At 38.7% G+C, this 64,703-nt stretch overlaps 3 protein-coding genes across 4 annotated transcripts in view; 1 reads left to right on the forward strand and 2 right to left on the reverse strand.

The window, feature by feature from the left end:
• LOC107292641 (pepsin A) overlaps positions 1-5,383 on the reverse strand; it is a 14,027-nt gene extending 8,644 nt beyond the window's left edge. Inside the window, exons 1-4 of the mRNA XM_015821752.1 lie at positions 5,328-5,383; positions 4,676-4,832; positions 4,214-4,331; positions 3,416-3,534 (exon numbers count right to left, since the gene is read on the reverse strand). Of these exons, the coding sequence (XP_015677238.1) occupies positions 3,416-3,534; positions 4,214-4,331; positions 4,676-4,832; positions 5,328-5,383 (450 nt within the window). The remainder of the gene's footprint in view (positions 1-3,415; positions 3,535-4,213; positions 4,332-4,675; positions 4,833-5,327) is intronic.
• An 8,405-nt stretch (positions 5,384-13,788) lies between these two features.
• VPS37C (VPS37C subunit of ESCRT-I) lies at positions 13,789-23,705 on the forward strand. Of its 2 annotated transcripts, XM_015821778.1 has the most exons (7): positions 13,789-13,845; positions 14,971-15,046; positions 15,901-15,978; positions 19,825-19,939; positions 20,025-20,196; positions 20,662-20,744; positions 22,372-23,705. In XM_015821778.1, the coding sequence occupies exons 4-7, from the start codon at positions 19,847-19,849 to the stop codon at positions 23,122-23,124; spliced, it is 1,101 nt and encodes a 366-aa protein (XP_015677264.1). In that variant the 5' UTR covers positions 13,789-13,845; positions 14,971-15,046; positions 15,901-15,978; positions 19,825-19,846; the 3' UTR covers positions 23,125-23,705. The 2 variants fall into 2 exon arrangements, with proteins under 2 accessions (XP_015677264.1, XP_015677265.1); XM_015821779.1 differs by lacking the exon at positions 15,901-15,978.
• Positions 23,706-30,559: 6,854 nt separating this feature from the next.
• CD5 (CD5 molecule) lies at positions 30,560-56,124 on the reverse strand. The gene is made up of 9 exons (XM_029285192.1): positions 56,075-56,124; positions 43,213-43,251; positions 41,984-42,280; positions 40,324-40,392; positions 39,157-39,450; positions 37,730-37,855; positions 35,873-35,926; positions 33,971-34,081; positions 30,560-30,744 (listed from the first exon to the last, which is right to left on the reverse strand). Exons 1-9 carry the CDS (start codon positions 56,091-56,093, stop codon positions 30,656-30,658), a joined length of 1,098 nt encoding a protein of 365 aa, XP_029141025.1. The 5' UTR covers positions 56,094-56,124; the 3' UTR covers positions 30,560-30,655.
• Positions 56,125-64,703: the final 8,579 nt, after the last annotated feature.

Consider the following 64,703-nt stretch of genomic DNA (forward strand, 5'->3'; position numbering starts at 1 on the left):
AGTACTAAATGTAGCATCAGTACATAAATATTACAAATGACTATCTGGAATGCAAAAATGTGAGGAAATCTGATAAGCAAGCTGGCTAAATTAACATAATAAAGCAAAAAAAAATAGAATTCTGTAAATATAATTATTTGTTTATTTACAGAAACTACTTCAAATATGGATACTACACTTGGACTTAACTTGAGATATAAACCTTGAATCCAGTCAATTACACAATAGGAACCAAACAATTGAAAAATGAAATCTTGTAAGCCGGGATACTTCCAACTGCAGATTATGGAGCAGAGACCATGAATTATTGATGTTTAATATATGGGTTAAACTCAGAAAAATAAAGAGAGCAGGCCAATAAGATTTGATCAGAAGAACAAAGAAACAGAATCTGGGACCAACATGAGGCATTTATTTAATATTTTAATGTAAACGACAGGCAGCCTGAGGCGTTCTAAGAAGGAGACCAGAAAACCAATACAAAGAGGGAAAAAAATCCTCATAGTTTTCAAAATAAGGCCTCACAATAGCAGAGAAAGATAGAAAATTAAAGCTTCGTGCAACAAGTAAGATGACTGAAATTGACATTACTGTCAAGCAAAAAAGGAGAGGAAAAACTCTCTACAGAAAAAAATAACTAGAAAAACAAAGTTTTTTTTTAAAAAAGTAGAGCACTTACAGGATACCTTATTGCTAAAGTAAGGATGCCCAACAGTAAATGCGGGAGAGATCTAATAGAAAAAAAAATTAGATTGAAGGAAGATGCCAATGCCAGGCACGCTGGCTGAGGAATTCTGGGAGTTGAAGTCCACAAGTCATAAAAGGGCCAAGCTTGAAGACCCCTGCTATACTGAAACCCTTTATGATGCGATTATAGAATAATAGGAACATCTGTAGAGGAAAGGAATATATTCAGAAACCAACTCAAGTAGCATTTGAGATAGAAGAGGCAGTAGACCAGCTGTCAGACAGGGACAGATGAAAAATCCACTGACTCTGAGACAAGAAGCAAATCTAATTTTATTTACAGCTTTGTTGTCAAGAAATATTGTGTGAAAAAGATCAACGTTCATGTCCAAGAAGGGAGACACAAGAGAATGTGCAATTATCAAACCATTAGATTAATTTCACGCACAAGTAGTGTTATTTAATGTCTCACCAAAAAAGCCAGAGCATGCATAGAGAAAGAAATGTGAAATGAACAGGTAAATGGCAGTAAAGGCAGGGAGGGGAGGAAAGTAGCTAACTGACATCAGATGAATAATGGAGAGCACAGGAAAACAGAAAGAGCAACTGCTTCACTGATTACAGCAAAGCCTTTACAGTCAAGCCAGAATGTGAAATATATTACTAATGGGTCGTTATTCTTTTGAGAAGCCTTTATAGTGAAGAAGAAGCTACTATAGGAAGTGAATCTGGACAGTCAGAATGATTCAGAACTAAAAAGAGAATGTGACAAGATCCATAGTTATCAGATGTGCTTTTACTGCAATCTACGCTGGAAACAGTCCATGAAATGAGAATCTAAAAGGTAAGATTCATAGTATATATTAGAAGAGAAATGAATCTGATGTCACAAGAATCCCAAGAAATATTCTACTTTCAAATGAGACATTTATATATAAGCAATTCCAGGCTTGCAAAAGCTGCATCTGTTTCCTTCTGCTTTTCTGTAAGGGGCAGACATTTGCCTCTTTTATGAAGACAAAACAGAAAGTACCTCTGTTGTCACAACTGTCAACCCTATTATCAGCTCTCACAATACTGTGAAAAGAATCTTCCACAGTATTGACCTGTACCCATTTAATTTTTACAGCAATATATTAACAGAATAGTAGGATGGGATGAAATGGCAGCTGGAATCAAAATAAGGAGTGCTGCTTCTGAAATATGCTAATGACTCTGTTTTGCTAGTTCATACTAAAAAAAGGATCTCATTATAAAAATAAAAATAGAAAGTGAAACATCTGTGCTGATGCTCCAAATTAGTTAAAGTTCAATATTAAGGAAACAAACATAAGCTCAATCAGCAAGTTTAATGAACTTACAGCTAATGGCAAAGAAATGAAAATGGTATGTAGTTTTGTTTTCTTGGGGTCCAGAATAGATAAAAGTTGGCAGCGTGCTGTTATTTCCAGGGAAATTAATTGCAAATATTACTAAAGACAAAACAAGTTGATAGGAAAAAGATGAGCTTTGGTGAAAACAAACCAAAATGGTTTCCGCAATAACTCTCTAACCTTCCAGACCTTTGGGAAGGTGTCAATGCACAGGTAAGCCAGGTGGCTCAATAGCGATTGTATCTTTGGACTTCCTCAAAAAGACCTTCTTGTTAAAGCCAACCGCCATGGAATCAGGTGCCCCATTGGAGTGGCCACTGCTTAAACTGCAGGAATAAATGAGCAAATCTTGCATTAGCAAGATGTGCATAAGTGGTTCTCCAAAGATCAGCATTTGAACTGATGATTTTCACCTGGATATGAATGATCTGAGGTTAGGGTTGAATAATGAGATGACCGTGCTTGCTATTGAAAGTGGCAAAAGCAAAAAGGGATCATGAATGATCTCTGCTAATTGAATGGTGTGATTTCATGTACAACTCAAAGACATCAGGTTGCCTGCCCTGTTATACATGCTGTGAGCTGTCACACATAATCTAGGTCTGTTGAAATGAAATGCGTAGTGCCCAATATCTTCATTTTTGAAAATATAAAATCTATTATCTTGTGAAAATGATGTTGCTTCATTACAGCATAATGGGTTGTTTTCCTAATTTGTTTTATGAATAGTTTGAACAGAGAGCCAGTTTAGAGTTGTGTTTAATGCATCAAGCTAAAAACAGGGTTCTAATCCTGTCTTAGAAGCAAAATCAACTGGATGACTTTGGACCAGTCATTTTCTTTCATCTCTAGGAAAGAACAAATGGCAAACCATTTCTGAAAAATCTTACCAAGAAACCAGCGGGACTTGTCCAGTCAGCCTCTGAAAATTGGCCATGATTAAATGGGGAAAAAAAGTTCAAATCATAAATAAAAAACAATTGTGGGAGCATTTTCCAAGAGAAATGCTTATTGAACATTTGAATTTCTTGGATCTTCTAGGATATTATTGAATTTCTTAATTCTTTAGTCATGAGTGCATGCATGACAAGGCTTTGTTCATGAGTGCATGCATAACAAGGTTGTTAAAGCTCCTGTTCTTCTTGACTATGAAAATTCCCAAAACAAACACCATGGCTGTCTCTGAGATTAACAGAGGATCAGAAGTTGGAAAGAGCTAAACAAAAATTGCCGTAAGTAAGATCTATACAGAATTCAATTAGGTTTTCCCTATCTGTCCACCCAGAACCATGCTGACTCAGTCTAATTTCCCGAAGGATGGCTTCTCAGTCTTTTTTTTTTTTTTTGCAGTTTACCTGGACAGTATCATAGCCTAGGAATCCAGTCATGCTTCCGGTGCCATAGCCGATGGCTAAGCTCTCGCTGGTGGCCTTGAAAGTGGATGACTGTTGTGGATTGAATCTATGATGGTCAGCTGCAAAGATAAGTAATTGTAGTATGATGTGGGCATACTGAAAATGTAACAGAACAGAAAGAGTGATAGAGAGTAAAAGAGATCTTGGCATTTAACTCATCCCAGTATAATACTCTCTAATTTGTGAACTCTGTCCTCTGTCATAGCTAACCTGAACAATGTTATAATTTGGAGGAAAATAGTTATATTTTCCCTTTATATCATGTGGAAAAAATATGTAATAGTTCTATTATTAGACATTTTACTGTATCTGGTTTTATAGCTGTAATAAACTGATTTGATTATTCCTTACATTGCATCCGTCGCTTCTATAGCCAAGCTCATGCCTAAACATTTGCCATATAGGAACATGTTTTGTTATTCCATAATGATCCCCTTGAGTAGCAGCTCCCCAAAGCTGTCTCAAGCAGTCAATACACCTAATATTAGTATGATCCATGTTGAACACATTGGAAAGACAGATGGACATGAGAATAAAGAAGTCTCCCTAATCTGGTCCCTTTAAAATGTTTTGGGATTGGAGTTCTTAGGATTCCCAGTTAACATGCCAATACAGATGCTGTGATGGGACTTATGGTCCATTACATTTGGAAGGCTTGAACAAAGAGTAGCCTGAAAGTATCTGAAAGTATCAGAAAGTATCAAAATTCTGAAAGTATCAGTTATGGAGACTACTTACAACAAGCACCACTGGAACAATACACAGAAGGGACCCACAAGTTGGAAGAACCAGTGTCAAAGATGACTGCGAACTCTTGTGGTGGAGTGCCAATGAAGATAGAGCCAACGTACTCCAGCTGTGGAGGCAAAAGACAGAACATAATAAAGAAAACCCATCCCTGATATCTCCATAGCATTTTTGAGGCAAGAGAAATGAACTCTTCTTTGTAGACAAAAGCAAGTTTGACAAGCTTTTTAACAATACAAATCTGCTCAATTTGTTACAATAAAATATCATTTATGTTCTACGATCTCAAATCACTTTCAAACATTTAAAATTATAACTTCCTAAATCTGTATGTCTTTTTTACTGCTCTCCCCAGAGCAAGGGACTATTGAATTAAATCAACATGTGTTGAGATTTTCTAGCTTTGTCCATTGGCTAAATGCTGAATATCTCCTCCTAATATGGAATACTTACATCCATATAATTTTGCATGGGTTCAGAGGCAAATGTATTTTGCAGCTTGGGGAAATATTTTGAGCCAAGGTTGTAAGGATGCTTCTTCAGAAATTCATCTAGCAGCCCAAGTTCTTTAAGGCTTTGCCTCACAGATTTTGTTTTCTTTAGGTAAACCCTAAGCATTGAATAATGGAAAGGAAAAGATTAGTAAGTGAGAGATAGTGCTCATAGCATTAAAGATTGAAATAAAATGCATTTTGGACAGCATTCTCTGATTCAATGCTCTTAAGAGGGCTACAGCCTTTAGAATTCCTAGCTAGAATGAGAGTTATAATTTCACATATCTGGAGGCCCTCAGATGGGGAAAGATAGTTTCAGATTTATTTCTGCTGAGGAAGAAGGACTTGAAATCTAGGTATACTCTGTAAAGAAAGAAGCATGTTCTACCTGATGAACACACAGTACATTTTCAGATACAGCTATAAAAGGGAAATAAAATATTACTGTCAGTGGAAAACCTAGGCACATTACAGCTTTGTGGCTTGCCCACCAGTCACAACAGAAAGTTTGTTGGAAGAGTTTGTGGAACATAATTTAGAAAGAAAATTAGATTCTTCTGAAGAAAATGGTACATGTTTTCTTGGAAGAAAGCACAATATTCAATACTTACTTTGTTGTCAGACACTGGGAAAGTGCCACCAGGCTCAGAAGTAAGAGGCACTTCATGATTACTCCTTTATCCCCAAGTTGTTGATTCAAATGAAGTGTGGGTCCCAGCTTCTAAGCAACACAGTTAGGTTTGCTACACGCATATATATAGCTCTAAGACTCTCTTATCATATTTGCATATCATACAAAATGGCAGACATTCCTGATATGATTATCTTTTTTTCAAATGTCCTTAATAAGAACTTTCCATGTCATTCTTTTCATTCTTGACCTAAAAACACGCTCAGACGTAAGTGACATTGCAACCATTTCCAAGACCTTGGTACATCCCAAGAGCACTAAAGCAATGTTTTCCATAACTTTTCAACATGTGAACCAAAGGTAAAACTGTACATTTTTTTGAAAGTAATCTGGATGGAATTTTATTTTTTTTAGAAAATAAATACTATAATGAATTAAATATAAATTTAATTATTACAATTGAGGGCTCCAAATATAGTATACTCAGCATCATTCAATTCTGGGAAAGATTTTTTTAGACCGGTTGGTAGCCTTTGCAACGTTCTGCAAAAACCAGAAGTTGCAGTTGGTGCAAAATGCAGCGGTGTGGACTGATCAATGGATATTACACCTGTGCTCTATGAGTTTGCTTCTGGTTTCAATTCAAAATGCTGGATTATTTAAGGGATCACCTCTCACCAGATACATTTACCTGTCCCATCAAGTACAGCAGGAGAAGCATGTTTTGGGTCCCATCCACTAAGGATCCTCATCTGAGGGGACCCTGGAGGAGAGCCTTTTCTGCCATGGCACCCACCTTTTGGGGCATCATCCCTTGCAGCTGAGACAGGCCCTGACTCTATTCACCTTTCAAAAGACTCTGAAAACCTGGATTTATTTAGGGAGTCAGTTGTGATGTGAAACCTGCCCAGTGGTTCTCCTGAATGTTATAAATAGTTTGGATTCAGCAACTAATTATGCTTGTGTGTTTTAACAAGGTGTTCAATAACGATTTTTTACTTAGGTTTTTATGTTATGTTTTATTTGAGAGTTGATATAAACATGACTTACCATTCTCACTTCTCCCCATAATGTCAATTTCCACAATTAGAGAACTTTGCCAATGGAGGCTTTCTAATACTAACATTACCAGAGAAAAGATTTGGTGCAGCCATTCTATCCTTTTCATCAGAATGGATATTCAGAAAGAAAAATGTCATAGAAAATGGCTGGAACAGATGGTTACTGTGCCAAGTTTCAGTCCGGGTTCTGACAAGAGACGAATCCTCTGGTAATCCAGAATCTTATGTCTGAAGCCAATAATTTTCTCTAAACCCCACAATTTGTTTTCTTTCTAGCCTGTTCCGGAAAATGAAACCAAATCAGAAAAGTTCTAGTCAATTTCACTAAGGCTTACTTTTCCCCATAAAGGTTTGCTTGGGAAAAGTTGAAAGGAAAGTAAGGTGAGGAATAGATTTATAATCAATGAAAATAGCACAAATCAATCCTAGATGCATTTTATTCTGGGATCAAATGAATCAGAAGACAGAGGGGCTGAGTGTCTGGAAGTTCCTGAAGCCATATGGGATAGGAAATAAAAAAGTGGTTACAATCTTGTAAAATGTTGCGCAATAAAAGTTTTCTTTCAACAAGCACAAGCCTAATATTCTCAGCTTCCTTCTGGTCCATTTCAAATTCTCTCTAACAGTTTTGTTAAGATGTTCTTTCACAAGAATATCTTGTGAAAGACGAAGATAGTTGCAGGAGCAGTGGCCCAGATATTCTATATGCTTGAAATTTGTTGTGTATAATTATTAAAACCCAGTTGCAAGGGTAATCAGAGCAGTCAGACTGTGGGTTACAGCCAAGATGCTACTGAATCTGGACACACAACTGCAAATTAATTGCATAGCAAAACAAGTAGCTTTGTTGTATCCAAGCCCAAAGTTATCACTAGTATCCTATTAAGGTTAGATAAGAGAATTTACTTTCCATTTAGGCCAATTGGGAACTCGCTAAGACTAGCAAACGCTAAGTAATGTTGATTTCCGTGTGAGTCCTGGCTGTGGAAATTTCCAATATCTAAAAACAACCTTTATTAAAAGTCCTTTTGCAGTGTTATCTTCACATTCTTGTGCTGGCCATGGAAGCATATCTGCCCTCCTTTATCCTATTGTAGAAAATGACATTTCAAATAACACTCATCAGCTGCTGCTTGGCACTCTGTATTTGCTATTGGATGGAATCCAATTTTAACTTTTTTTCCAGAGAATTTTTTTTTTAACAGAGAGCCTGAATTACCAAGTACAAAAGGTCAAATCTGGGTCAGGGCTAAACTGTGCTTGTTGGTAGGGTTCTGAAGTGACAACTATTAACTTTCCCCTACAAAACAGCAGCATGAACTGTGCATCTCACAAGTACTCAAAGACACGGAAAAAATATGCACCTGATCAATTCCATCTTAGTCTGCTGAAGGTTCCTGCACATGCTCCTGGATTCTTCAAAAAAGACTTTTGCAATAGAAAATGATCATAATATATCTTTATGATAATGCCATTTTTTAAAGACGATTATATCTTAAATTTGTAATGAAAGACAAATGATGCAGAGGTTTCTCTTAATATCAGTTGGAATATATTAATGTACTTATCTTTATTAACTACCATTACAAGTTGTAGAAAGAAAAGTCTTCATCTGGGTCAGTCCAAGCCGGGAAAAACAAAACGGAGACTGCTTTAGAAAGAAGGTTGTAGTTTATTGAAGAGCAGAACCACAAGACATGAGGCTCTGGAGTGGCTGACCACATGTAGCAGAGAGTGGTGGGTTTTTATTCCTTCATGGGCTTTTGTGTTTGGAGTTGTTCCTGTGGCATGAACTTTGACCTGAGGTTCAGTGTGTGCCTTTCTGGTATTCTGATGGTAGTGGGTTAATCCTATTATGTCCTAAAGATCATATCCTGCTTCCCTGGGGCTGTGGCTGATGATTATGTCCTGTGTTGGATTTTTTGGGGTGAGGGGTTGGTAATTCTAGGGATCTTTTGTCTTTCTAATCCCATCAGCTTAAGCTTCCTGGCTCCATCCTTTTTGAAAGGATTATCACATCTGCATTTCTACAGACCTGGTTTCTGCTTGGGGCACAGAGACTTGGGGGAGGGGGGTGGTTTCTGCCTTTAAGATCCTTTGGGGAAATATATTCTGCCTTTTAATATTCCCAAAATATTTCTTTCTCTGGGGGGGGGAGTGCTATCCTCCCACAAAGTTTATCTATGTAAATTCTTACACCTAGTTAGAAAGAAATACTGTATCTTTTACTTTTGTTTACGTAATCTGTCTCAGAAGATTATCTGGAAAAATGACATTGGGAAAAGTATATCTCAAGACACCCCTAAGTGTTCTGTACCAACTTACCTTTATAGGTTATTTGAATTACTTTGCAGAGCAAGAACAGTTACTATTGAGATTTTTTTTGTTTCTTCAGTTAGAACAATTAATCAGTGGAATGACCCGCCTCCAGAAATTATGGGTGCTCCAACACTGGAGGTTATTAAGAAGAAATTGGACAATTATTTATCTGAAATGGTATAGAGTTTCCTGCCTGAGCAGGGGTTTGAACCATTGTCCCTTTCAACTCTGTTATTCTGTTAATTTCCTCCTTCCTCCATTAAAAATTAACTTCTAATGCAGAGGTCCCCAATCTTTTGGGCACCAGGGACCAGTTCCACGGAGAGAGGTTTTTTTCGTGAACCAGAGGGTGCATTGTTTTGTGTGCTGCCTGCATCCCATGGATGGGGCTTTGCTTGTTTGTGCAGACTGGTTGCTGGCATGCTGCAGCCCGGTACTGGTCCACGGACTGGGGGTTGGGGACCTCATTTCTAATGCCTCATAACCATGACAAGATAAAATCAAACACCCCCATCTTCATCCTATTCAGGTTTATCATTTTTCTCTTCTTGTTTGATGCCCTCCATATCTGCCCAGAAATAAACACTGCTGAAGTCAATGTGCTTCATATTTTTTTTCTCAGTTTATTTTAATGTGACTATTTTCAGCTTTGTCACTATTTGGAAGGGAGAATGGAATAAAGAAAGGGGCATTTTTAAGTCTCTAAAACTTTTTTCCTTCAAAGAAAGAAAATGCTGGAGGAGAATATTTGCATTTCCATTTTTTATTTGACTGAGTAAGGCAGAAAAAGGGAGAAGATAAACTTTTGTTGAAGGAAAAGTTTTTATCATGGTTCAGTCCAAGCCAGGAATAAACAACATGGCGACTGCTTTAGAAAGAAGATTGCAGTTTATTGAAGAGGAGAGCCAGACAGAGAGATGGCTCTGGAAGAAAAGATCAGTGAGCACATGTAGGGAGTGGGGTTTTATACCCTCTGGAGCCTTTTGTTTGGAGTTGTTCCTGTGGCATGAACTTTGACCTGAGTCTGAGTGTGCCTTTCTGGTATTCTGATGGTGGTGGGTTAATCCTATTATGTCTCAAAGGTCATATCCTGCTTCCCTGGGGCTGTGGCTGATGACTCTTAGATTTTTGGTGTGAGGGGTTGTTGATTCTAGGGATCTTTTTTCCTAATCCCAGTTTCCTGACTGCAGTCTTTCTGACAAGATTATTACATCTGCAATTCTACAGACTTGGTTTTTGTTTGGGACAGAGGGACGTGGGGGCGGGGTTGGTTTCTGCTTTTAAAATCCTTTAGGGAAATATATTCTGCCTTTTAAATATTTCCAAGAATATTTCTTTCTGGGGGGGGGGATCTGACTTCCCACACTTTGCAAGAGAAACAGGAGGTTGATGAAGTGCTAGTTTCCTTTCCCCAAGCCCTGGAAGGACTACCTGCTGCTGACTCTCTCTTCTGTTCTTTAGAGCTATTGTTCTCTCTTTTGTGGGACTCCAAAACATTATAATTATCTCTGCAGGACTATTTTTGTACATACGATTTTAAAATATGCAGTTACTTTTAAGGCAATTAACACAATGGTGTTAATGTCCCTTCCCTTCTTTCCTTTCTCTCCTTAAGTCAACAGAAATATATGCCATTATAATTTGTGCTGCCCTAATGACCATACTCTAACCTGCTTTAGTGATGAGCAGTCCTATTCTTATAGCTTTACTGGGGAGCAATTTACAGGAAACGATTGGTAGATCTCTCTGACTTCATTACCTAAATTCACCCAGCCAGAAAAATAATTATCCTCAACATGTGGTTAAACCATTAGGACCAGGTGCCTGGGATTTAGCCATTTTTCAGACTTCCTGAGTGAGAGGTTGCCAGCCTGAAGATGCTCTGCAACAGTAACCTGTCACTTGGGCCTTTTCCAAAGCAGCCTTGGTGATAGGTTGTTAGGGTAGAGAAATCATCTGGAATGAAGCAAGAGGGATCTTGCAAAGCAGACTAAGAGTCTTCTCTCCTGCTTTATCCTGAGTCTCTGTCAAGTGGACTCATATTGGATTCAGAGAACAGATGGCAAAATTGAAGAACTCTTGTCAATTTCACCCAGCTTCCAAATATCCAAAATCAATTAATGCTGCATGTGGTTGTGGCTAGAGCAGCGGTTCTCAACCTATGGGTCGCGACCCCATTTGGGGTCGATCGACCATTTCACGGGGGTCGCCAAGCAAGGCTGTCCGCCATTTTTTTCCCCTTTTCCGGCGGGTGCCTTACCTCCCTTGGGCTGGGCCAGCTGGTAGTCGACCTGCTCCGTCTCTGCCGCTTGCCAGCTACACCTCGGCTGGCGAAGGGGGCGGAACCACGCATGTGCGGCGCTCCCGGGCAGGGAAAGTCCTCGACTTACGACCGGTTGGGTAGTCCTCGACTTACGACCGGTTTAGTCCTCGACTTACAACCGGTTGGGGGTCGCGGCATTAAAAAGGTTGAGAACCACTGGGCTAGAGGTACCTAACATTATTCCATGGGAGTACCCAAAATGCTGTTGGAAGAACCCCAAACGTTTCCCTCTTGTAGCAATAAATACACTAGGAAACCAGCCACGTGAAACCTCTTGTCAGTGGAAGCAGTGGAAACCTTATGCAATCAGTTGGGACGAAACCAGTCATCCATTGTTAACAGAACTCAACCTCTTTCCCAATTTAGTCACACTTTCCATTTGAACAGCTCACATCGCTATTTAAAACACAGATACAATGCTGCTTAACATTGCTAAAAAATTGGTCTAATGGTTTTCTAGAAGAATCCTAGACTCTTTTCCGTAAGGAGCTCACATAATACTGGAGTGCTGTTTTGCAAAATCCGGCATCATGTAAGCATATGACTCTGCAGAAGCCAGAGGCCTGAATTTTCCAGCAGCCCAAGTCAAAAATGGATACTGTATGGAACACTGTGCTTAGCAGCTTTGCAGGTTTGCAGTGGTAGAAAGCCACCTGTAAGAACATACATGCAATATTCTGTCACATCATCACCTATATTGCATGTACAGCAAGTCTTGAAGGATCAGAACAGAACAAAAAAATCATAAAACTAGAATAGCTAAATATAGTGGGCTGGGCAACAAGGCAAAGGCTCTACCACGAGCATGAGTCCCTTAAAAGGTCAATAGGGCATTTTCGTGCTATAGTTATTGGGGCTGAATCATTTTTTATCTATAAGTAACATGTTCTAAAATCCTGTCTTGAAGACTGTTGTGGAAAAGATATCCACTGAATAAAGAGCTCAAGCATTTGGAGATATTACAACAAAGTATAGTTTATTGATATGCACAAACTTACAGGTCACTTAGTTTCTGGCCAAAGAAATGTCAAAGAGCCACCAGGTCTACAGGGTTATGGATTATAAGTCTTTATCAGAATTTATTATACAATCTTCATACAAAGAACGCTAACATCAGATTAGATGAGGGAGCTGACCTTACTGTGGCAGCCATTCTGGAGACTTCAAATGTTTGTATTTCCAAGCATGTCTCTCCCTCTGCTCTTCTGTTCTGATACTAGCACTAGTTATCATAAACAATTGTTGTTTGTTATGTTCATCAATTGAGTCTTTTTACACTGCTAGAAAAGACAATAGCCTGCTTTATCCCAAAGGTAGCTTTCTTTCAGAAGGCAACTGAACTTTCTTTTTTGCTAGAAGATGTTTTGCTTCTCATCTAAGAATCTTCTTCAGTTCTGACTGAATGGGGGAGAATGGAAGGATTTATAATCCTTGCAGTCATCTGGTCATTAGCACTCTTTCTGAGAGTCTTTGAAGCCACTACTCTCAGAAAGAGTGCTAACGGTCAGATGATTGCAAGCAGTGGTACCTGTTCTTTGATAAGGCTATCATGTACCATGTGGTCTTGCAGGAATTTTAGAGCAAGGATGTAAGACCCAGAAAATATCTAAGAACATAAATGAGTAAAATAAAGGGTGTTTTTAACAAAATGGAGTTCCTCTAAACTAGCTATATTAGAGCTACAATTTGAAGGATACAGACTAGAGAAATGATTCGCAGGCAATGACAGGCATGGGGAAGTACTAGTTATAGCCATTTCCTTTTGGTATCTTATGCATGAATTATATCTTATTCTTTTTCTGCATTTTACTTTGAAACGCAACATCCTGTTCGGTATGGATGTGATATACTAGACCAGTGATGGCGAACCTTTTAGAGACCGAGTGCCCAAACTGCAACCCAAAACCCACTTATGCATCATCGGGTGCCGGGTGGGTGTGGCCCATTGGCTGGGTGTGGCCCATTGGGTGGGCGTGGCTACGGTGGTAATGGCAGACTGGGTGAGACTAAAAAATTCAATCAATCAATTCCAACTTTGCAAGATCTTTTTTTTTCCGCGAGAAGTTAAAATTGACTGATTGATTGAACCTTTTTTTTTTGCACATGGCAGCGAAGGCCTAAAGCGAAAAGGTTTTATAAAACCCAGCTGAAGGCCTAGGACTGGGGCGACGGCACACGTGCCCACAGAGAGGGCTCTGAGTGCCGCCTCTGGCACCCGTGCCATAGGTTCGCCACTACTGCACTAGACGGTGGCAAAGAGATGAAGAAAATTTATCTTTTGCTTCCATCCAATGATTGTCTGGAGTTCTGCAATGCAAATAACCTAACCGTATAGCGGGTAAATAACCAAAGAAATCAGAGCGCCATGAAATGCAAAAAGACTGTCTTTCACAAAACACATATTGGATGCGATACAAATTTTTAAATTGCATTTCAAATTGCCTCGATCTTCAAGACAAGAGATCCGTGAGACAGAGACCAAGTGTCAAATTGTCTAATTCGACTCTCGCAGCTACGGTAGCAAACTGTCACCTGCCTGCGATGCGATACGGCTGACACAAAGGCTCTTCCCAATTGAAAGAGCACCGTTTCGCTGGCTCTGCCAGCGGAATAAACCATCTCTTTTCCGGGTGGGGAGAACACTTGAATCAATTTCCTCCCCCCCCCCGCGCTCATGGTAGTAACCTGAGCGGACCATTGAGCGGACGCAACTTCCGGCTTTCTCCCGGAAACTTCACTTCACGGGGTTGTAGTACTTTCTTCTATTCTTCTTCCGTCTCCCCGGCTTTTCACAGGTACATCGTTATTGCCAGAGGGCTGAATCGCTTAACCCTTTCTCGCGAGAAAAGAGGAAGCCCCCCTCCCGCCCTCCCTTTTGGAACGGCGGTCTCAGCGGGTGGAGGGTCGCTGTGTGTCCGCGAGATGCCTTCTTCCCCTCCCCTGCCCCATCCCCCCCCCGCGCCGGGCTGGCCCTGCGCGTGGCAGTCCCGCGCGGATCAGCTGGCGGGGAGGGGCGGGGAGGACAATGCTTCCCTTCCAGGCCCGCGCGCTGGGGAGGCTGCTGGCGTTCGCTCCGCTCTGGAAGGCTCCACCCTGGTGACGGGAGCCTCACGCCGAGTCAGGGGGACCCTTCATAGGAATATCGGGTTTAAAATAAATCTCAGTCTGGGGTCCTCCAGATGCAAGTCCCAGGATTGAGCTGGCTGAACTGGGAATTATGGGAATTGTAGTAGATTGCTGTAATGCAGTGGTTCTCAACCTGTGGGTCGGGACCCCATTTGGGGTCGATCGACCATTTCATAGGGGTCGCCAAGCAAGGCTGTCCACCATTTTTTTTTGTCTGCCATCATTTTGTCCGCCATTTTTTTGTCCGCCATTTTTTCCCCCTTTTCCGGCAGGTGCCTTACCTCCCTTGGGCTGGGCCAGCTGGTGGTTGGCCTGCTCCGTCTCTGCCGCTTGCCAGCTACGCCTCGGCCGGCGCAGGGGGCGGAACCACGCTTGTGCGGCGCTCCCGGGCAGGGAAAGTCCTCGACTTACGACCGGTTGGGTAGTCCTCGACTTACGACCGGTTTAGTCCTCGACTTACGACCGGTTTAGTCCTCGACTTATGACCAGTTGGGGTCGCGGCATTAAAAAGGTTGAGAACCACTGCTGTAATGCAACATATTGGGAAGGCACAAGATTGGGGGGGGGGAAAGGGTGTATCAGTAGCGAAACAGGTTCCAGGGTAAATGTTTAATTCACATTTAAAAGGGTGGGGGATTGTGTTCTTTTGAGTGTATTAGTAAGCTTGGAAGAGGTGTGCCGGTTGTTTTATTGTACTGTAATTTGTGACTAAAATGACAGTGAAAGCATAATTATAATACTATGCTGTAAATGCTTAGTTTGTGATAAGTTGTATTGTCATGTATCTCACGCAGCACCAAATTTATCTGGCCTTCATCCCTGTTGGACCCCAGGTGGGCGCTTCAGATTTGTCAGTGGCACCAGTCTGAGGTATTTGTGTATGCTTCATGTATCTTTTGGGGTATAGAGAGCAACTTCCATGGAAATTAAAGTTTTGCAGATGTCATTTTTTTCTACTGGTAACTGATAACTGCTTCCTCTTCTTTTGCTATTCTCAAGGGTACCATGAACGTTATTCTCGGTTTTATAACTTTCAAAATCTTTAAAATGACTAGATGTATCAATAGATAATATTGGCTTGCAGAGGGGATTCATCTGCTATACCTGAAATATACTTTGCACAGGAAATAATTTCACATGCTCCTCTTTTCAAATTAGACAATTTCTTCCTGGGGTCAAGGGCATTGATAAATAGGAGTAGAAGGTCCTGTACTTGTATCATTATATATGAGAAAACACTGTCCTGATTTAACCCTATCTTTAACTTCTATTTTCATTATATTTTTTATGTTTGGTGGGTATTCATTTTTGTTGTTTTTATGGAATTTTATACCAGGAAAGTTTTATCTGATTTATGTTCTACGTAAGCCTCCAAGAGTCTTTTCATTGCAATGGGATAACAGTGGATTAATAGTTAAATGTTGTACAAGAAGATCTGGGGATGTTAGCTAAATATTTATTCAAAAAGGAACTGGAAAAATTATTTCTGACTTACACACTTTCAGGAAAATATTATATTGTGCACAAACAAGTTGTCAGAGGCACACTTTCATTTTCAAGTTATATGTAAAGCATCTTCTTTGTTACTCATAAACTTAGATTAAGAATAGTGTTCAATACAGACAGAACAACCCAATTATTACTTATAATTTCTCCTTAGAGGATATTTAGTATTTACTCTGGGAACCATGAAAGCAAATACAAACTTTTTTATTTTTTTGCAGATACTGATGGTGACTCTTCAGAGACAAGTCTGTGAAATATTTTGTTTGAACCAAAGGTAGAACCATCAGTAGCAGAGAGTAAGAGGCTATATATATATTCAAAATTGTCTCTTTTATATGTCCTGCTACTCATGAATTCTGTCTAGTTTACAAGAGCCTGAGATATTGGAGTTAAATACAAGAGACTTAACTATATGTGATCCATGATTGTATTTCCTTGCTATTTTAAAAGACAGTGTAGCTGTAATAGGATTTTTATCTTTCTGTAGTTAGTTTCCTTTCATCATGCCATTTCCTTTTGAAATTAATGCTTCATAACAATGATTTTGATTGCCAAAATAATTTTTATACAAGTAGTCTTCAGCCTATGACTGGTCGTTTAATGATTGTTCAAAGTTATGATGGACTTCAAAAAAGTTTCTTATGACCCTCATCGAAGTTATTACTGCCACGTAAATATGCCCTATTCCATGGTCACGTTACCACATTTTGGGCACTTGGCTCACATTTATGACCATTATCAGTGTCCTGCAGTCATGTGACTGCGTTTTTCAGTGTTTTTTTTTGCTGATTTGGAAAATGGCAATAGCACTTAGACTGATATACCGCTTCACAGTGCTTTACAGCCCCCTCTAAGCAGTTTACAGAGTCAGCATATTGCCCCCAACAATCTGGGTCCTGCCTATTTAATATTCTGGATTTTCTTAACAACCACACGGTGCACTTAACAGCCACAGTGACTTGCTTTATGATTTATAAAACCAAGTCCAGTCACAGGGGCGCCTTGACTTATAGTCACAATGATTTATGACTGAAATTCCAAAAGTGATCATAAGCTGAGGACTACCTGTATTTCCTGAAGAGGAAAGTTACATGTTTAGGAATATTAGTCATTTGTTAGAGCTATATTTCCGCTTTTCTCAAAGAGCTTAAGTCAGTCTATATAGCCCTGGTTCTATGATATTCAATCGCGGTTCTCCGTGATATCACACAAATAGTCCTTGACCTAAGATGGGACTGGGAGTCTTATTATTAAGCAATGCAGTCTTAAACTGCAGCCACTTAGCAGCAGCAATCCAGGAAGCCCCGGTTGCCTTTGTTAAGGGAATGCCCTGGTTGCTAGGCGAGGCAACTTCTTGCTGGCTTCTCACAATCAAATCAGTGGGGAAGTTGGCAGGAGATTGCAAGCTTGAGGCTCTGCTGGGTGGAGCAGGGAGTGAGGAGATATGGGGAAGAGTCAGGGAGAGTGCACAAGGTCCTCAAAACTGCTTGAAATTTCAATCTTCTGAAGCCTCTCCTCTCTGGAGCTAAAAATCCTTGTTGGCTGAAAATTCTGCTTGAATTTTGGCATGGAATATTTTCGGCCAGCTCCCAGAGTCGAGAGGGAGTCCTCTCAACTCGGGGGGGGGGGAGGAGATGGTTGAAAATGCCCCATGCAAAATCCTGCTTAGGCTTCAGCACAAAGTTTTTTGGCTGACCCCCAGATATGAGGGGGAGGCGTCTTGGCAGGCAGCAGCAGCAGCTTACAACCTTTCCTGCTGGCTTCCCTGTTGACTTTCTGGGGAAGCCGGCAGGGAAGATTGCAAATGGGTGCTTGGCAACTAGTCACAAATGCAGACAGGTTGCCAAGATTGCCAAGATTGCAGTCATGTGACCAGGGGTTCTTCATTGGCTGTAACTTCGGGTCTGTAAGTCCCTTCATTCAGCACCTTTGTAACTTTGAATGATTGTTGATTGAATAATCATATGCTGAAGAGTACCTATACATGTGGCTTGAGGAAAGCTGCTTAAAAAAACTGTGGAAACAGAATAAGAAGAAGCTTTGCTTGCAAAATCTGTTTATATGACTGCAAACATCAAATTGTCTGGCCCTAGTGGATCACAAAAGACCACTTTGTCCAGGATCAGTCACAATGGGAAACTTCATTGGTTGCTTCAGTGTAATTTTTATTGTACAAAGAAGCTGCTTGTGTGATTATTAAACCATAATACGGTTTGGAAAGATGCTACAATGACACTAAAGGACCAATACATACCAAGGGGGAAAATAGTATAAAGTAACAAGAAGTTGAAAAATGTATTCCGATTTCTGCTAAAAAAACCAGGAGTGGTTGTCTATCTTGACTTACCATAAGCTTTGTTTGTGTGTCAGTGAATAATAATAATGAATCAAAAATCTCTCTTACCTGTTAGGACGTTCTTTGAAGCCATAATTTTCAAAAGGAAGATAAAGATTTATTTGTTTATTTTGAACAGGAACGTGTCACTTAATGCCAATAGTTTTGTGTAATAATCAGGGAAATTCAGCGAAAAAAGATACTGAATTTTCTTTGTTCTAAAAATGAAAGCAAATGATTTAAAAGGATTCTGCACAAGAAAAGATTAATTAAAGTGTTTTTTTAAAAAAAATATTACATTGAAAATGAAGGACATATTATATATACATACAGATATTTATCCTGATTGTTTTGCTAAGGTACTGGTCAGCATAGTATATTTCTGAACAACTGGTTTTCTTATTTCTTATCCTTAGCTTTGGTTGCCAAGGTTGCATGTTAGATTGAGCCAAAAGCCGAAAACCTCCTGCTGCATAGGAATGTTGCAAATTGTTAAACTGATCTTATTTGTTCAGTTAACAGGCTGGTGGATTAAGATGGCAAAATTCAAATGGAGATTGTTGTGCAAAATCCCCTTCCTGTCCTTCAGCCATTATATTTCTTGTCTAGCCACCATGCAGTCTATAAAGCTGCATAAACCATTACTGGGTAGTTATTGGATATTCTTCCTGAAACATAAAGTAACTTGAAGCAGAGATTATTTAGAACATTTTAGTTCACCTTAGTGTCATTTCATTTCTTCCTGTTACTTAGTTTTTGGAAGGTTTGTGTTCTTTTTCCTTGATCATCTTTGATCACACAAATAATGCTGTACAATATTCCTATTATTAGCGATAGGTGCTAGAGAGATTATATTTAATTCTATCTGTCTTGTCTTTCGTAGAAGATTAAATCGTTAATTAAAGGTGGCTAAGTTATGAATGAAACTAGGCCTGCAGTAGTCCTAATTAAAAGCAGGAGGCTGGATCTGATGATGCTGGAGGGGAAGGAGACAGATAATTGAAACGTTTGTCGTCTTTCCCTGATGTGAATGGAGACTAACTAATACCCAATAACTACCCAGTAATGGTTTATGCAGCTTTATAGATCAAATGGTGGCTAGACAGGAAATATAATGGCTGAAGGACTGGAAGGGGATTTTGCACAACAATTATTACAAATTAGTAAAGTTGTGATAAAAATCTAAATAAATAAAATATTGTTTATGTTAGAAGGTGGTGGGCTTGGAGCTTTTGCAGGAATGCAGAATTTAGAGGCATTGAGTCAGAGCATAATAAACTCACCCCATGACATTATCAGTTGCTATATTCTGACTGTAAAGGTCAGACTGTGATTTACAATATTTTCTTTATCATTTCTGCTCTAGATGGACCAAAACTATGTAATCTATAATGTTGCTTTGTTTGGGGCTCTTCTGCAGTGCTTTGGCAAAGAGCCCAAGGATCATTATAGTTCGTGTGTGCCAATAAAGGATACTTTCTTGCATCTATCTCCAGTTGTTTTGGTCTCTCTTTTAAGGTGGATAATGCAGTACTTTGTATGATATATTTACCTACATATACTCATAAATACATGTACGGCCTTAATAGGCAAAACCTTCTGTTATTGGTCTGGCACTTGTGTGTAAAGTTACCCTTCACATTAATATGCAAAAGTGGAGAAAGGACGAGTAATTATTAAGCTGTCCTCTGATACAATTTTTGCCGGCGAATACGGCTTACCTAAACTGAAAATTACCCTGCAACCAAATATGCTTGGGTGATGACATGAATTTACTAACCATCTTCTTTTTCTCTTAATCCCAAAGGAATTGATGAACCCCCCAAAAGATGGAGACCTTCAGAGACAAGACTGTAGATGAATTGAAAGAACTACAGGAAAATGTGGAAGAGATTGAGCGGTTGGCATTGGAGTCCGATGAGGTAATCATTCATACACATGAAAGTTATTGAAGAGAGAAACTATCCTTTAAAATGAGCCATATCTACCTAACCTTTCATTTCTCAGGTCCAGGATATACAGTTGCAAAGGGAGATGGCTCTGGCCACAAATCGTAGTCTTGCAGAGCAAAACCTGAAGTTCCAGGAGCCCCTGGAAACAGGACGTGCAAACCTCTCTGATGGATATCAAGAGCTGCAAAAACTGATAGAGCGATGCCAGGAGCAGAAGTCAAAGCTTGGTAAATTTTTCAGATGGCTGTGGCTGATGGGGATAGAGGTGGAACAGAATTGGCTAATAGGCTTTTTCTAACCAAGATTAATTTTGTGCATTTCCTTCATCTTGGTCTTGGGACATGGAAGAGCTATGGGGGTATGGTTGGCACCTCATCTGGATGCATTTGTTGATGCTATCCAGTAGTCAATTTATTGATACTATCCAGTAGATACTATCCAGCATTATAGTGCAAGTGACCATCTGATTAGTCAAAAACTGCACTTTGGGATTTAATTGATCACCCTTCCCTTCTTCCTCCTTGGTTATGGGTTCAGATTACATGACATTAGTTCTTAAAGCAACAGAATTCTTCTTTTAGAAGCTGGTTGCCTTCATGTACAATATATGTGCATAACTAGGTACTTGCATTGAAAGGAAGAAGAGGCGCGGTTTTGTTTAATTTTTAGGTGTCTATTTTTTTATTTCTCAGAGCAATTCTCAGCAGCAACAAAGCCTGATACCCTGTTAGATCTTCTGAAGGTGGAAGGACTCAAAATTGAAGAAGAATCTGAGGTTAGTCTCTTATTTAAATTCCAGAGGGAATAAATTATTTTAATAGAAATTGAATGTTAAAAGTCAGTCCAGCTGAGCTTTCCCACATTTTGTCCTTGTTATACAGCACAAGCAAATACCTAAACATGAATAGAACACAGACTAAACTATAGCAGGCATTATTATTTAAGAATGAAAGGAAATTTACAGAACTTGCACCTTTTACTCAAATCCTTCATGCGTTTAACTTGGGTCTCATGCTTCTTCCATTTACTTTCTCTGTTGGAGAAAGTAACTGGAGGACTCCTGGTGATTTTATTTCATGAAGATAAGCTGGAAGGAGTGACTTAAACTTAATGAGTCAATGGGAATTAGGATGGATTTTTATCGGTCTGATATTTGTAATTGAAAAAAGACTTAATATAAAGTTTGAAAATGTATTTTTTCCTTTATATATAATACTTAAGTAATTCCCAAAGCTTGTAAAATATTATTGAAAGTGTATTTGAAAGTATCTGTGTTAAGAGAAAGTTAAAGAAAAAGCTGTATTAGCTTAAAGAAAGGTTTAGCGTTTTTAAAGGAATGGTTACAAGAAGAAAAAATTATTCTGTGAGGGTAACCTGGAGGGAGTGATCTAAATTTAATGAGTTAATTGGAGTTAATTAGAATTTTATTGGTCTGAAAGTGAACTTTACAGTATGTATGTTAAGAGGAGAATATATTTAATTATGTTTTTTATTTGGATATCACTTCTGGATTTTGTATTTGTGATGAAAAAAAATGAAACTTTGACTTTGGTTTTGCCGATTAGATAGATTTGTTGTTATAGAAATGGCTCTAATATGAGTGTGTGTGTGTGTGTGTGTGTGTGTGTGTGTGTGTGTNTATATATATATAGTATATATAAGTTAAAAAGTTGAGGCTGTAATGTTGTATATATATATAGTATATATAAGTTAAAAAGTTGAGGCTGTAATGTTGTACTGTGTTAAAAAGAGTCTGAAGTCAATGCTTTTTTCTTTTTTCCCTTGTACCTCATATTTTCTTTCCCCCTTTCTTTTTCCTTCCCTTAATTTCCTATTTTTATTTTTTGTATTTTATACATTGATAAAACAATAAAAGTCATGAATCCCAAAAAGAGACAGTAAGTGGAGAAGAATAACCATTTGTTTTTCCTTGCATTATCCTACCATTTGCAGAGCATTTTGAATAGCTTTGGATAAGGAAGTCTTATTGTCAGGAATTAGAATACAGTAGTCCTCAGTCTTTGATGCTAATTGGGACTGGCATTTCTGTTGCTAAGCAATGCCACGACATTTAGCTTGGGAGACGCTTACCTGAGCAACTTGGGACCTGCCCTGCTGGCTTTCCCCATTGACTCTGCTTATGGGTACCTGCAGGGAAGGCCACAAATGGTGATCATGTGACTGTAGGATGCTGCCACCTTCGTAAGCGCAAGCTGGTTGCCAGATGCCCAAATCATGATCACGTGACCACGAGGATGCTGGGACAACTGAAACTGTTGTAAGCACCACTTCTTGCAACTTTGAATGGTCACCAAATAAGTGGTTGTTAACTGAGGACTATCTGTATGTTCCCTTTGATGCAGATGGAAGCATTATTTTAATATATTTTTTTAAAATTCCAGATGATGGCTGAAAAGTTCCTGGAGGGGGAGGTGCCTTTGGAGACATTTCTTGAGCAGTTTTCTACCATGAGGAAATTATCTCATCTACGACGAGTAAAAGTGGAAAAACTTCAAGAAGTGTTGCAAAAATCTCAGTCCTTGCCGGAGCCAGCAGATAGCAATGAATTTAACCACCAGTCTCCTTCCCACATATCTTCTGGACCTATAAATCAGCAGCCACAGAAGCGTTCAGCTGGGGAACCACCCTTTCCTTTACCTTATGGTCTATCACCTTGTATTCCAACAGGCCCTTCAGCTTATGGGGCTCTCCAGCCAAGGCCCTTTGGAGGAGCACCAGTTACAGTGGGACATGTTGCCACCTCTCAACCAAGTGCCCAGCCCCCATTTCCATATAAACCACCCTCAGGTCCTGGATACCCATCTGTTCCTTCAAGTAATCCAGTATCCCAGCCTCAAACAGGAGACCTGCCTTCATCCAGGTACTCTTGGTCTCCATCCAGAACATCATCTTCTGGACCAGGGTATCCACAGCCTCCTCTCAGGGCTCCATCAGTAGCACCAGGATTTCCTCAGCCTATGCAGCCTCCCTATTTTCCATCAGGAGGAAGGCCACCATGTCCTTATCCCACTCAACCTTCAGCGACTAGCTTCCCTGTTCCGCCCCAGCCTCCATATCCCCCAGGTCCAGCTCCATCTTTTGGGTATCTGCCACCACCTCTTCCCCCTCGGGGCAATACTTGGTCTGGATATTAGACCAGCTTTCTAGGCAGTATTTTACATGGTAGCTGATGAAATGATGTCTTGCTAGCTAATCAGCCCCAAGATGAAAATTGGGGAGGGTCATCCTGAGAAACATATATACAGAAGCATTACACTGATGGAATAAATGATGGAATAATACTGGCAAGAGCTGCAAAGGAAGGCCACTGTTTGATGGTTTGTAGGTATAGTCATGGTAGGCAGCCTTAATGGAATCAGTATTGACCAAACATTCAGTTCAAGCCATAGTATAAAATACACACAAAGACCCAGAGCTCTTATCATGGCATTGTGCTTGCTAAACTCTTTAAGGAAGACTTAATGGACTGCAACCTCGATCTGGTTTTGTGTGCGTGCGTGTGTATGCGTGTGTGTGTAGTTTTCTAATTTAGCATATTAGAATATATTAAAAAGTTCTATATGCCTATATTCTTACAGAGAATCTGATGGAGAAATCAGTTACGCTTTTCTGATGTAAAACATGATTTCTAAGGAAGAAGTCTAAAGTTTCTCTTGGCATTAGGAAGTACCTCCTCAACAATAATGATATGTTTGCTAACTCCACAAAGAAAGAAAGAGTCTTCACCTGCTCGCTCGTAGCTATAGCAGATTACCAAACAATTGCGGCTGGATATTCCCATATGGAAGGCTTGGAGAACCCTTGTCAGTCTAAGGGAGCATGTTTCTTCATAAAACTGCATTAACAGCACTGGATGAGGTCAGCACCAAAGGCCAAAACTATTTTGCTCCATTATTCTCGCCATCCCCCCCCCCCATTTTGCAATTTGTGTTGAGAGCTTCCACAGAATCCACAAGGTGCTCCTCTCATCCCATGCCTTTTTTTTTTTTTTTTTAAAGCTGCCATTGTTTGGATTCTCCTCTTTCTTCCATAACAAGTTAACTTGTACTTTCTTGATTTCATACCACAAAACAAGTCTTAACCATGACTTCTTCAGTCCATAGGTTACCCTTTGAACAATTGCTCTGTGATTTTGTTTGACCTAAGAAACTTGTGGTCTTGGCATTGCTTGGCAGTTGGATAGCATTATTGACCAATAGAAAGCCAAATCACTATGCATTATTTATATTGACGAATAAATGATGTAATGTCCTACCTACATTATTGAGTGTGACAACCTTCTCAGGAATTTGGATGTGTAGCTTTCATCATATCCAGATCCTTTTCTTTAATCTTTTAATTTTACAGAGAATGTAGGAAACGGAGGCATTTCCTTTCTTTTTGTTTATTGTTTCACTTTGGTTGAGAAGAAGAAACACTGGCTATCAATTAATAGAGTGCAGGGGATGTAATGGAAAACAAAATAGTTTTGCTAAGCACTTTATCCTCTTGCTTGTCTGTAATTTATTTTTAAAAAAATAAACAATAGATTTGACTGACTTTCAGATTTGATGGAAGCCATTGCATATATGTAATTGATTATGGTAATAAAATTTGATGAACTGCATCTTTGATTTATATTGTATCAATAAGGCTCTTCATTTTCATCTCAGATTCATAACTCTCTTGTATTAGCTGACCTTTAATTTACTTAAAGATATATATTTATTATTCTATCCCCCCCATGGAGCAATAGATTTAACTCATCTCCAATTCTTTTAACACTGAGGCATCTCCATTCTCTAAATTTTAATTTTCATGATTCATTTCCTCCTTTATTATTCTGTTATTGTCTCCCCATTCTCTTTATAACCTTCTTCCCAGTGTAAATTACTGCCTGGCCAATAATGATTTAAATTATTATTTAATTCTAGCTTTTTCCAGTGTTGACCTAATGTGTAATAACTTCATATCTATATATCCATCACATGACTTTTTCTAGCTAAGCAACTTCATATAAAGTGTAGAAAGGAGTAAGAAATAAAAAATTAAAGACAGGAGATAGAAAAGCAAAAAGCTGTAATTTACATGAACATGACTCATTAGACCTCTCCAAATGTTTGTATCCTTGCCTCTTTGGTTCCACTCTTCCCATTTATCTCTCCATATGTAGCTTTTTGCTTTTTAAACTTCTCACATCTGTTTATTTGGACCACCAATTCTAATGAATCATGATTTCCTCTTCCTCTTCAGCCTTTCATTTTTTTCTTCGTATATTTGAGATTTGATTATCATTCTCTCCATAAATAACCAAATCACTCAAATAACCAAGTCATTTCATAATATTCACTTTTGTATTCAGTCCATATTCATCCAACACCCCTCGCCACTGACCACATCTTCCTTTGCTGCATATACTTAAGTACTGTACCCCATTCCAGCTGCATCCAAGTTCTTAACGTTTCTCCTAACATATTCACCTTTCATTTCTGTATAACAAATTGGGGAGAAGCACATTGTTATACATAACAATTTCACACCAGAACACTTGAGGGCCACTACCTTTTTTTGTCAGCATTTATCCTAAATTCTCCATTTTCCCATATTTAGTAAGCATCGCACCAAAGTACACAAACTGATTTGCTTGCTTTAGTTTTTCTCCATTTATATATACTGCTCACAAAAATAAAGGGAACACATCCTATAGGATGTCTCATAGGATGTGTTCCCTTTATTTTTGTGAGCAGTATATATCTGGCAGTCACCCACTCCATTTTGTCAAAAGACAATCTTCTTACTGTTTGGTACATTATTTTTCTGAACCGTGACCCTTGTGGCATCATATAGTTACATATATGATGCTACATCATAGTCATTCAGGTGTTCAGTCAACAAATAACATAGATGACATACCAAAAAAACCCCAAACCCAAAACCATTACTCTGAACTAATTCACCTATTAAGGTCACCACAAACATTCCTTAAATATCTATAAATACATTAAGCAATCACACCCTTCCCAATATTCGTTGTCATAATTTGTGATCTCTATATTTTGACCTTCCTGGGAATGCAAGAAGATTCTCATACCAACTTAACTGGTATAATTCCAAGTTTAATGTTTTCTTCCCTAGTAAAAATTGTATGCTCTTAACTAAGTAATTGGTTGATCTTAACTAAGTAATTGATTGATCAAACCATCCGAAGATTTTGCGATATCATTAAAGTCTAAACGTCGGGGAGTAGTATATCTTGTCACTTAGTTATTTGCAGGCTAGAATTTGTACCCTCATAAATCTGCAACAAACAAAATATGTGAGTCCTACATCACCTATGAAGGCATTTTTAATTATTATGATAGACTGATTCTTTGGGTTCTTTATGGAATGCATCATAAATATATCAATTTGTCATTTACTTTATATCTGTTTGTATATTTTTTTTTCCTTTTGCACAGGGAAAGGAAAGTGGGGGAAATACAGTGAAGTCCAAATTGTAATTTGCAGAATTTAAAAGCTATAGTCTGTGTCACCTGTCGCCAATTTCTATCTTTATTTTACTTAGGTTCCCCCCCCCTAGATTTTGTTGTTTCTTTACAGCAGGGGCGTCAAACTCGCAATGTCACGTGATGTGTTGCGACATATCGTGACTTTTTTTGCCATTGCCAGAAATGGGGTGGGTGGGGTTTCGCTATGATGCATCCGGCCTGCAGTTTGACACCCCTGCTTTTACAGTATTTTTCTAGAGGAGCTAGGATTGCAGAAGTTATTTCATTACACGTCCAGAGAAGGTCGTTAGTTTTTAATCAACCATTACTTTGAGGAAAGTAACACATCACATCTTACTTAATGATGATTTACATTATTATAATTGACTCTACATGGGTTGACCATTGCAAAATGCCTGGAAGGCTCAGATGCTGTAAAACGAAGAGTAAGGCAGCTAACTGGTACATGATACACGAAGCGTAATGTTTCTGTTGGAAAACTGCTCTATTTCTCTATTGTTTTTCAGACACAGTTGAAAATATTGAATTCAATGTTGAAAGCTTAGAAAACAAATATCTAAGGGACAATTATCTTAGTATGAATCTATCCAAATACTAAACTCGGCAGAAGAAGCTCTCTTAGATGGCCTCTTAGACTAGTTCTTGTGTTCTTCTCAAGCTTTGTTTGGGATGCGTTCCCTTAGAAGTTACACTAAATCCAAATCTTCCAGTTTAACCAGGGATTTTTATTTTGAATTACTTTAATTTTTATTATTGTTTTATGGGAATTTAAGTATTGCATTATTATTAGCTACATTAAGCAAGCCATGGACAGAAATACAAATATCTTTTCCACTAAAAGCTGATAATGATTATTTTAATCGATTTAGCCGCCACCTGACTTTCCACACCACTCTGGATGGGTCACAATATAGCAAAGCAGAATTTGAAAATAACAGCGTACAAGATAAGTAGCCAGATATTTCATCTTGTTTATTTAAGAGAACTAATCTACACAATGCCTGCCACAAAGGACATCTATTCACCCTAATTCAAGGCCTGGTAGAACAGCCAGGTTGTCAGCTGCCACCTCACGCTTGTACTTTGCCACCATTCAGTGTCAGCTGCCGTGAACTTGAGGGGTGGTGGTGGATGGGAGGGAGGATGTTTTGAAGGAAACGAAACTTCATTGTATTTCTCCAAGATGGGCTTCAAGGACAATTGGCTAGGAATGGAGCCGCAGCTGCATACCAAACCTATGTCCTGAAGTGACCGTTCTAAAAATATCTTGTTTGAATTTGATTGGACATGGGAGCCCAGTGATGGGAGGTAACTAAGGGAGGGGAAAAATAGACTTGGAGATTTTGGCGCACAATTTTCAGTTCTGGCTATGCGTTGCTGTAATTCACTTGACTTCCAGTAAACCATACATTTCTCAATAAATGGGGAGGATTAAGAGTCGTTCTTACTTAGAGGTTCAAGCTGAGGCAGGTCTGACACAGGTCTTAAAAGCCTTCTAGATTACCAATGGAGTAGAACCACACAGATTTCAGGCACTGTGACAGAGAAGGTGCCGGTCTTTAATAGGCAAGTGCTAACCCACTCAAGGTTAGAGATGAAAAAATCCCTGGATCCAGGAGGCTCTGTTGTCTGCAGCCACTCACTAGGATTAAGTTAAAACCAGTTCCTGCCCTATCCAAAGAAGGCACAGGAACAAAAGCCTTAATGAATTTGACATGTTCTTTATTTTACAACACCCCAATTCAAGGAATTTGAGCAACAAGGGACATTTGTTAAAACGTGCAGACAATTGCATTGCAAATTGCTCTCAGTTGCATGCTAAAATTAATCACCAGAGAGTTGTTTTTGAAGTAATCTAGTTTAGATCAATATTACCTAAAAACTGTGAAAGCTTTTTATAGCTGCATACAAAGCTTAGATAAGCTTAGTTGTTTCATTGTTCCGTTTTCTGATTAACTGCATACTTGGTTGTTTCTAATTCCATACAAATCAATAGAACAATCTACTTCTAGAGAATAGGCTTCAAGATTCTAGTTGATTTGTTAGTTAAAGGAACAGGGTTTTTTTTCTTTTTGTGATTACATTTTTATATCCAAGTGCCATTTTTCAAAGAACAATATATTTGGTTCTCCCTCTATCCTCATTGCTCAGCTAAGTCTATTTGAAAAGTGGTGACTGGCCTATCATTTTTGAAACAAGTGAGGATATGATCACCAATCTCTCCAGCACCAGGACAACATACTGGTCCTTTTTAAAAAGAATTACAAGAAAGTAATTGTATTGGACAAGCATATTTTCAGGTCTTTGGAAAATTCAAAATATTTTTAAGTACTCTGGATCAAGACAGGTATGCTATTTGAACTTTCCAAATGAGGCTGAAGCTCCATAGATATTTACAATTTTTAATATGGGCTTCCAAAGACTTGGAATGAGAGGAGATCTATGTTAATCTATGGTATCAAAAAACAAAACATGAATCTGGAAGCACTTTTCCAACAAACACATTTTATTGTGGGGTCCTTGATGCTCTCTGAGCTTGGTGGTTTTCTTTTCATTATCAAACTAGGTGACATCAACAGCACTGATAACTAGTTACCTAGTTTGGTAATGAAACATCTATAAATCAACCACCAAGCTCAGAGAACACCAAAGACCTCACAGTTCAATCCCAAGCTACAAAAAATGATCTTCTATTGGTAACATATTTTATTAAAAGATATAAGCTTTTGTAAGCTGCAATCCATCCAATGAAAAAGTACGTATCTGCATTTGTGCATATGGTTAATTTCAACTGACAAAGTGAACCGCAGCTTAAGAAAGCAAAAACATGTAGGCCATTTATTAACTACTGCACAAAAATGAGCTTCAGTATCGTTAAAAAAAAACTTTCCCTTCCAAATGTAGAACTAACTATAGAACTGGTTGAAAATGTTTGATACAATTATTTGTCCCACCAAAAATATATTAAATGGTTGGAGAGGCTACCCCCTTTCTCCAAAGACAGCAAGATAATAAACATGTTATTTTTGAAATGTACAGCAATTTACACAGGTGAACAACACAGCATTAATCCATATGAGAAATCAGTTGTGAACCAGATGTGAAAATTGGAACTATGGACCAACTTTTTGCAGTCCCTAATGTCAATAACCAAATAAAGAATGGATGTCATTTGAGCTACATGAATGTTGAATGCATAGTTCACCCCGCAACTACCATTCAAATTAAACTAGTGTTGCTTTAAGACAGTTCAATAGCTCTAACAATTATTAAAGCTCTCACCAATTAGCTTCAATATTTATTTAATTGCAACATATTTATAACACATAGAGTTATACTCTTTTTACAAGTATATGTTGATACTGTACACCCTAAAAAGGGAACATTGATTTAAATGCTCTGGGCCAAGAGATGTATGCTATTTGAAATTTTCAACTGAATAATATTAGCTTTTCTGACTTACTCTAATTCAGTATCTCAGTAAGGTGATGACCCATGTATCCACATTTCTGTACTTATGGCTACTTGGTATATATATACTGCGTCTTCTTGAAATTTTAACTGACACATAAATCTTCCTTATTTGGCTTGCCAGAGATCGCCTAGCCTTATTTTGGGTTGTCAGGTAGGAGGATTTTAATTCTACAGTGGTTCATAATCCAAATTGATTTTCAGTGTCTGAAATTGGGAGATTTCTATCTCTATCAGCGTATCCTTGATGGACTGAGACTTATAGGAGTTGAAATGCAACATAGTTGGCTGGGAAAAACATGCTAATGCTCAGGATATGAGTAAGTTGGTGGACTGGTTTTGCTATCGCTGTGGAGGTAGAGAAACTCATCTATCCAAGATCTATACTACAAATATCAGTTTCCTTCCTTTCAAAAAACTGATTTAAATTTATTACAGTGATCATGTCCCTGGAATTTACTATTCATTTAAAGGATATTCCATTATCAGATCTATATTGAGTTTTTTGCTCAGAAACTCAAACCATACATATTGTGTTCCCCTCCAATTTTCTCCACAACCGCCCTGTGAGGTAGTTTAAGTCTGAGAGAGAGACTGGCCTGAAGTCATCCAGTGAGCTGAGGATGGAGTAAGGGTCACTTCAATGCCACCTTAACCACCATACTGCAGGTGAACAGGAAGGAGTGTCATCCATACTTCACAGAGTTTACAGCTGCTGCGCGGAACATAAGTCATAATCGCTGTCAGAGGAGTTATCCAAAGGGCTGGGAGATCTATTGGTTGCCCCTTCCAGAGCTGGATCGTGGAGGAGAAAAAAACAAAACAAAACAACCCTCAGCATGGAATCACATTGCCATGAAATACCAATTGATGCTAATAGGTTACCCCTTCCTGAAATGACTGAAATCTTTGCATCTTCCCTTAAAGCTACAAAGATGTTTAGAACAAGAAAGATGATTAGGGGGCTGGAGGCTAAAACCTATGAAGAACGGTTGCAGAAATTGGGTCTGTCTGGTCTAGTGAAAAGAAGGATGAGGGGTGACATGATAGCAGTGTTCCAATATTTGAGGGGCTACCACAAAGAAGAGGGGTTCAACCTATTTTCCAAAGCACCAAAGGCAAGACAAAGATTAATGGATGGAAACTAATCAAGGAGAGAAGCAACCTAGAACTAAGGAGAGCTGTGTAAAATATAATAAAAAATAAACTACGAAAAAAATATATTATTTACGGACGCTAGGGGGAGCACGTGGCAAGTTATACAAAGAGATGCACTCAGAGGTTTCTGCTTCAACACAAACCATGGGTTTGTCTTTGCCATGTAATGTTGTCTTCAAGTCCAATCTGATGCCTGGTGACTCAAATCTTTATCATGTTCATAGTATGATACCAACAAGGATTGCCACTGCCTTTTTTCAGAATAACAATAATAGAGTTGGAAGGGACTTTTGAGGTCTTCTAGTCCAACCCCCTGCTCAGGCAGGAAACCCTATACCATTTCAGACACATAGCTGTCCAGTCTCTTCCTAAAAGCTTCCAGTGTTGGAGCATTCACAACTTCTGAAGGCAGGTTGTTCCACTGGTTAATTGTTCTAACTGTCAGGAAGTTTCTCCTTAGTTCTAGGTTGCTTCTCTCCTTGCTTAGTTTCCACCCGTTGCTTCTCGTCCTGCCTCCAGGCACTTTGGAAAATAGCTTGACTCTCTCTTCTTTGTGGCAGCCCCTGAGATATTGGAACACTGCTATCATGTCCCCCCTCATCCTTCTCTTCATTAAACTAGACATACCCAATTCCAGCAATCGTTCCTTATATGTTTTAGCCTCCAGTCCCCTAATCATCTTTGTTGCTCTTCTCTGTACTCTTTCTAGAGTCTCAACATCTTTTTTACATCGTGGTGACCAAAACTGGATGCAGTATTCCAAGTGTGGCCTTACCAATAGTTTTCCCAATCTGATTTATAGCCCTGGATTTTTCAAGGGGCAACAAAGGCCAAATATGGCTCTTTTAGACTCGTGCCTTGGCATGCATATTTTCCAGTGAGACAGACTGAGACAGGAAGATCATTTTATTACAATTTATCAGAATATTCAGACAAAAGGGATTTCTCTCATTCAAAGAGGGAACCCTGATCCTTAGCTTACATTCCCTTTTATAGTTAACATAACAAAAAAAGAAAGAAAGAAGACAAGATAAAAATAACCCCTCCTTTGAAACAGTAAATTAACCACAAAGGTTGTTTGAAGTTAGATAACCAAATGTCCGCTGACACTAAGAAACTTTATCTTATCAGGAGATAATATCCAGCCCTCTTTCTGTAACTTATTTTTTCAGTTTAGGAATATTAGAAGCTGTCTAATCAATCCATACAGCCATAGGATAAGACGTTTTCCTACATGCCAATCTAATGGTTTTATAAAACCTATCATCATTTTAAAAGAGAGAACAGTAAGTCAAATCAAAATACAAAGTAACTACGTTTAAAATACAAAGTAAAATACAAAATAACTATGTTTGCTAACAATTTACAAAGTTCATGTCATGTGCCCCTCAGCAATCTATCTAAATATTAGTCAGATACTGGCTTATTAACGTTATCCCATAGACTTAACTGTATATCAACTACGTACGGGTAGTCCTTGTTTAGTGACTGTCTTGTACTATGCAGTTATGATGAAAAAATAACTTTGTAATCAGTCCTCACATTTATGACTTTTGCTGATCTATAAAGCAAAGGAATCTAAAATAAAATGTGAAACTCATTTGCAGTTTCACTTAGTGAGTGCTTCATTTAAAGACCAAGTTGCTGATACAATTGTGGTTGCTAAATTAGATCTATCTATCTATCTATCTATCTATCTATCTATCTATCTATCTATCTATCTATCTATCTATCTATCTATCTATCTATCTATCTATCTATCTATCTATCATCTCTCTCTCTCTTGCCTATCTTTTATAGCATCACAAATAGTAACCAAAATTACAGTTGTAATGATCTTATGGGTTATATAAAATGTTTGCACTCTCTTATCTCTGTCACTGATTGCTTGTAAGTATCAGAACAAGATTTTAAATATGATGCAGGCCAATATTAGCATCGATGCAGTTTTTGATTAAGTGCAAAAATGGAAAGCTACTATTCATAATTTGTTCACAAAGAATAATTAAAAGAGATTTGTACTGGCTTAATGAGAATTGATTAGTTTACTTCATCTGGATCCATCACAAAATATAGATTATTGAGAAATTGGCCCTCCATTAGGATATTGAAAAAATGACACTGAAGACACAGCAAAAGTACATGTTGTAGTGCGATGATCTGATATGCAGTACCTGAATGTAGCTTATAAATCAATTGCGCTGTCAATGCTGCTAATATTGAATATTCTTGCTTTGACAAAATATACAGAACTGTCTGGTATTTTTAGAGTTAATGCAGAGGAGAATGAGGGAGGGGGGGGAAAGCCCATGAAAGGGAAAGGAAGGGAAACTTTGCTCTTCACACTAATTGGAGAACGTAAATCATGACAGCAAAATAGGGAGTGGAAATGCTAGCAAAAATAATTGCTCAGTGGGTGGGGATTTCAGATCTTAGCATTCTCTTTCATCATGCCTGTGCCGACATTTTGTCACATAAATAAAGAGACTTTTTTTAGGATAAAATGCCTGGAAGTTCTTTGAAGTGTTTCATTAGTCGGAACCATGACATGTGCACAGTAGAGATAAAAATAATGTATATTCATAGCCTGGTACTGAATTGAACATTATTATGGGTCATGATGCCCATAATAATCTGGGTCAGATTAACGTTTTTGGCCAGCACAACTACAAATGATTGGATTCTAATATATGTGGGAAGGAAGGAATCAAACTGGGATAAAGTTATCATTTAGTATCGGATTTAGTATCAGAAGTGTCCATCTGGTCGGTTGTGAGACTAAGATGCTTTGGCTCAACATCTTTGGACAGATACACATTTTAAGAGGTGACACACACTTTTAGTTTAAGCAAGAAAATGTTACCTGCATAGGGTGAGAGATAGGTTTTCTGGAAGGCTTTGTTCCCCTCTTCCTGAACAACTGGGCTTTCAAGATGGGTCTGGAAGGCAGTAGAGTTCTTGCGATGGAATGAAACTAAAGAAAAACATAATGTGGACTTTCTTTCTATATACTGAATCCCACACGTGAATCCCGCATGTGAGGATATACATTTCCTGACTTTGAAATTAAAATTATAGTTTGTAGGGAAAAGCCCTGATGAGCGATGCTTTTTGTGACACTGTTTTAAAAAAAGTTTATCCGGGAGCTGCCTCATTCATAACAGTTTATTGAAAGGAATAATGTCCATGTTCATATACATCCAATATATTAATACCAACCACCATATTCTTAAAACAGTTCTAGTTCAACAAAACACATGCTTTTCTGGCTCAGCCTTTGAAATCACCCTCAACAGCCCTTCCACACATACCTCTCAGTGCAAAAATGCACACACATACCTTTCTTTTTTTAAAAAAAGATTTGCACTGCCACGACAGGATTAAAAGCACCCTCAGTAGTGTGGAAGAAGAGGGTGTTTTGAACCCTACGTCCTGGGGACTGCGAGAAGGAGGTTTCAAATACGTGCGCACACATCCTGATCAAGGCCTTTCATTGCTGCTACTCAGAATTCCAAAATTAAAGATCAGGATTACAGTCACACGGTTAAATTATGACCAGTCTGGTTCTTCAAAGGGGTTTGCTTGGCTAGATATCAGCAAAAGCAGGAGGTCTGCACTGCAGTCTTCATTGGGCTGCCAACCTACTTCCCGCCTCTAGAGGGAGCCAAACCATGTTTTTGGGACAGGGTCTCTGACAATAAGTGAACAGTAAAATAACCACACCGACCTACACGTTTATTATTCTACCCGTGTTTTTCATTGAAATTGTGATTATGACACCAGATCTCTGTCCATAATCAGAAGAGGCATTTGTGGCATTTACATTAGAAATCTCATGTTTGCCAGGAAACAAATGACATTCGTCTTGCCTGGAATTCTTTTGCAGTTCCTCTCTGCCATATGTTTCTAGTTCAATAATGTTGCATCCACTGCAAAGACAGTGAGATGTTAAAAGGGATGGCTGCTTTTCTTCCTCTGGTGAGGAACTTGAAAGGGAGTGCTTTGGGAGCAGAATTTTGACCAGGACCCAGCAGATCTGTTTTGGAATGTCAGCTTTAGTTGTAAAATATATGGCCCAGTCATAAATAACAGAGTGCTATTTAAGAGTACATTTAGAAGAGAATCATCACTCTTCCCATAGAGGCTAGAATTACAGGATGACAGTCTCTTTAAGCAGCCTGTAACTCACAGGTATCAGTCAATGTCTTATGAGTCTGACAAATGTGAAAATATGATATCTTGGTAGTCAGGCTTATGAAAGATAAAGTTATACCCACAAAGACTGCATGATTGGGTTGGGATGAGTTTGCCCCATCATCCAACAGGATTGTGCTTTACATTTAATGATGCAGGTGGAGCTACTGTAAGGTTGCGCATTTGCTTTCCCAGATGAGAGACTCACTTTGGGATGGAGGGTGACTAAATTGCTCTTTATTCTACCAGCCAGGTGAATTAAAAGTCTCACCAACCCAAAGTAAGCAGTGGTTATTCTTATAACCCCCCCCCATCCAAAGTGTGTTGATCAGAAGGTATGTATGGCTCCTACTTTTCTGAGATCAAATCTGGCTAGGATGGTATAGTCACATCACCAACCTGAGCTCTTACAGTATATCCATTTATAATGAGAACATAAAAATTGCATTAGAAAAGTGTATATTCAGTGTCCCTGGGTACATTATGAGACATTCAAATGCACATTCCCTTTGACTTGCAGGAGAAATCAGAACGCGGATTCTTGTTCCCTGCTCTGCAGGTGATTTCTTACCATTTTGGTTTACCCCACTTGGGCCAATCCATTGTTGCTGCCTCTTCTTGGAATCTGCAGATAGAGGGAAGGAAGGGACATGGGATTGATGATATAACCAGGTAGGGCATAAATACTCTTTCCCCCAAGTTCCATGAGTATAATCCTTATTAGTTAATAACCTTAAGCTTTTAGTGCAGGGGTCTTCAAACTTGGCCCTTTTATGACTTATGGACTTCAACTCCCAGAATTCATCAGCCAGCGTGCCTGGCTGAGGAATTCTGGGAGTTGAAGTCCACAAGTCATAAAAGGGCCAAGTTTGAAGACCCCTGTTTTAGTGTGTAAAGCATGCACCGTGCACGAAGTGGCACTGGATACCTAGAGAAACAGGCTCCTCTGAGCACCACTCAGTGGAAGGCAATGCTCTTTGGACAAGGAATTTATTGGCGACTTTGCATGGCTTGATCACTCATATTGAGGAGGATGGAAAGTGGTCACATAACATAATCAAACTACATGCTTTCCATTCCTTTTTTTTTTTTAAAAAAGGGGTGGTAAAGTGATAGACTCATTGCCAGTACAGTTACCTCAATCTAACTTTTTATATTTTTTTAGACAGATTTGCTTTTGACCTCAGTAATAACTTATTAAGCAGCAGACTATCACAGCTCAGCACACTTTGACTCTACTCTTTGCTGCAGAAACCTTTTTAACCTCCTCTGGATGGCCTTTAAAATTATCTTTTAAACAGCGCTAATCACTTCCAACCTAGACATAATTAAAATAATAGTAAAATACTCTGAAGTGAAATGCTATAATGCAATATATTAAGGAGCCACTGATATTTTGAGGTGATTAATGGCTGCAATCAGAAAGATCCTGTTTATTTTTTTAGTAGAGCTGTATGCTTGCATGCTAATTAAAAAGCATGAAGAATGTTCCTATTCATTGCCATTAACTACATTCCAAAAACTGTGATGAATAGAAAGGGTTTTATAAAATCATTTCGAATGCATTTTGTATATTCAGGCTGTTAATGTTCACAGAAGGATTAGAAGTTGCACAAAATCCTTCTAACAGTGTTGAAAATAACTATAATTCCATAATAGAAGAACTATTAATTAGTGCCAGGTACTGCTAGGAAATATCTGTACAGCCATTATATTCTTTGTGACCTGGTGAGAAACAGGGGACATGGAAACAATAATCAGAGAGAAAATGGGCCCAGCAGTATCCATCTATGGAGTTGTTTTTGCTCTCCAAGCTTGATTGTTTTCTTGTAGACATTTCATTACCCACCTAGGTAACATCACCCCCCCCCCAAAATGCATTAATTATGTCATTTAGTGGGGTAATGAAACATCTGCAAGCAAACTACCAAGTTAAGAGAGTTCACAGTTCAATTCTGAGATACCTATACAGTATTTTCTTTTTATTGAGAGTGCATCTCAACTTGGATGGAATCTGATGCTGGGATTCAAACTTTAGTATTAATGGGGCTTATTTTCAAGACATTTCTAGATAGCAGAAGGTAATACTTAAATGAAGGCATGTGGACAAAATACACCATGCAAATTGATGTCATCAGGATGCCTAAAAAAGAAAGGGGTACATGGGCATACTTTTGTGTAGAGAGTACAACAAAGCACACAGTAGTCCTAGAATGAAATGTGAGAACCAGAAAATTCCTGATGCAATCAATGGATCTCCTAAGCCCCAGTCTTTTCAGCCTGAGCCACCAGACTTTTTGTCATCATGCTTTTTTCTGGACGACCATGCATTTTTTTCACATGGTTGTAAGAGCACACACACAGAAAAAGCTGAGGCCCAAAACAGAATCTGACAATCCCTTAATACCAGCAGTAAATTCTTACTTACATTTTTTCATAATTTTTTTGTAGGTGGAAAGAACACAGATACTCAAAAGAACAGCAATAAGAACAAGACCAAGCAGGATTCCTAAGACAGTCTCTGAACTGGATTTCTGGGACTTCAAATCTTGATCTGGAGACAGAAAATCCTATAGATTATGAACTTTTCCTGACAGCTGGGTTTTCCACTTCCCAACTTAAGTTGAAAATGTGCTGAAGACTTGATCAGATTCTCTGGATTATCTGCAGTTCTAGTTGGTTATCAAGATGCTATGAAAATAATCGTATGTCTAAAGCTTGGAAAGAATCATCTGCCAATAACTGATTTTTGCAGTCTTTTTAGAATGGCCAAGAACCGATTTAAAAGGCCTCCACTATCCTTTAAATTCCCAATGCTGGCATACTGGCAGTTCCATTGTGACAGGATCCCCAAAAGGATAACATAGAGTGAACAAACATGGATCAAGTTTCTTTCAAAAGGATTAGGGCATTCCTTTAAGCACAAAGTGCAATACATTGCCCCTTCAGAAGTTGCATTTGTTGCCATGAAACATTTCCTTGCCCGCAAATATGATGTAACTATGAAAGAGATATACTGAAATTGCTTATAATTGCAAGCCCCTGTTAAGATGCAAGCACATCAGCAGATCATAACTCATTTCACATGGATACTGGGACTACAGCTAGATCTGAAAGAGCTCTATATCTTCAATAGCAATAAGTTCATTTTCATAGAAATACTATAGTTTTTAGGCCCTCTCATTCAATATTTCAGCAGCAGAATGTTTCTGACTACCCCTCCTCCTTTTTGCAGAACTGCAGGGTTTTTTTTTCCTTCCAGCATTTAGCCTGACTGTACAGGAATAATTCCAGTACAGGAATTACTCCTGTACTGGAATTATTCCACTATAAATATCATTCCACTATAAATATCATTTAGATACTAGCTACCACATACCATCTGTCACCCATTAGGTTACTTCTGAACATCAACATTCAGAATACTTGTTAGCATACTAGTTTTCTTATCAGTATAATTCAAACCTCCCTTTCAGAGAGCTTTTAAGAAACAAAGAGCAAACCTGCATAGGATCAGGGGTTATACTGAGCTTGTAGAATTCTGGATGTTACTGTTCATACTATGGGAAGAGGTAGATTCATATTTTTAAAATGCAGTGTAGATCTAGCATTTCAGGAATAACATTCCTCTCTTGGAAGGATAGTACAGGAAAGTTCTTTTTTTAAAAATGGGGAGGGAAATTAGAAAATATAACCATTCCTCCACAAGCTGGTACAGTTCCAGAATTCTAGTACATTACTCAACCACTTTGTACAAAATTGCACTGAAAGACCCATTTTGTGTAATTTAAATGATGAGCACAAATGAAGAGCAGCACAGGGATTGAGTGTGCTCTTCTAGTGAGGTTTGCTCACCTGAGCATCTAACCAGCGTTAGACTTAAGCACTCTTGTGTGCTTCCTGAGCAGTCACCCACACTAAGATTCCTTTTTTCACACTGCAGCTTCTCCCAGTGGTGCAGTGACCCTTCCCTGTTCTGATCCTTGTGTCCTGGATTTTCACAGTTTACTCCCTGGCAGACCCTGGGTCCCAACTTATTCCACCATCTTTGTAAACTCAGGCAAAGCATTTTCTTGTAGCCTTTAACATCTGGCTCCAAAATCCGTGAACACAAGGAGGTTCCATCTTCAATGCTTGTCCTTGGGTGATCTGGGGAAGGTAACACAAGGCACGGATCAAGTAATGTATGCAGTAGTACGATTAACAGTACAAGTGTCAAACTCAGGGTTTTGTGTTCATATTTTAACTTTTCCAATGAAAACCATAAATACTTCTGTCATGGTTCTGATAGATGAAACCCATCAAAAGAACTTCGAGGCAAAATTCTTCCTTAAAGTACATTTATTCGGGATACAAAGTATGGGCACTACATAGTTGAACCCAAAAACTAAATTCCCTTCCCCCAGATACAAAGTAACAAAGTACAACTCCCACCCCCAATTAACTATCATAAATCACATTCCCCAATTAGCTTAAAGCTCGGGCTTTCTCCTCAGCTCCACAGCTGCCAAAACGTTATCAACTTGTCCTTGGATTCCCACAGCAGCTGTTATTATTATGGCTAGCTGAGCTTACATTCCAACCCCCCCCCTCTGCTGCACCTAATTTCTAAAGTAAGAAAAAGCATGTTAAAGGAATAGAGAAAATGGCTGCATTTTCATCAGTTGTCAGAGCGGGAACATCCAATGTTAGCAGCGTTGACCACTTCCTTATGATACACGAAGTGTAGACAGCTAATACTCTCCAGCTGTTTTGAATATTAACTGTCTCAGCATTAGCCAACATTGTCACAGGGCAGTTTTGGTTTATCAGCCTTGAGAGAATTTGACAAAGGTGAGGACAATCAAGATGCCTTCATTGAAGAATGTATTTTTATTCTGAATAAATGTTTTAAGGGTGGAGACAACTGTGAAAGTTCTGCTGCCTAAATGGTCTAAAAATAACTATCCAAAGTTGTTGGAAGTCAGGTAGCATATAATTTTAAGTCACTATCACCCTCAGCAAAGATTTGGGTTTTCCTACCAAAGGGTTTTGAGGAGGTCACCAGGGGTGCTGTTGTAGGCAGGAATATCGGAGTGGTTTGCACAGGAGCTGAAATGATAAAGATAATCCAAGGTATTTTAGAAAGAAAGATTTCAATCCAAGAGATAAATTTATTTTATTTAGCATAGGGCGTATCATACATGGACTAGCAGTATATATTAACATTTCACCTAGATTAGTAAAACGAGAGATAAAGTTTCTGTAGCACCTCAACTTGCTCTTCAGTACTCAGCTACGATCTTGGTTTCACAACTTGCCAGCAAGTTGAACATTAATTCAGTTATTCACTTTGTCCCTTTCATCGTGCTTTAGCTAGACTTCAACTTTTTAAAAACATATTGAGATTTATTAACCTATAATCCTTATTTTTCTCTTTTATGAAAAGCTTATTATATATTTTTATTCAGCCTTTCTTTGGGAAATGCTCAAGGGTGCCTACATAAGATACATCTGCATGAGATTTTCATGCCACATCTAGATTAGCCCTGCATCCTGTGCCTTCATTTATTTTCGGTCGCTGAGCCAACTTACTTCAGACTCAACTGGGGGCGGGGGGGGGGCAAGAGGCACCTCAGAGGAAAGCCTGCCTGACAGTTTTGTTCCTCTCCTTCAACAGTGCAGGGAAGTAAGCAAGGATAAAAGTAAGAAGAGTTCTCAAGTGTACAGTCTGGGTCCCTAATATTGGATGCATTATCCCTGTCCACCCATGTCTTTTTTTCATGGTGCAAAACAGAAGAAGGACCAGCTGATGTGCTATTTGCCATTTCTATTCTTTGGCTGTGTATATAGGAAAGCTGACATCCAGAATAACCAAATACTGTCTTTAGTACTGTCCATGCTAATTGCCCATTGTATCGTTTTCATTGCTCTGGGAAGCTCTGTGCCTTTTTTATATATAAATATACGTTAATGTAGATTGTTGGCATTAAGTCCTTTGCCTTTTTATTTCTTGATCATATTTCATTCTCTCTGCTTTTGCCTTCCTTTTGTTGTGTATTGCCAGCTAACTGTTTTTGAAGGATGCTGAATTTAAAAAAATAAATGTCAAATTATATTATGTGCTAACTGAACTGAGTGGTGTCTGTGCTTACTCTGATCTGGATATACGGAGTCTGCTGGGTGCATACTGCTGAAAATTACCCATACTTAATGTCTTTTCTTTCTATCTCTTCTGTGCTGAGTGGAACCATGAGGATTTTTATGGCCACAAGACCTGAGGCAACACATTATGAGGTTGTGATTTGTTTGCTTCATACCCCCAATGCTCTGATGCTGGGAAGCTGGGGAAAAAAACCTCAGATCCTCTTCCAAATGCTTTTGAAGGATTGGGGGAAAGGAAGCGGTGCCAGTGTGGAAATGCTCACAATCTCTGGGCCAAGGCATATAATGGAGTAACCTTCCTAAACCTAGGTAGAGTGACTGTGCAAGATTCTTGCAATTCCTAAGACAGGCTAGATCCATGTTCTGGCTAGATCCATGTTCTGTCCTCTATGACTGGTTTCCAATCCATGTTCTGTCCTCTATGACTGGTTTCCAATTCAACTAAACCACAACATCAGTTTCCCAGAGGCTGTCCCCATATGTCCCAGACTTTGTTCAAAGACAGCATGCAAATAGGAAGGGGGTTGGTTGTACATACCTTGACAAACTAGGAACACAGCCAGAGAGGTGAAATCATGGGAATCACAGGCTATGCAGTCCTTGAGAACTGTCTCGTTTCCTTGGCAGTTCATCAAGCAAGTCTCGTGCTTCTCCGATTCTTCAACATATGGTTGCAAGATCCCGAAGGGGAAGTGGCAACCAAGTTGTTCACAGGCAAGCTCTGCATTCTGCTGTGTAAAGTTTCTGCTGTCAATCCTCTTCCATGTGGCTGCATGAAGCACCTCCAGCCACCCAGAACATCTGCAGCCTGTACCATTAAGCCTCAAATCCATTTCTGGATAGAAAAAAAAAAGGAATTATTGAGGTCCTGGCGGATACATTGCAGTCTTTTCTCTCTTCCTCCCAGTGCTGCTGGGACTGCATGTGTATGAAATAATTGGTTTGCTTTAGGCTCGATGAGATGTGTGGACTGATTATGGTTTATTTATTAAACCGTGGTTAAACATGGCTAGGCAATGTAAGTGGGATTTCACAGTCCCTAACATTATAGACCTCATGCCTTTCCTTATTATGGAAACATGAAAAGAAAAGGTACCTACTGTATTTAAGAGGAGCTGGGCTTCACAGCCATCAGTAAAAACGAAAAAGCAAACATTATTTGTCTTAAAAAAGACATATCTACTTGCTCTTTTTCCTTTCAGACAAAATGAAGTCTGAACTGAGATTGCCACAAGCTTACCAATCAACATACTTCCCATACTTTCATGACAATTAGATCCGAGCGAAGCTTATGCATATTTACATACATCGGATAATTCCCACCAGGCCCAGACTTGCTCCTTAATCAGGGCTGGCATTTTGATGCCTGAGGCAAAACATAAAATGGTGCCCCCTCCTCATTCCACACAGAGACGCGACGAAATTAGTAAATTTTATATTTCTACTGCTGGGTAGCTTAAGGGATTCAACAAAGAGACATAAGATAGGCCTTGTGACATAAAGAATATTTTCCTCTACAGAAGTCGAGGCTGGAGGATGATAACTGACTTTCAATCAACCACCACTGTTTTTGTGAGAAGTAAGAAAGATGACCTTGATGGAGACATGAAAGATCTGTCACCCAGGATCTTGCCTTACTCTCTACAGTTTCTCTCCTTCGGCTGCCTCCGTGATTGCTTCCTTTAGCTCAGAGGAAAGAGTTAGAGAAGTAAGCTCTGCCCTGACTCAAAAACTGAACCTGGTGATGAAGTACCGTAGATTACTAACCTTCAGGACTTCTACTTTGTCCACTGTTGCAAGTGATCACTGGGGGAAAAAAAAGAAATATAAAATAAAAAAGTAAACCTGAAATAGGCTGAAGACAAGAATGTGCTAGCCAGTATGCTTGTTGGTTTGATGGTAGTATGTATGCATATAAGCATGTGCATTCAGCTTATCTCCATATGTTCAGGGTATTTTACAATCATAAAGCACAACAAAGAAACATACAAAATGCAACAAGAAAACTTTGCCTCTAAAATTATGACAAATATTCGTGCAACGTGGTTTTTCTGTTTATTATTACTTCCAAACTTAACTCTAACCTTGTCATAAGCATCTTGCTAAAATAGAATTAAAAAAGAAATTCCCAATAATATCATGTCACTGGCTAAGTTCTTTTTTAAGTAGTAATTTTATTAAAGATTGCAATTACAATAATAAAAACTACTACAAACTTTAAAATAAAAGATTAAAAAGAAAAAATAAAAAGTGGAGAAAAGAAAGGAAAAAGAGAAAAATACAAAGAAAATAGGAAGGAAAAATAAGACTATAATAAAGAAAAAGAAAAATATACAAGAAGTGACTTATCCTTTATCACAATGCACAAACAATTTTAGTAACTTATCACCTTCTCTTAAATACAACAAATGATCTTTCATATCCCATTTCTTGTTTATAAACTAATCCTTAAAGCTTCATCATCTCAGCCCTGATGTTGGCAAAAGCCCGTTAAGGGTTGCAATAGATAACAAACTATCTATTTTAACTTGGTTAAATAAATTAACTTTATATTCCTTCCCTTTACTTATAACAATTTTGCTCTTTAGTCCCTTCAAATAGTTTTCTTGTATAGTACTTGATTTCTTTTCACTTTTTTATTTATTTGTCCCTTTTCACCCAAATTCTTCAAAGCTTTAACAAGTCTCCTTTGCAAATCTAATGTAGGAACGTTATCCAGGCCATTCTCTTACTTTGTTATTTGCACATCCCTTTTAATTATTAAAGCATCCGTCAGTTTATTTTGTATGTCCGGTGTAACATGTTTTTCCATCTCATACTTGAAGCCTGTCATTTTTAAATCCACTTTTAAAGCACTCTCAGTCTTGTCAGGTAAAACTTGTTCTTCTTTCATAACATCTGTCAGACACGGTCTATCTATCTATAGAGGCAGACATTCTTAAAATTAACTTCTGGATTCATTGTTCAAAAATACCCTTCAGTATGTTCAATGTTAACATATTTTGCTTCATTTTGTAATTGTGAGTTGAGTTTGAGTGTTCTTCTCCTTTAAATATAATCTTTAGTTCTTTCTACTTCCCTCAAGTGTCCAATTTTTTTAAAGTGTTATATTATGGATGGTCCTTGCTTAATATCCATTAGTTTGGTAACTGTTCAAAGTTACAATGGCATTGAAAAAAGTGACTTATAATCAGTCCTTGCACTTATTTTGTAGAGTCCCCATGATCACATTATCATGATTCAGGTGTTTGGCAACTGTTGCGCATTTCTAATAGTCACAGCATCCTTTGGTCATGTGATCATTATTTATAACCTCCCCAGGTGGCTTCTGTCAATAGGAAAGCCAACAAGGAAAGTCTTAAGTCACAGTCACATGATATCTTGCTTAATGGCCATGGTGATTTGCTTAATGACTATGACATAAAAGGTCGTAATACTGGGTGGGTCATGTGATGCCTCATTTAATGATTGTACCACTTAATGATGAATTTTCTAGTCTTATTGTGGTTGCAAGTTGACTACCTGTATTACGTTTTTGAAAAGGAATTAAAAACAAATTTCCCATGGGAAGGATCCTTTATAATTAATTCCAACATTTTATTTCAAATTTATCTGGACTCTTGGGCCATTAGTACTTTCTAAAATCAAACTTTTAATCGCCCTTTTGCCCATTTATTCCATTTTTTATGTCCTTAATCTTGTATTTAAAATTTATTTCATTAAGAATTGAAGAAAACTCACCTGGTGCTGTAAAAACTTGTTGATCCAAAGGTTCCTAATAGTTAGGAAGCAGCTGACAAGCAATTTCCAAAAATGATTTAAAAAGGAATTATGCGGACTTAGTGTCTTCTTAAAGGGGCCAACCACAGTTTGAGCAAGATTCTCCTGATCTCCTCGTGCTAAAAACCCACTAGAGATTACTATCTTGCAGTCTCCTCATCTGGAGCAGCTGTCTGGAACACCTGTGAGAGATCTCAAGTTCCCTCTTATCCAGAGAGGAATTATTGAAGAGCTGCTCCCTTTGCTAGCTCTTTAATCTGCATTGGCTCCACTTTTTGCCATTTCTTCCACAGAACATCACTGGCTAAATTCCAAGTTCTACTGAATGGTGTCCATGAAGGCCAAATCCATCCAGGGTTTACTCCACACAATACAGGATAAATGCCACTTCTGGAAAACTGTGATACTGCTTTTCTAAGGCTCTGTTATAACATGATGGTTGAAAGAGCCCATTCCCAAAGCTCATCACTCATTGCTTTGCTTCATAATAGCTCTATTAATGTGCTTTCTTCTAATCCTTGAATTGACAAGAAAATATACAAGCATGAAATATACTGTCCTGGCAATTGAGTTCTATTCTGCCTAAGTAAAGAGACTCGCAAATGGTCCTGTCCTTAATTTTTAATGCAGTACAATTTAAGGGGTGTAATAGGTTAGAACCACTCAACTTGGTTTATACTTCCGTCCACATCACCTCCCAGTGGAAAATGCATCCAGCAAACACTCTCCTTAATGTGTGGCAGGGGTAGTTGGATGAATGCAGGTATAAGCCTGGACTAATTATTTATCCATTATTTGCCTTTATGGCTGTTCCTTATCATTCTGTTCTGAATATGACTCTGGTGCATTTTCGAAAGAGCATTAAATGTATCCTTTGTCCAAAAATGACCCAACAGATAGATCACAGGCATATGGTAGAATGTGCAGAATGAAGCAAAGAGTTCTCCTAGAAGACCTATTATATCAGGGGGTTCCTTTGAAGTCTGCTCTATTTGCCTACGAGCAATAAATATCACTCCAAACATCCAAGTAATTCTTGTTCCCTGAGTTTGCAATATAGCAGGGGTGTCAAACTACCGACTTGCGGGCCAGATGCGTCATGCCGAAACCGTGCCCACCCCATTGCTAGCAATGGAAAAAAAGACGTGATACGTCGCAACACGTCACGTAACGTTGCGAGTTTGACACCCCTGCAATATAGAGTCAAGGATATGACCTCAAAGAAACTACCTCAAACTATCTTGTAGAATCTGTTTCCTGCTCTGGACAACATTCTAGAATAGCCAGCCTCAAAGGGCTTGACACTAGCTCACTCTCATGGACGAAAGATTGGGTGGAGTAGGAGATATGGGAGACATTGCCTCCTCCAGTATCCCTCCCTCATCTTATTACCTCCGGAGAACCAATAAAAATATTATAAATGTAAAAGAAATGCAGCTGCATGAAATTCTTCAGCACTGAGTCCATTGTCTGTCTGTTGACGTGCAGAATTGCACTTGTGAAATTCTGTACAGTAGTTATTTCCATTGACAGGATGACTACCGCATAATAAAGACATTTCTGAATGTTTCTGTTTGTGGTTTACTGCGAGTAAGAGACCAAGTGCATGCTAGTAGCAAATGGCCAAATGGATAATAATTGCAGTTGTGACCTTGCAGCCACACTCAGAATTATGCAAAATTATGTAGGAGTAGCTCAAATCCCTATCCCATTAAATAAAGATATTTTAAAAACATGACCAAATAAAGCTCACTGCTGACAGAAGCTGTGGAAATTGCATATATCTATGACAGAGCTAATCCCCCCCCCCAAAAAAGCTGGCAGAACCTAGCTCTCATTCTTATTAAATTGGTCTTCTTCGCAGTAAAATACTCCAGTGCTGTCTAGCACTTTCTTTTGACAGAGCCTCTTTTTAAAATACAGATCTACTGCTCTTCAAATGAAAGCTACAATAAACCCTTGTATATAAAGAACCCACATACTACCTGAACCATGGTTTCTGAGGAAACAGTGGGCAGGTATCTTTACCGACATCATAGTCCAGGACAAAATGGCCATGGAGAGCTGTACTAGCAACAGGAGAGAGGAGAGCATGCCTGCAGAAGCCTAAAGTGGCCAATAGGATCTAGCTTCTAGCTGTGCATCATGGATCATATCCATGGCACAAAGAATATTGGGAAAAGAGTAGGAACGCTACTTTAAAACTAGAGCAGCTAAATACGACTTTAAGCTGCCTCAGCTATAGTTTGGGATGAGATAAAGTAGTGTTTCTCAACCTTGGCGGCTTAACTCTCAGAATTACCCAAACAGATGAGATACACCGAGATAAAGGGAAACAATAGGAAGACATTTAAAAAGAGGTCATGTAGCATCTTCATGCTGTGGCTAGAGGGATGAGACAATGAGACATGTAGATGAGATCCAGAAGCCATGTATGTCAAAATTAGTTCTGTGCACATAGGACACATCCACAGATCTATACAAAATTGAATACTTCTGCACTTTGCTAAGGCTAGCCTGAAATATTTTGTTGCCTGGACCAAAGATCAGAGATTCTTGATTGAGAGTTGATTTTTTTTTAAATGGAGTGGGTCCTACTACACCTGAAGACAGCAAGTGAGCTTAGGCAGTTTAGGACATGTGGTACACTGCACTCTCCCTCAAAACTTTACTGCCTTGGGTTATCCACTACTTGGGTTATCCACTACTTGAGATGAAGGTTGCACTCTGTATAATAATAGGGCCGGCCCTTGCACACTGCTTTGAAAGATACATCTATTCTGAAGAGTATGTTTTCAGGGAACGTGAGGATTTATAGTGAAAAATCCTAGGGGTATATGCTGCAAAATCTTTGGCTGATACACGACAATGTGTGGAAGAATGTAAATCTGGCCTTTGGAAGGGAGAAGAGAGCAATGCACCATTAAGGGAGAAGAAACAGCAACTCACTCCTGACAAGGAGAAAGCGTCAGAAGGAATCATTTGAAATCCTTTATAAGATGTTCGTGGTCTCCCCTTCACCAATAAAGAGCATTCCTTGGCTTCTTCGGTTTCTTGACCTTACTTACCCTCAAGGACTGACATGGTATATGAATTGAGCAAGTGGGTTATTTGGAAGGATTCAGAACCTGTTAATTTTTAGGTGGACCACTCGTATCATATTGGGCTCTCCCGCGCCATTGTTAGCAAGTCAGTTATCACTGCCTAAAAATATACATAGATATTTATCCATTTATATATCAAATCTGGAATCTGCCCATCTCGCTCACAAATTTGGAATCTGCCCATCTCGCTCACATCGTGACTCTGGGCAGTGTGTAGTTTAAAACACAGAAACCATATAAACATTATGTTCCACTAGGAGGCAGTTAAAACTGGAACAGAATGATTTAAGTTAAAAAGTGGGAGGGTGACAGTGAAGGCACTAACCAATTTCCAAGGTTGCATTCTCCTCTGCAAGCCTCAAGCAAGTAAGCAGATCCAGGTCTCCAGATATTTCTGAAAGGCCAGGAGAGTGGGGCCTGCTTCACCTCTTGGGGGCAGAATATTCCAAAGGGTGGGGGCAGAGAACGTGCTCTTCCTGGACCCCGCCAGTCAAATACGTTAATTGGTAGGGTTTGTAAAACGCTAAACTCTTGACAAGTAACAATGACAGCACTTCATATGAAACCCCTATTCCTGCTATTATCTCTCAAAATGAACAAAGCTTTGTTATAGAGCAGAATGAGGCAAAGAGGTATTTGTAAAACAAATGAGCATTTGGGCCACTGAAGGAATATTTCCAGCCATGATTTTCTTAGCAAATTCTTAGTACCTGTTCTTTAAAAATGTGGGGAAAAAATAGTAAAGAAGGGACTCCTGATATGCAAAAAGGCATTCTGATCAATACCAGTTTTATGGTACACTTGATTTTAGCAAGAAGAATTTCAAATTTTGTATATGAAAACCCTATTACATGAGAACAATAATGCTTCTACTAAAATTAATAAGAAATGTGCAAATAAAAGATTAAGCTTGCAGTATTTTTGTTGATTCATAGTGTAATATGTGGAAGAGGTTACTTGAAGATGTAAATCACGCTTTGTCTGTTTCACTTGCTCCGGTTTCAAATGGTTACCTTTTTTTGAAAGAATACTTTGATTAAGGGGAGTTTTCAGGGCACAGAGAAAATGGCATAAGAAAATCACAATGAATACTCTTAATTAGATTTCACTGAGATGGCTTTGATTTGCATCAAGTCTTCTCTCCCTATTACTCCTTATTTATTTATTTATTTATTTATTTATTTATTTATTTATTTATTTATTTATTTATTTATTTATTTATTTATTTATTTGATTGATTGATTGATTGATTGATTGATTGATTGATTGATTGATTGATTTGTAGGGCTGCTCAACCCAAAGTGACTCTGGGCAATATATAACCTCCCCCCCAAAAAAAAGAATAAACAAGAATAATGACAATACAATGTTAAAAAAAAGAACCATACTTAATTACAATTCTACTCAATTGTCTTGCTTTTTCTGTAGCTTAAAAATAAATTATTGTTCCACCTGCAGAACAAATATATGAATTACAAAATACATACCTATTTGAACAAGTGGGTTCAAACACCCCAAATGTTTTACAAATAAACAGAAACATGTAAAGTGCTAATGTAACAAACATGGTTTGCAAAGGCCTCTATCACATGGGGAAATTCGGGTTGACTCTGTCTCCCAATAAGCATCCATGTGTTGGCATAACTTGGTGGTTCCATGTGTCTGAAACTATAAAATCCTGGTGATCCCCAAAGCTGACTCAATCAGACTGTTGCACAGAGAGTCAGATGTCCAGTCATATTCTGAATGGTCTTCCCCAACCTGATGCTCATCAGTGAGTTGAACTTCAACTACCATAATCCTCAGCCAGAATTCTGGCACCATATATAACCTCTCCTCATGAGATCATTGGCCTGCTAATGTTCCACTAGGCTGGACATCCACTATTAGAAACTAGCCTGCATCCAGCTTGTTCTTTCAGTCAAAATGCAAAAAGCTTTTAATCCTATTGAGCAATTGAAACCCTGAGCATCATTGGTATTTTTCATCTGCTCCTTTAAACTTCATATGATTCTGTGATTTTAATTTTATAAAACTGCTTAAGGTTTTCTTTTTCAGGAAATAAGCAGACATTTAAATATGTTTTTATAAAGTATGTTCAAAATACATAGATGAAGATGAAGGAAGTGTATACAGAAAGGAATTGGAATTGGATAGAATTCTGAGCATATAAAGTTTGAATCCAACACACTGAATAATATAATTAGTTCCCATATTAATGTTGAGGTGAAATTAACAACAAATGAAAGCATTATTTTTAGAAGACTGCTAAGAACTTTTAATGCATGGCTGATGTGACCCTGGAAATCTACTGCATGCACCGATTTTCAGAATGATCAAGTTTTTAACAAAAAAAAAAAAAGAAAGTTAATTAAATCTGGGTTACTTTTCATGGAATAGCTTGAGCTTTAGCTTCAGCTATCTTGTGAGTGGCACATTTTTTAAAGAATTATAATTGAACCTGGAGACTCCTGCTATTTATATTAAAATGAACATGCCACGAAAGGTGGGTTTTGATCCTTTTGCTAATACTATTTCTCCAGATTCAATTCCTCTCCCAAATAGTTTTAGAGTTTGCAAAAGGAACCCAAAAATGGAATGGGGAAATTCTATTTATGAGAAAATGGGAAAATTCTGGTGGAGGTTGAAAAATTAAGTTACCCTGTCCCCGAAGTCATTGTTCTGATCTGACCTGGGGATCTCATAATGTTATCACCTTAAATACAGTAAGAAATCCATGGTCCTTCAGTGGTAGAGCTAAGTACATTCAAATCTTGGACTTACTGATTTGGTGGGGGCCTTAGTTGTGCATCTTTATGACTTCTCCCCTTCTCTCCCATTCTATGCTCTATTTTACAGCTGTTTCTGCATTTCTGGTATAATAGGGAAATAAATAAGCTACCGAATGTTTGCCAACTCTGCACCTGTGTCGTTCCATATTTATTAAAGCAAGCCTATAACTTTGGTTTCTGAATTCTGACTCTAAATATATTTCCTGGGGAAAAGCATCACTATTGCTATTGCTGGTGCTTAAAAAGGATGCTATAACTTTAAAGTGAAAAGAATAAAATCTACACACTTACTTGGTCACTTGTTCCATCTATCAATTACATTATATCTATATTAAATTACAAGGAAAAGTGCTGCAATGAATAATGTCAGTCAAGCATGCACACACTGGCCCAGAGCTAGATCTGTCTGCTGGGGTATCTATAGTGGCGGCCCCAAAAGATCTACATGGCAGCCATGACTACACAGTCAAAACTCAGCTTTCTTTTTTCCTCATATGGCACATCACTCATATGAAATGGAGCAGTGCTCCAATTGTGCAATTGCCGCTGCCATTCTGAGTTCTCTGTGGACACCACCACCCGTTTGCTCTTCTCCCCATCATCTGTCTGCATCTGCTTTATCATTACTGTCCCCTCTGCTGAGGCCTAGCTCTATGGTCTGGGCTAGTATGTGCATGCTTGACTGACATTACTCATTGTAGCATTTTTCTTTTTAATTTGTTCAATATGCTGTTGTTTATAAGTACTGAGGACCCTATACAAGACTGCCTTTCATCTACAGCTGGCATAGCTAAGACCACAGCATTCAGAGTGCTTGTATTCTGCAGTCTCTAGAGTCTCATTCAGTTAAAAATGATTGAATGTTGGAGCTTAAAAGAGCTTTAATGAAATCTCTTTTTCTAAAGAAAAGATAAACAAACTCAAAATGAGAGAGGGAGAGGGAGGAGAGGGGGAGGGGGAGGGAGGGAGAGAGACAGAGAGAATACTTGTGACTAGTTCTTCATGCTGTATCCCAAAGATGCTTTTTTCCAAAAGGCATCTGGACTTTCTTGGGTTTTTTTCCCCCCTGAAGAACTGAAGAAGCTTCTTGGATGAGAAGTGAAACGTTTTCAAAGAAAAGAATGAGATAGTCCAGTTGCCCTTTGGAAAAAACACTTTTGGGACAACCATGACCAGGATGATTGAGAATTTCTATAGACATACGGTACATGCTGCATCTCCTCTACAAACAACACACAAATGCTTTTCTTCCCTTCCAATTGTAGGCAATCACTTCAAATTTTATGGAAAAAAAGAGGCAGGCAAGGAGAGGTATTGAGAATGCCAACTAGCACGGAAAGGGTTTAGTGTTTTCGCTGTGACAGCATTTGCTGAGCGTTTTTACATTCAAAACCATATAATAGAATAGATAATTCTATCCAAAGTTACATTTTCTATAGAATTTATAATAGAATAGATAATTCTATCCAAAGTTACATTTTATATAGAATTTATAATAGAATAGATAATTCTATCCAAAGTTACATTTTCTATAGAATTTATAATAGAATAGATAATTCTATCCAAAGTTACATTTTCTATAGAATTCAGAGTTTTTGGCCAAGGTGAGTTTCCTGTACATTTTCTCATAATCTAAATTTGATTTTAAAAAATCTGGGCAGATTAAGCCACACAATGCCTATTCATGCACTCAGAAAAATACATTTGAGTATCTTTTATTTGTCTAAGTTATAGATTTATCAGGTTTTGATAGCCTCAAGTATTATGTAAAAAGTAAATGAGACATTTTAAAAAGAAATACAAATAATGATGCTGCATAAGCATCACCAAAATTAAGCACAGCAAAGAAACAAATCACTTTCCATTTTCAAAACTTTATGTGCTATAATTTCTATGGTATTTTAAAAAAGTATTCAGAGATATCATATGGGTGGGAATAAGAGGAATTTTTACAAATTAGGTATGCATTCCGCAATTATAGTGGTATATATTGTAAAAAAAAAATCTGCTTTTATGTTTTTGCAATAAAGATCGTCAACTAATGTAAATTTTAGAAAGATAGAATCACACTGTCTGAGTTTCTATTTATATAAAACTGTGTTCCCAAAGAATGTGATAAATGGTGTGATAAATATATATCTTTTAGATATAAACATAAAAATTCTCTAAGAAAATAAATATGTCATATATTTTAGAACCTGTTGGCTCCTTAGTGAAGTAGGGCAAATGCTTCACATTTTTAGTGTAATCATCTATTTTAAATACAATCATAAGAGGTTTTACCTGATAAACAGAACAGGAATATCTAGCCTCATGATAAAGCAAATATGCAAAAATCAACATATGGTATTCCCAAACACATTGGTTTATTTGTAGAGAATTACAGGATACCAGAACAACAGTACATTATGGAAACATTCTTATTTTTGTACCGAAGTAGGACGAACTAGGCAGTGATGTGAATTGAAAACAAAACTCTGAGTTTGAACATGAATTTTTGGTATCCATCTGTAATATCTGACAGTAATAACTGCTTTTAATGATTTTTTTTATATATTTATTGCTCTAAATTGTTATATGTTGCCCAGAGTCACCGTGTGAGATGGGCAGTCCTATAAATTTGATAAACAAACAAACAAACAAACGTATGTGTATATATGTATGTATGTATGTATGTATGTATGTATGTATGTATGTATGTTACAATCTCTAACATGAGCTACTATCCTGATTTGGTCCTCTTGTGTCCAACAGGAATTAGAAGTTAAATTTGTTTTACCTTAAAAACACATTACTATGAGTAACAGTAGTTTTCTCATTCAATTTATGTCGTGACTTTGGATAAGATCAGTATATCAGATAATCTTTTCAAGGTATAGTTATATTCCACATAGAAAACATGTGTATTCCACAGTTGTGGAACTGTGCCTGCATTGGCATGAAAGGAAAGGCGGAAGGGGGAAGGGGAGGATAGGATAGGATAGGATAGGATAGGATAGGATAGGAAAGAGGGAAGGGAAGGGAAGGAATAGCATTAAATGTAAACCATGGCAAGTGTATTGCCATATAGATCCACTTTTTGCAGGACATTTAGTGGAATCAGTTTGCTTAGATTAGAATTGAAAAAAACCATCCTACTTTGCCTTTCCCCCTCCCACTGCAATTAATTAAAGAACTGACTTGATTTCCTTATTCTGATTTTCCAATTGTAACCTAAGATCACCCTTCTATCTTCAGTACTGCAGGTAATATTTCTTTTTTATTTACAATAATTATATTCGCTGGGTAGCTTGAGTGACTGGTGCAGCCTTGTGCTGAAATACTGATTCTCTGCTAGTCCTGCCAATTTTCAGCAGACACAATTCATGATCTCTAGTTAATTAAAATATAATGAAGGTGTGAACAGATAAGGAGGGTTTGATTAATGACCGGGTAGGGTGGATATATTAACAGGAAGACAGGTTTATGTAGTTCAAAATGAATCAACACTTGGTACAAATAAGTAGCAAAAATTCAGCAACAAATCTCTACCCAGACTATATACATATTTAATTACAGCTCAATTTAATGGCTGCAGTTATATGGTGGGTAGGTCTGCAGCACTCACATAGATTACATCCTGTATTAACTTGTGTTTTCACATCAATCTTCCTTCTTTGGCTAGGTTGACTAAGTTGGCTTGTGCTTTTATATTGAAACCTAGATTTCTTTCACCTAGAAAGTGGAGTGATCTCAGCCTATTTTTTCAAATCTTCAAAAATGTTCATAGTTTTCAGAAATATAATATAGCTAGTCCTTGACACAGTCCTTAAGCAAATCTGGCTTCTCCCATTGACTTTGCTTGGCTGGGAAGGTCACAAACAGTGATCACATGAGCCCAGGATGTTATAACTATAGTAAATACATGCTGGTTGCCAAACGTCCAAATTTTGATCATGTGGCCGTGGGGATGTTATGACGGCCATGTGAGGACCTGTCATAGGCGGCCTTTTTCAGTGCTGTTGTAACTTGAAACAATCACTAAATGAAAGGTTGCAAAGTGAGGACTAGCTACAGTACATGTGCCCAAGCTGAGACTCTGACGTTACTAGCCCATTACTGACCCCACAAAAGCAGAGCAATCTCAGAGGCATTACATTCATTCATGGGGCCCTGAAGAAGGCTCTCTATAAATATATGTGCCTCACGTTTATCCAATTTTTTTTGCTATAGCTGGTTATTGAAAGTTCTCAGCATTTTATAAAATATTAGCAATGAAAAACATCGTTTTAAAACAAGTAGCAAAGTAATGGAGGTCATTAGCAAGCTAGCCCACCAAGTTTGTGAAAAATATAGATAGCAGCAGCAACTGTCCAGCCATTTAAAACTCTTTATACACATGGAAAATTTAATCGTAGTCTTCTTAAAAATGGAACACTTTAAATAAAGTACTGGGGAATTTAATAGGCACTTTGCCACAGAAAAGAATATCAAAGATAGGAACGGTGTAGTGAAAACTCCAAATCCAGCTGCCCCCCCCAGCCCACTACTGTGAGGGAAGGAATCGATGACAGAGCAGAACCTATGAGACAAAGGGCCTTGCAGAATCAATACTGGAATTCCTGGGCCTTCGCACAGCCAGCCCAAATTTCTTGCCAGATGAAGCAAGAAGATATGGGAACACTGCATGCAACCCTCCCAGGAATGGGACGGGTCTAAAACTTTTCAGATGAAAGAATTCAGTGTTTCTTTAGTTTTCCCCCCTCCCCAAGTATTGAAAGTCCTCTCATATGCCCATAGCTCAAAAAAAAAATTGACCCCAACAGGAGTATCAGTCTTGCCTTTGTCTAGTTAGATTGAAAGGGCTGGAGCTCAAGCTTAGCAATTGGGGCCTTATAAAAGTTTCTAAGTGATTTCTACTCTCTGCTGAGAGCTGAACTTGTGCAGATAGCATAGCCTTGTAAAATTACTCACCCCACATCTCCACCAACATCAGTGGGATGAAGTCTAGAAGGTGCGTGGATTTCATTAGTCTGTTCCACCACATCCGATGTATACAAGCGCCCCTTTTCTGTCCTTGCCGTGGCTTTCTGCTACCTGCTATGGGTGAAGGGAGGGGGTAGGGAGGTAGATTGAGTGCTTTTTCTCTCCCTCTCTCTCCTGATGTGGTTTTTTTGCGTCATTTCTCAACAATGGTTTGGAGTGTGCTTCACTAGGTGCCCTTTTAAAGACTTAATAGTTTAGAATTGTGCCCCAGCTTCCTTCAACAAGGGATTCACACTATCAGACCACAAAAACATCCACCTTTAATACTTGCTTGCTTAACAGGCACAAAAGCACCCTATGGGTATTTTTGAGACAGAATGGCCAGATTAGGAAAAAAAGAGATGAATTGAATTAGAATTAGAATAACAGAGTTGGAAGGGACCTTGTAGGTCATCAATCTAAGCCCCTGCTCAAGCAGGAGTCCCTACACACACCATTTCTGACAGATGGCAGTCCAGTCTCTTCTTGAAAGCCTCCAGCGATGAAACAGCAACAACATCTGAAGGCAAACTGTTCCACTGGTTGATTGTTCTCACTGTCAGAAAACTTCTCCTTATTTCCAGATTGAATCTCTCCTTGATCAATTTTCATCCATTATCCCTTGTCTGGCCTTCAGGTGCTTTGGAAAATAGGTTGACCCCCTCCTCTCTGTGACAGCCCCTCAAATATTGGACACTGCTATCATGTCTCCCCTGGTCCTTCCCTTCACTAGACTAGCCATGCCCAGTTCCTGTAACCGTTGCATATTGCAGCTAGCATAAAGGACACCAAAGTTTGAACAGATGGGATCGTGCTCAGCATTGCCTAATTTGGAAGGGCCCGAAGGCTAAATCTGTTTGAAGAAACTAATGAGGAAGACTAAGAGTTAAAAACGAAGGTATAACCAAAAAGGCAATCAGGCACATCACCAGTCGCTCAAGGACAACATTCACTATCCAAACGGTAGGCTTGTGTTGGAACCGTTTCACTTGTGACTAATGAACAGTTAACCAGAGACAGGCTGCTCAATATTTCTGGTTGCCATGGGAACTATAAAAGTCAGATTTCAGCTCATACAGTATATATATTTCTAGGAGCAGGACAGAGCTCATTGAGTTAGGGATAATAAGTGCTCATGTGGGGACCCAGGTCAAGGCCTATTTTCAAACGATCTCTATACACTCGGGACATCTGTGTGTGGAATTCAAAAGCATTAAAAAAACCTCTGTAATGCCTGTCAATAGACCTCATTTTGTCCGCCATTTTGTGTTGACCATGTCCTGATAATTCTTCACTAATTTTGTGCTCTGTCCAATCCTTCATGATCAAGCCCTGGTCTACAGGTAATAAGGAGTTGGCCCCACAGATCACCATTGTTTTGCTCCTGAAAAGAGAACCAAGAGAACTAACCAATAGGAACTTTATAAGAATGGTATATTCAGCCCTCCTTCTGTTAAGCTCTCAGAGCAGAGAGTTACAGACATTGCGTTATATCATGATGTCAGGGTTACAGGTTTGTTTTTTTTGTAACTTCCAAACATTTTTAAATTTTGTTTGTAAATATCAATATCTGGCAAATAATTTTGATTTTTTGTGGACCCCTGAGATGGTCATGAGAGCTCCTCAGGGCTCCTTCGACCATACTTTAAGAAACACTGACTAAAGTTTCCAGCTACCTGAACAGACAAAACAGGAAAACACCCTGTTCAACTTTCTTCGCATCTACAATAAAAATTACAGCAAAAAACTGCTTAGGCTAACTGTACATATAAGGAACGATTGCTGGAATTGGTTGTGTCTAGTTTAACAAAGAGAAGGACGAGGGGGGACATGATAGCAGTGTTCCAATATCTCAGGGGCTGCCACAAAGAAGAGGGAGTCAAGCTATTCTCCAAAGCGCCTGAAGGCAGGACAAGAAGCAATGGGTGGAAACTAATCAAGGAGAGAAGCAACCTAGAACTAAGGAGAAACTTCCTAACAGTTAGAACAATTAACCAGTGGAACAACCTGCCTCCAGAAGTGGTGAATGCGCCAACACTGGAAGTTTTTAAGAAGAGACTGGACAGCCATTTGTTCGAAATGGTATAGGGTTTCCTGCCTCAGCAGGAGGTTGGACTAGATGACCTCCGAGGTCCCTTCCAACTTTATCATTATTATTATTATTATTACGGAATCAATGACATGCTTTTCAAATTTCATTATCAAACCATAGGATGAGTCATGTGATCCATAGAGAACAGTAGCTGTAGATTTCAAGGTTAAAGCTGATTGCTGGAATCAGGAAATAAATTAAATGACATAAATATAGGCTATGAAGTCTTTTAATGGATGAGAGAGAAAAAAGAAGCAGACAATTTACAAGGTGAAAATATCAGAAAGTTTCAATGACTACTGTTGTGAAAATAATTAAAATAAAAACAAACAAGACATTCAAAAAGCAGGCAGTATTTGACTTTAAGGCTATGCCTGCCAGATGGCTGATAGGAGGACAAAAAGGAGGACATGGATGGGGTGAAGGTTAGGATAAAATTGTTGCTGAGGGAACAACCTTCATCCTGCTTTATCTCAGGTGTCCTTTCTACATCACCAAAATATTTTTGAACACACTTTTTCAGTCTTTTGGAAGACCAATATTCAAAGTAGCTCAAATGAATAAAGTATTTCTTCATTGGCAAACTATTAGCTAGGCATCTTGAAGGATGGCTGAAGTTTCTGTCACACTTTAAAGACAGCAATTAGTGATGTTTGTTCTACCAGCTATTCGTTAAACTGTCCCAGGATAAAACTCTAAGGACAGGACCACTTACAAGTGAGCCTTGAGCCTCCTTACTAATGAAGATTACAGCTCTGATGTTGGGGCAGCACAAAATACGCTGGGCCTAGAACTGGAAGAATGCACATTATTGTGACTTAACTGATTAACTAAGAAGGGTAGCTTAGATTCAGTAAAATTGCTATTGCTAAGCCTCTCTTTCTGTGGTTGCAAGCACAGGATAGATCTAGCTGGGCAGTGCACAGTAGAACTAATTCTTTCATTTATGGTTATCTCCCAAAGCGAAATACCATGAAGAGTTTTATTTTTCTGGCTGAGATCCACACCCCTCTTCACTATACATTTAATAGAAACACTCCTATACCAATATTCCCATGATAGACAATAACAAGGTTGCAGCTGGGTTAATGGTGCACATTCCTCCTGAGAGTGCTAATGCCCTAAAGTGATTAAAGCTCACATTCAGTTATATTAAGTCAGTGTTAGAATTAGGGTTAGGGTTAGAATTAGGGTCCTGGCCCATAATATCTGCTGAGGAAGCAGGCAAAGGAACAGCATTGACGCAAGTGTTGCCACCAAGGTGGCCATGCCTCCTGACAAAAATAACTCCCTTTGTTTCAATAAATAGCCTCACACTTCCTGTGCCTGCCTATGTGTTGTATGTGTGTGTGTATGTTTGGTTCCTTCTATATTTACTTCTGATTATCTCAATCTGTGGTCTCTGCTTGAGGCAAGGAAGGTTTTTGCTCAAAATGACAGGAAATTCACAGACAACACGGTCGGGACAGCTTACCTTTCAACCCAACTGTGCAGAACTGACTTCAGTCTTATCTGCCCGGCAGTCTTGCTCATCCGCAGGGTACAGTTGCAGAGGCAAGCAGGAAAATCAACACTGTAATCAGGGCAAAGCTACTAATGTGGCCTAGAGGGGCCATTTCTAAACTGAGGCACACGAGTTGGGGGTTAGTTTCATCTTGATCCTAAGATACTAAGCTCCTGAAAGGTCATCAGGACTCTGCTGCAGGTTGCTCTTTCAAGTTCAGGCTGCTTTCATGCAATCAAAGCTCACCTCCCTTCAGAGACTCTCACAAAGAAAGTGAGTCTCCCTGAGAGATCAAGGAAATGCTTGAAGATCATAGTAAACATTCCAGGCTCTGTCTTTTCTCAGTCAACATTGATGTTGCATATAGATTTAGTGCCATCCCAGATGTCAGATGCCTCTTTTATTATCTCTGGAGATTGATAATGGCCAGTAAAGTCAGATGTTTTCCTCCCAAATGATACCCCGTCTTTCCCTTCCTTCTTCCCTCCCTATCTCACCTTGCTCAGAATTCACTTCCTGAGATGGAACGGGTAGAAACTGCAGCCTGAAAAAGTGCAATTCAGAAGTGACATTTCCATGTCCTCCTAGTCTTTTCAGGATGTTTAGAAAGCTTGCTCATCCCCCAAGTTTTATCCATAAGCTCTAGGTCTTCCTGTCTATGGAGATTCTCAGTCATCCAAGTCATGGCTGTCCCAAGGGTGCTTTTTCAAGAGGCAACTGGACTTCCTTGTTTTTCTTTGAAGACATTTCACTTCTCATCCAAGAAGCTTCTTCAGCTGTGACTGGATGGTGGAGGATGGAAGGGTTTATATTCCTTGCAGACAGTTGGTTATTTGCATTCTTTTAGAGAGTCCTTGAAGCCATTTGGTGATTTACCTGTGTCCTCAGGGTCACCTGAGTAGAGCAAATGGGTGTGGACTGTGTTGTGGAGCTGTGCTTTCTGCAGGATGTTTTCTGCCCTGCGTCCCTTCATTGTTGAACACAGGCTCAGGCTGTTGTGTTGTCTGCAAGGTCTTCCTGATATTGTCCTCACTGTAAACACCCTTGTCTTTGCTTATCTCCAGACTTTCATCTCTGCAGAATAAATAAACGAATAGCTCTCAAAATGCCTGTTTGAAAACAAATGGCTGCTAAAACCAACAAAAGAGTCAATGTCAATTAAGCAATTTACAGCTGTTGTCCCAAATGTCCATATTTAAATAGACTGCAAATCAGTTGTTTGGATGCAGACAGGAGGTCTGAATAAGGTAGGGTGGCTGGATTGTTGCAAGCTCTTTCGGTTTAAGAAGGCTATCTTGGACAGGATAGGGCAAGGCAGGACAGGATGCTTAGAAGAAGCCCTAATTATACTAAATGCCACTAATAATTTGTCAATATCTAGTACTGTTTCCTGACTTAATTGTCCTTCTGCTTAAAAGCAAGAATAAATGACTACCGGTAATTAAAAAGTGATAATGAGATAGCAATAGCTTACCCAGACATTTTCTCTTCAATAGGTCACAAGGCTTTTATTGCTTTAAATTGCTGCAATTTTTGCGGTACCTAAAAACCTAAAAGATTGGTTGGTAATATATGCCCATACACTAATGCACCGGTATTCACATTAAATGTTTATTTATGATATTATTTTGTATGTTTTGAACAGGCTTACCCGTTTGCCCGACTTTTATAAAAAAATATAGTCCAATTTTGCTTTAGATGTATTCCCTTTCAAATTTCCCATGTCTTCTGTGAAGTAACATAAATTACAGCAAGGCTTGCCTCTGTGTCTGGACAAGGCAAAGACCCCATTTGGCTACTGAGGAGCAAGCAGAGGTGACAAATTTCATCAGGGCCTGCATTTGCAAAGCTCCCTCTACTTATAGGGTTTTTTTTTTCCTTCCTATTTAAAAAGTGAGGAGTTAGGTTGGGTAATAATGGATGTGACTGCAGGTATTAGTTTTATTGTTTTTAACTTTAAATGCAATCATACTTAATTTGTAGGTATATAAAATATCCACCACCATCTGCATTTTGCCTATTAATCCATTTATTTAATGGTTAAGAATAAAAGATTTCAGTAATTGGATGCAGAGATGAAAACACTTGATTGTTTCACCTTTTCCTAGTCTGAAGCACAAAATCACTCACCCAGCTGGGGTCCACCCCAGCCAGCCTTGTCTGAAAATGATGGATTATGTTATGCCTGTATCCAGGTAGTAGGGGGTTGAATTTAAGGCTTGCCTGCCTTCTAGGAAAAAACAGACTTGTAGAATTTCAGAAATCTGAAATCGTGTTTTGTTCTTTTATTTTCCGTCACCTCACTATGCTGGTTTCAGTAAGATAATAATTGCTTAATTTCCCCCACCCGCCCCCATTTTCTGGGTGGTGAGAAGCTCTGACCCACTTACAAGCTAGCTAGATGATTCTCTTTAGAGAGGCTGCTTGAGACTTGCATCTCTTTTGAACAGTGGATTTATTTCAATTCAGCTGAACAAAGATTTGTGTCTCCAGTTCTTCAAAAGAATCTGATGTTTACAAAAGAGATCCTGGACTCCTACTGCCTTCAGGGAAAGAGGAAAATGAAAAGAGCTGTGTGCTGAAGTCTGAAGAAACTCATGGAGGTGTTCTTGCAGAGTGTGTATAGATAAGAAATGCAGCTGTGTCTAGTTACAATAATGCAATTGTGTAGGGTTCCTTGGTATTTATAAGCGGCTGGCTTTATTACTTTAAGAGACCAGAGTGTCCCTGTAGTCTGAGTTATGCATTATTTCATTATTTCCCATGACAGAAAGGGCCATTTATTACGGGCTTTACATATGTTACATATAGCACAGACAACTAGATCATAAGGCACCGATCCCTCAGACCTAAAGAGAGAGTTTTTGGGGATCTATCAGCCAGGGTTGCACTGATATGTGGAGGGGGGGGGACTCAAAATGACCTCCGCTTCCCAGTGCTTGAGCAGATGGGAAATTGCATCTCAGACAGAATGGCTTCAACAAACCAAATTAGGACAACAATTTCAAGGGAATATCTCCAAATATCACAAGACTATTCCCAAGTAGATCTCACAACTCACATACATACATAAAACCCAGACATTCTCAAGATCATTACTATATATTCTGGAACCTATATATGTACTAAGTCTTTTAGATTTTCCCTACAAAATAACCCATTTCTTTATTTATATATGCACACGCACGCGCACGCGCACACACACGCACACACACACACACACACACATACACACAGAGTACCTTCAAGCTAGTTTTGATTCCTGACAAATGCCTGAAGTCTCTGCAGTTTTTCTAGAAAGATTTTCAGAAGTTGCTTGTCATTGCCCCTTTCCTAGGGCTGAGAGAGAGGGGTTGGCACAAGATTACCCAGTTAGCTTGATGCCTAACTCAAAGTCTCCCAATTTCTAGCCCAACAGATTAACCACCACACCAAACTGCCTCTCTAAATGCTTATTTACTCAGGATTTTATTGTTTAAAAAAAAAATCCTCTGCACAAATGGTATAAAAACTTGTAAGTAGGACATGTTCGCTTCTGCGTTGTTTTAAACTGTATGAGCATACCTCACTTGGATTTGCTTTCATTTTATAATCCCCTGCAGTGCAACCCTTTCTGATCCATTGTAAAAATGGAACATTTTTTTTTTGCTTTACTTGCATTTTCACATTATTAGAAAAAAAATCTTTCTGACACAGAGTATGTGTAAGGCTTTTTTTTTTTAACATTACATTTATTTGGTCCCTTGACATTCTTGAATAAGACCTTCCTTTCATTTCTTTGGCTGTTTCTAAATTTAGCACCAGCAGCAATGCTTCTAATGAAATCCAGTGGGGTTGCCAGGGCAACAGTTGATTGTAAATCATTTTTCAGAGCAGCACAACTGGGACACAATCTGAATCGGCATAAACCACACACAACCCTTCATTCCGAAGCTTACGTGGAATTGGCGCTGAAGATTAAGTTCACAATCCTTTAATATCCCTTTTAGATATTCTACCGATGTTTGCTGAAGTTTTCTATGTGCACCTAATTGCAGCACTACCTACCTTAGCAGTGACTTTTACACAAACAGATCACAACCCCATGAGCAAGACAAGCTGAAATTGTCATAAGCTGAGCGGATGTTAAAATGAAATTCTTTATTCTGACACTATCCAAGGATAGTGTCACAAGGTAGATCAAATATATCCCCCATTCTAATTAGAGGGAAATCAGGTGCCTGGAAGTGGCTTAAAAGAAAAGCAATAAAGGCAGGCTAGAGGTTGGCAGTGGAGACAGCAAGTTCATGCTAAAAATGTCAACATAAGGATGGGTGGATAACAGCAGGGGAAGTTCCAATGAAGGGCGTCAAGATTTGGGGGAAAGGCTCAGTCCCCAGCTGCTGGCTGAGAAGACCGTCCTTCCGCAGAGGGGTGAATTTACAACATTTGAAAATAAGGGAAGTAATACACATTGATATCTTACACAGCATATATTCGGAATTTAAAATATTCTCAATTATTTTAATGAAACAGATCCAGCATGATAGCAAGAACATCTCTTAAAAACAACAACAACCTTGAACTGCAGTAAAGTCAGAGACTATCTCCAAATGTCTCATCATGAGCACAAATGCCAAACACAGATAAGCTATTGTTTAGTTATCTCTCTCTTGATCGCCATTTGTTCAAGAGAAGAAATACAAGGCAGCTGTGATAGCAGAGAGGCTGGGCAGAAGGGCAGGATAAGTAGGAAAAACTCTGAGGATACTCCAGAGAAGAGCAACAAAGATGATTAGGGGATTGGAGGCTAAAGCATATAAGGAACGGCTGCTGGAATTGGGTATGTCTAGTTTAATGAAGAGAAGGACGAGGGGGGACATGATAGCAGTGTTCCAATATCTCAGGGGCTGCCACAAAGAAGAGGGAGTCAAGCTATTTTCCAAAGCACCTGAAGGCAGGACAAGAAGCAACGGATGGAAACTAATCAAGGAGAGAAGCAA

This window comes from Protobothrops mucrosquamatus, unplaced genomic scaffold (genome assembly GCF_001527695.2).
Source record: "Protobothrops mucrosquamatus isolate PMUCROS unplaced genomic scaffold, P.Mucros_1.0 scaffold1399, whole genome shotgun sequence".
Lineage (NCBI taxonomy): Eukaryota > Metazoa > Chordata > Lepidosauria > Squamata > Viperidae > Protobothrops > Protobothrops mucrosquamatus.

Bases quoted from the DNA above. Each gene is read 5' to 3' on its own strand.
- VPS37C (XM_015821778.1), top strand. From the start codon at position 19,847: ATGGAGACCTTCAGAGACAAGACTGTAGATGAATTGAAAGAACTACAG. The intron at 19,940-20,024 runs GTAATCATTCAT...TTCATTTCTCAG, and splicing joins TGGCATTGGAGTCCGATGAG to GTCCAGGATATACAGTTGCA. The intron at 20,197-20,661 runs GTAAATTTTTCA...TTTATTTCTCAG, and splicing joins GGAGCAGAAGTCAAAGCTTG to AGCAATTCTCAGCAGCAACA.
- CD5 (XM_029285192.1), bottom strand. The intron at 40,393-41,983 runs GTATGTACAACC...TTATCATTTCAG, and splicing joins TGTGTTCCTAGTTTGTCAAG to CTCCTGTGCAAACCACTCCG. The intron at 37,856-39,156 runs GTGAGCAAACCT...TTCTGTCTCCAG, and splicing joins AACGCTGGTTAGATGCTCAG to ATCAAGATTTGAAGTCCCAG.